This window comes from Mustela lutreola, chromosome 5 (assembly GCF_030435805.1).
Source record: "Mustela lutreola isolate mMusLut2 chromosome 5, mMusLut2.pri, whole genome shotgun sequence".
NCBI classification, from domain to species: Eukaryota; Metazoa; Chordata; class Mammalia; order Carnivora; family Mustelidae; genus Mustela; species Mustela lutreola.
In genome coordinates, this window is record NC_081294.1 from 62,008,699 (window position 1) to 62,069,646 (window position 60,948).

A 60,948-nucleotide genomic window follows, 5' to 3' on the forward strand; every position below is an offset into this window, starting at 1 on the left:
CATTCCTTCACTCGTCAGTACTCTGCAACTGCCCCTGGACCATTTCAGGCCCTTGCTCAAGTCCTCGACTGCAAGGCCTGAGCCCAGACAGAGGCCAGTGCTGGCAGGAGGCCCAGGCCAGCGGGGGGCTTCACCCCCCTCCCAGCTGTCTGAGTCCTAGGAGGGGCCAAGGACCTCCACTGGGCTGGGCAGGAACCTCACTCTCTGACAGAGCAGTCCAGGGTGTCTGGGATACGTCAGAAGGATGCCTGGTCCTGGAGCCCCTCCCCTGGGGTGCCGCTCAGGGGCAGCTAGAGACTGGACAGCCTGGAGTCTGAAGGCAGGGGAGGCTCCCTGGGCCCTACCAGGGCAGGCTGAGCAGAGGGTCCTGCTGCTCTAACTTCCCCACCCCATCCCCGGTCTTCCAGGGAGGAGAGAGCACTCAGCTTTGTTACCGTGTACGGTGAGGAGTACCAGGCTACCTAGTTAGTGAGTGGAGGAGTTGAGAGATTTCAATCCCTGTCTTTCTGACCCCAAAGTTCTTCACCCTGAGATGAATGAGGTCTTGGTTTTGTTCCTCTGAGCTGTCCTTTCCTTGGGTAAGACCTTTGTCTTTGGCAGGACACTGAGCTGCCTCCCAGCTCAGGCAGTGCCGTTCCTTTGCCTAGAGCGCCGTGCCCCAGCCGGCCACCAGGTTACCTTCCTGGCCCCTTCACAGATCCTCCCTCAAAAAAGCCCTCCCTGCCTGCCTGGCTGGAGAGGCTGCCCTCACCCACACAATCTGCTCGTTTGTTTTCCCTCATTCCACGCATCACCCTCATATTATACAAGACATCTGGTTTCCTGTCTGTCTCGCCCACCAGACTGGACCTTCCTTAGGGCAGGGCCTGCAGCTCCCTCTGGGAGTTGGGGGTGGTGAGGTGTGTGACGTGGGGGGACCATGCTAAGAGTGTCCTACTCTCCTCCCTGAGCTGGGGACCTATCCACGACCTTCACTTTCGATGGAAGAGGGATCGGGGAAGGAAATTCACTCTGTGGATGCCACTCAAGCCCTGGCATCAATATTCTGAGATTGGTACCCTTCCTAGCCCTATTTAGCAGACGAAGAAATAAGGCTCAGAGAAGTAAAGAACTTGTCTGAGGTCACACAGCAGTGATGGATCTAGGATGCACATCCAAGCTGGCTGGCTCAGAAGCCCTGGCTCTTTTCTCTTGGGGAGTATTTGACAAGAGGTAACAAGATGACCAGAATCCACACCAAGCAGCCTACAGTGGACACTTACAGAGAGAGCAATTTCATTCTGATCTTTCGGCTGCTTTGGCACTGTTTGAAAATTATATCGTTATCATAGCTGAAATCTTTTGCACTGACAAGGTTCCAAAGAGAGATGTAGGGGACAGGATGGCCTCCAGCAGTCTCTGTCCCCAGGCAGAGGGCTAGGTGGCAGGGTGGCCTCCTACCTCCCTCTCCGCCCCCATCTGGCGAGGACAGGGCCAATGTTGCCGGGAGACCTGGCAATGGTGGGGGGTGGGAGCTGGTGGCAGATGGGTGGGCACAAGGTCTTTTCAAGGCAGCTGCCAGAGTAGGGGGCCTGCTTTGTTGGGTCTTTTCAGGAGCTGTGACCACACACAATGGGGGGCCAGGGGTGCCCCCTTTCTTTGCTTTCTTCTTTTACACCTGCTCTACCACCTGTTCCTCAGAAAGCTCCCAGCCCTCCGCCTATTCTTCCTGCCAGCCCCACTGGGCTCTGCCTCCCCAGTCCCTGGGACTCTTTCTGCTCCTGCTCCCCTTTCCAGGCCTCTGGGGGAAACTCTTCAGGCTCCCTGGCAGGCCAGATACTCACTCTCCTTTTTCCCCCATCACCTTCCCAGTATGGATTGTTTTCCAGACTTTGCCTGAGCTCTTCCTCCCAGAGAGGGCCCTTCCTGTCCCTCTCCACCCAATAGGCCACTCAGAATACCTATAAAAACAGGGGTCTTCAAATTTGGGGCTCATGTGGCTCTTCACCAGAATTTTGAAAGCTACATACATCACACAGACATTTTTAATTGGCATCTAAATGTTTTCATTGCAAATGTAAACAGTTGCAAAGGATGTAATTTCCAGCACACTGCGCCCTCAACAAGAGCTGCAAATAAAAGCTCATCAAAACTGAAGAGCTCTAGTACAGTCAGCTTCTTCATCTTCCAGAAAACTCCAACGTGCAAAACCAATGGCAAAACCAACCCTCTCAGCCAAACCATGAAGCCAAATTAGCCTGACTTTCAGTCAGAAGATGATTCGAGTTTATTTTGCAATTAGGAAATGTGCTAACGGACACATGAGCCCTCTCTTTTTCGCGCTATTTCTATTCTAAGATGGACAAGGCAGGCGACTCTTGGATGGGGAAAGGCTTTGATGACTTCTCTGTCTGACCAATGCTACCTTGTTTCCCTGCCCCAGGGGTGCTCCCTCAGGAGCTAGACTCTTTCAAATTGCCTTCCCTTTGGTGCCCTGCAAGGCTTTTATTCCCCCTCTCCAACATTTTTATTGTGAAATACAACATGGGGAGAGAACACATTTTGTGTGGCTAAAGTTCAGATCCAAACCAAAATATGCAGTTCAATAATTTATCGAAAAGCAAACTCCTGCTCAGGAAATAGAACATTTCTAGCCCCTCAGAAGCCCTGGGCCCATTCTAATCAGTATCCCCTCCTGCCTATCCAAAGGGGACCACTCTACTGAACTGTAAGATGGGTCATCCCTTGCTTTTCTCCACGGTTTCGTCACTGTGTTGGAACATAGGAATGGAGTCATCTAGTAGGTACTGTCACAGAGCACAATGTCGGTGAGTCACCCGGGCCGGGGTGCATGGCTCTGCTGTGTCCATTCTCGTTAGCGTGCGGCGCTCTACTATATGAGTCTATCCCGGTTTCCTGATCCATCCTGCTGTCGGTAGATGTGGGAGCTGTTCTTCGTTTGGGGCTGTGTCGAAGAAAACTGCTCTGAGCCATCAGTCTCTAGGTTCATGCAAATATGCATTTCTTTGGGGGGTTTATCTAGGAGAGGTTTGGCTGGATCATGGGAATAGATACATGGTGACCTATAAAAGATACTGCCAGATACTTTTTCAAAGTGGCTGTAGCACGCCCACCAGTATTCTCATCAGTACTGCCTGCTCCACACCCTTGCTATTGTCCAAATTTTTAATGTTAGGTAACCTGGCTGGTGTGCCATGTTGTTTCATTGTGATTTTAATTTTTCATTTCCTTTGATGATTGATGTGATTCAGTACCATTTTATAAATGCATTGGTCACTGGAACATTTTTTAAAAATTTTTATTTATTTGACACACAGAGAGAGAGCATGAGCAGGGGGAGCAGCAGAGGGAGAGGGAGAAGCAGGCCCCCCTGCTGAGCAGAAAGCCTGATGCAGGATTTGATCCCAGGATCCTGGGATCATGACCTGAGCTAAAGACAGACATTTAATCTACCAAACCACCCAGGTGCCCCTGTCATTGGAACATTCTTGTCGGAAGTGCCTGTTCGTCCCCATTTTTATATTGAGTTGTTAGTCTTTTTCCTATCAATTTGTAGTTGTGTTTATTCTGGAAACAAGTAAATGCTTTGTTGGTATATGCACATCATACAGCTTTTCCCACTCTGTACCTTCTTTATCGTCCTTAGTGCCTTTTGAAAGACTTTTAATGTAATTATTTTATCAATCTCTTTTTATGGTCAGCACTTTGTGTGTCTTGCTTAAGAATCTTCCTACCACTCTGAGGTCATGAAGACATTCTCTTATGTTACCTTCCAGAAGTTTAATATATTGCCTTTAACGTTTAGATCTACAGTCTCCCTCAGACTGATGCTGCGAATGGTGTGAGGTAGGAATCAAGTTTTATTTCTGCTCTATAGAAATTTCCAATTGACTCAGCCTTAGTCACTGAAAAGATCACCCCTCCCCCACTGCTTGACAATGTCACATTTGTCATAAAATGTGTGTCCACATATGTCTGGCATCTCTAGTACCTTGGTCTATTCATCTATCCTTGCAAAAATACCACACTGTCTTGCTCACTCAGCTTTAATAGGTATTGGTTTCCGGTAAGGCAAATCCTCCCACTTTGCTCTTCTTTTTCAAAAAAAAAGGCTATCCTTCACCTTTTGTGTTTGTACATAGATTTTACAATCTGTTTTCCAAGTTATACTCAACCCCCCCCAACACACACACACACACACACATGGGCACACACCTGTGAAGATTGTGATTTGGGTCATATGTACTGAATCTATAAGTCAGTTCGCAGAGAGTGAGATTCTGTAACATATTGAGTCCTGTCCACGAATACATGTCCCTCCATTTAGCTTAGCCTTCTTGGATTCCTCTCAATAATGTTTTATAGTTTTCTGAGTATTTTTAGGTGAACCAATTTTTTAAAAACTAGGAAGGGAGTGGAAGTGCAGACAACATTTGGATATGGCAAAATCATGAAGACAGCAATGTTCTCGAATGTTTCCTTTGTACCCCCAGCCGGTGTGGGATCCAAAGCACGCGGAGCTGTGCCTGTCTCTGGGCCCTGCCTGCATAACCACGTCCCGTGCACACTCCAAAGCAGGCCCAACACCAAGGCTTCATGAGTATGGATGGACCAAATGCTCCCTATCACTTTCCCATCCCACAGCATCCAACTCGTTGCTGGAAAATTGGTACTCAATCTATGCCAACGTGCCAAGAACAGATCAGGCAGCATTTCAGCTCCCAGATAAAACTCTGTTCTTGAAAAGTAATTTATTGAATTCTCCATTAGTTCTCCATTAAAGAAGTTTTATACATGTTCATTAGAGAATATTTAGAAATTGCTAGCAGGTAGACAAAAGGAGAAAAACAACACGCATATTCCTATTGCTCAGAGATAATCACTGGTCATATTTTGATGCATTTCCTTTCATCTTGTTGTTATACAAATTTTGTATTTGCTTATTTTGTTTTTACAAGCTTGACATCATTCTGAATTTACGCTGCTGTGTTCAGCTTTTCTTACTTAACATTTAAGATGCCAGCCTGCTCTCCTGTGACTCTAACGTCTTTGGAAGCATCCTGGCCAGGAGCTCGGTAAGGTTCTGTTAGTGACACCCGGCTGCTAAACACCCCGCTGTGGCAGGAGATATTTGTGACTTCGTGCTGATGTACGCAGTGCGTAGCCAACGTCTCTGGGCATTTGTGAGCTGGTGTAAATGCCTCAGGTCTGCTAGCTCATTTACCCTCACAACCCTCGTAGGGAGTTTGCATTATTTACCTCATTTTACAGACACAGAAAGGTCACTTGGCCAGCCCAAGGTTCCCAGCCAGCGAGTGCCCAAGCTGGTGGATACTGTTGGCTCTTGGAGACACTCACGCCTCCTCTCACTGGCTCCTTCCTTTTAACTGACGGAGCCTCTTCTTTCTGCAAGTGAGAGGGCAGTGCAATGGAGGGACACAGCTGTAAGGTCCCCAGGATGGGCCCGAGTCCTCCATGTTCAGCTATGTGACCTCCACAAATCTTTCACTCCTGGAGCTTCCATTTCTTCGCCGTGAAATGGGCAAAAAGGCCATGACAGGAAAATGGCTCTGTGAACTGCGAAGTCCTCCCGGAGTTGGGTACTGGAGGAGAATGGCGGCTCCCTCCCAGTCACCACCCCCACTGACCCAGGACCCCAGCTCTTGCCACCTCACCTTGACTGACCAGTTCTCTGGAACCAGCTAAGGGGCAATGGGCAGTCCTTGCCGGCGGCTCAATGGGAGCAGCCGCTCATCCTGGGGCTTCCAGCCTCTGACTGGGGCCTGGCACAGGAGAGGTGCCCTCGGGGCATGTGGGATGGTGTTTCGAAGAGCCCTCCCGAGATGTACTCCCAGGGCCAGAGCCAGCAGGGACTAGGAAGCGATGATGAGCGATGATGGCCTGCATTCTCACAGGGTCCCTGTTTCCCCAGAGTTTGGCCCATCATGGAGTCCCTTTGCTCTGAGACATAAAGGCAGGTAAGACAGGGCAAGTTAGAAGGAAAGTTAGGATTTGAACCCAGGTCTATGTGACCAAAGCCTGGGCTGCCAGCCTGGCTCTGCGTGTCCATCTGTGGGGTTGAGATACCCATGACCTGGATGTCACAGTCCACTCGAGCCTCATTTGATCCCCACAACTGGATCCCCTGCAACTCTGATTTTTATTCTTGACCATTTTACAGATGAGGAGACTGAGCAGACTTTACAGCCCTGAGCTGACCCTGGCCTTTTCAAGTCCCAGGCAGTGCCAGAGCAACTCTGGTCACACAGCCTAGACATCTCCCTCGAGTCGCACAGGCAGTGATGAAGGACAGAAACCTCAGAGCATAAGCCAGGCCATAGTGAGAAGGTTCCAGCATCGTCTGGGTGTTTCCACGGATCCCTAAATAGAAGCAGAGTCCCTCAGCATGGAAAGCAGGCTGAGACCCCAGCCCTTCTCCTCCTGGGACAGTAGTGATGGTTACTGAAGCAAAAGGGTCGCTCTGTGCCAGGCTCCCTGCCAGGCACCAAGGCGACAGAAGGGCCACCTGGCCTCATTTGCTTTTCCTATTAACCAGGGATACAGACCCTCCCACCCTTCTCATTTTTCAGAGGAAGAAACAGAGGCTCAGTGAAGAAAGTCTCTTGCCAGAGGCCACATGGCCAAAGAAGGGCAGAATGGGGGTTTTGAACCCAAGCCAGCTTGCCCCAGGGCCCTTAACCGCAGCCTGCTGCACCTGCTGTGGCCCCCTGGCTTACGTCCTTCCCCCTACTCCTCTTGCCCCACCAGGTCTGCCTCTGTCCTCCAGCCTTATATCGGTGTCACCAAGGTCCTGGCAATGCCCTTGAATCTTGCTTTATACTACACAAACATTTTAGAGGAAAGGCATGCTTTACACTGAATCTTATTCTAAAAATGAGCCTATTCTAACCTCAGGCAGCTGGGAAGATGAGGAATCTGAGGTTCAGAGTGGGCACACGACATGCTCAGGGACCCTCTAGCCAGGTGATAGCAGACTGAGTGGGCCCCTGAGCCAGGACCCAGAGTGGGATTCTCCCCTCTGCATCATCCCCTGCTGGAGCTGGAGAAAGCCCTGTATCTGTGCCCCACACCCCCTCCCCACTCCAGAGCCCACCTGAACCCATCAGTGGTGCAAGGCACCCTGCCTTCTGAACAAACAGGACCCGGCACACTAAGGTGTGGTCTAGGAGGACACTCATGTCCCAGCTGCCTACGGCCCCGATCTGCTTCAATTCCTTGCCAACCTGGGCTCCCCACCTCAGGTTTCTGCTGCCACTCCACATGGCCCTGGGGCCTCTGGGACTCCTTTGATGTTTTGGGCCAGTGCAGGGCTGGCTAAGGGCTGCCAAGCCTGCCAGAAAGGCCATAGGACAACAGGCATCCAAGCGTCCCGGTGCCCCAGATGGGCCCATGCTCCTCGTATGAATCCCAGGCTGGCACTACCCCTCCGATCTTGCTCAGGTTCCCCAAACCTGGACCAGTCCAGAGGAGCTGCCCCAAGACATGGAGACACTGCCACGTTCAGGGCCAAGAGAGGCGGCTTTCCCCACAGGGCCCACCCAAGTCCCCCACTCTATTCCCCTCCTCTAGGAAAACGTGCCTCTTTGCTGAGCAGCTGACCTCAGGAATAACAAAAATTAATAATGAATAACGAGGATGGATTACTTTTATTATTTGCCACATGCCAGGCATTGTTCTAAGCATTTGGCATGTAAGGATTGAATCCTCCAAACAATCTTATAAGGCTAGAACTATTAGCCCATTTTATGAATGAGGAAAGTGAGGCACAGAGAAGTTGAGTGAGATACTCAAGGTCACACGACTAGATAAGAGGGAAGCCAGACAATGAACCCAGCTGCCTGATTCCAAGGCCTGAACCCTTGACCAACATCTCATGATCTGTGAGTGAGACCCAGTTCCCACCCCTGGGATTTGTCCGTCCATGCATTCATTAAACATTTATTGGGCACCTGTTCTGTGCTAAGGGCAATCCAAAGACAATCTCACTGAAAGTTTCTATCACCTATTAGGTCGGCATTATTACCATCCGCACTTTAGAGATCAGGCCACTGATGTTCAGAGAGGTTTAGTAACTACAAAGACACACAGCCACAAGACGGGAAGGTCTGTGGCACTGGAGGTTGCAGATGCCCCGAGTGAGCAGACAGCATAGGCAGGAGGCCGTGGGTCTCGTGTGCCTGGCCAGGCCTGGGCTGCTCGCAGATCATCTCTCCATTTCACAGAGAAGGAGTTAAAGCCTCAGAGGGATGAAATGACCTGCCTAGAGTCACCCAGCCAGGAAAAGACAGAACCAGGACTTGAACCCAACCTGCCCTGGCCCCACCTGGATCCTCTCTGCAGTGGAAAGGGTTTGGGGCAGAAAAGGGCTGCAACCAGCTTGTGGGCTTGCAGGGGTGAGTCCAGGAGTGGGAGAGCAGAGAGAAAGACGAGCCCTTCCCAAGCTCACCTATCCTGACCATTTACTATATGCCAGGCCACGATGATGGCCACATCTCCTCTTCCAATTACCCTATGAAGTGAGGGCTCCTATCCATTCCATTTTACAGATGCAGAAACTGAGGCACAGAGAGGAGATGCAGCCTGTCCAAGGTTGCCCAGGTAGTAAGTAGCTAAGCTAAAATATGAACCTGGACTCTGGAGCCATTTACAATCTGTTACTCCAGTTTTTCTTTGGAAGTCTGTGTTCTCCTAGGTGGGTTAGCCAGAGCTCCAGGAAGTCAGCAGGGAGCAGCGGGCTCTCCCAGGGGCAAACCAAGGTTGGGCATTGGACCCTGAAAATGGGTCAGCATAGGCCTGCCTGCTGGTTGCTCTAGGTGGGCTGGGCTGGGCTCTGCAATCTCTCAGCTACCTGAGGGGCCAAGAGGAGGGGCGCACAGACTCTGAGGTCAGAGTGGACTGGGTCCCCATCCTGGTGTGAGGCCCAGTTCACCTCTCTGAGCTTCCCAGAAGGCCCCATAGGATGGAGATGAAGGTTTTAAAAAGCAACCAATACAAGGACTGGGATGCAATACCTTACCCATTAGCTCCCTCCCTATCTGGTAGGGTTATTATGAGGATTACATAAATCGGCCCATTGTGTTCAGTCACACTGTTCTCTGCCTGTGTGTGGGTGGCTAAGCTACCTACACTCTCTGGCCTTCAGTTTCCCTCTCGGTAAAATGGGCATATTCATAGTACTGCTGCCTAGGGCTATTGTGAGCTTCATACATCTGAAGGACTTAGAACAGCTCCTGGTACTCAATAAATGTTAGCTATTCCTGTGTCATAATTACCACCATAACAGCATAGTAAATGCAAGTTACTGGAATCATCAATTAATTCCCTTTTAGCCCCTGCCTTGCTCATGGGACATACTCAAAATGATTATATGTTTCAGAGTATCTGAGCTCTGTCCCTGTCTTATGATAAAGCTGAGCTCCAGGCCCCTATGACCCTAGCCTCTAATAGAGCTGCCTCTGCCAGATTCCAGGAAATGGCCAGCCCTTGGTCTTTTCTGATGGCCATTAGAACACTGCTGAGGTGTCTTTGGGCAAACTGAGGAGGAAGGTTCTGCCCATCAGCCTTCCCACGCGCCAAGGAAGAGCTCCGCTTTGGCACTGGGTCGAGCACCAACTGTGAATCTGCAAGGCAACAGGACGAAGAGAGCATGGGACAAGCCTCTTTCCCTTTTTGCCTTGGCTGCTGGGTAACGCGCAGCGGATTCTGTTCCACACAAACAGAGACAGCTTTGCCAAGTGGCCTCATCACTCTGAGCCTGATCCTCCTCTGCAAAAAAAAAAAAAAAGAGAGAACAGAGAACCCTCTGAGTTCTGCCTCCTCCTGGTTGTGTGAACTGGACAGTTTCCTCTCCTGCAAGGTGGGAATTGTGTCAATGACCACACCGTTAGACTGTGAGGAGGATCACTCACAGGGCACAGCCTGGTGACCACTCCCCAGTGGCTGCATTGTAACCAGGCACTGAAAAACGTTGCTGTTGTAGGGGAAGACCTGCTGGGGCCGGGGACTAAGGGTTTGATAGGCGGAGTTTACTGAAAGGTAGAGCCTTCAGGGAGCAGTTTAAAAACCCAGCTTTGTGGTTTGATGGCAACCCGGATTTTGTGTTCTTGAATGAGTGGTGGGCAGGAATGCAGGCAAACACCCTTCGGTTCCCTGGAAGAAGGGGTCTTTTCACACACATGCCCCCCCACGCCCCAAGCTCAGTGTGTGCCCTTTTTATAAGGTGCACCTGACTGTGTCCTACTGCATGGGGCCGTGCCTGCCAGGGCAAGCCCTGTGGGAGTGATGCCAGTCAGCCTGGCCAGGGCCTCCTCTCTCTACCCACTGCCCTGGGAGGCTGTGCCAACACTTCACTATTAAGAGAGTTAGCCCCACCCAAGGGCCCATGCAGCCCAAGTACGGGTTCTGGTGCTAAGGGAGAGTAAGCAGAGTCTGTGGGGGTCTGGGTGTGATTAAGGGAAGGGGTAGGGGGCATGAAATTCAAAGCCAGGAGAGGTTTTGACCAGAGGCTGCTGCCCAAGTCTAAGGATGCTTCCACTATCTCCTGCTTCTGTTTGTACATCCCTTGTGGCAGGGATCACTCTCTCCCAAAGCCTCCTTCCCCACCTTTGTGGATCAGCTTTGCCTCGCTTCTCAATTATGGTACCCAGAGCCAAAGCATCTTCTCCTCCAATGGCCCAATCCATGTGCACTAGAGCAGCAAGCCCCTGCTTCATTCTAGAGACTTTACCTCTGTGAACGCACCCCTATTTTGTTCGCTTGTTTCCCCCCACGTGTATCACTAGTGATCACACCAGGGTCCGGGCTACTATCAACCAATTCCCCTTCCTTCACTCCTCTTTCCTACCCTCCCTCCCTCCCTTCCTTCTTTTCTTCCCTTTCTTTTTCCAGTTCAGAGCAATGCATCTCCGTCGTCAGTTTATTCAAAGGTGTACTGAGCATCTGTGTATACCAGCCCTGTGCTGAGCACTGAAGATTTCAAAGGGACTATGAGCTGGGTCCTGCCCACAGGAGGCTTCCCATCTGCCAGTGGAGTGGATGCAAGGGTAACAGCTATGGTAACTGAGGGACAGGACAAAGAGCAGACAGACCTCAGAGGAGTGAGCGACGGCAGTACATTCACAAATATAAGGCAACTCATATAAAGGGTAAGGGCAATCCCTCGTCCCCCAATGAGAAGATGCACAATAAAGATGAATAATATAAACTTTAAATGGTGAAGATAAAATAGATGTCTACTTCCAGTAGTTATTTCCTTAGCAAGATATACATATTTTAAATAATGTTATATAAGATATTAATTTGGAAAGACTGCCTTTGTCTACTCACAAATTTCAAGAAACTATTTGGTTCAAACCCTCCATGTGTGGCTTTGACGCCAGTGTCCCCATCATCTGCTTTGTGGGTGGGGGTGCTTTTTTAGTTTCCACAGATTTTTTTTAAGATTTCATTTATTTATTTGAGAGAGAGAGAGAGAGAGAGAGAGAGAGAGAGCATGAGCGGGGGGAGTGGCAGAGGAAGAGGGAGCCCGACATGGGGCTCGATCCCAGCACCCTGGGATCATGACCTGAGCCAAATGCAGATACTTAACCCACCAAGCCACCCAGGTGGCCCTGCACAGCGGATCTTATTCACAGGGACCAAGATGCTAAAACACGGCCCTTTTAGATACACATGTCAGTTGGCCACTGCACACTGTGTCTCCTCTGCAGGGACCATCTGCACAGCATTGGGGCAGTTGAGGCTTTATTTGCTCCAAGTGTGTACTGTGGTCTGCACAACACAAGCGCTTACTTGGATGCTCTGAAAGTGACCTTTAAAAGGTCTGTTTATACCAACCTTCCTTGCACTCACCCTTTGTGACCCTCCCTTGGTGACCCTTTTAATCACAAAATCCCATTTGCACCACATTGCTTTGCATGAGGAAAATTTCCTTGGCTTCTTTGTTGGTAATTCTGACCTCTATATGCGTCCCAAACTCATACGCATTGAGGGTATTTTGAACCAATGTACCTTTCCCGAACAGGACTTGTGTTTAAAAATTAAGTAACTGACAGAGCACCTGTAAGATGAGAAATTAGTGACTCAAATAGAAGGCAACTTCATGTGAAGACATACTGAGTCAGGGTGGGTGGGGTATAGAGAAGCTTTCCCAGAGGTGGAAGCTTTGTGCTAACCTTGAAGAATGAGAATCCTCTGGGATGGGTCAGGAATCCTAGGCAGAAGGCGTTGGAGAAACAGACCCAGGGGGTTCTGTCCTAGATGCCTCCCTTTCATTCGTATAGCTCCAGGCCAGTTTTGGCCCTTACCAGCTGGGAAATCTTGGGCACCTCTTTTCCATTCCCTGACCCTCAATTTCCCTATCTGCAAAGTGAGGATAGTAACATATATTTCACAGAAGATACAAGAGCATGGAAAGTAAACTTGGGGGAAAAAAAACTGGTTGAGAATTGGGTCTTCTTGGGTAACATCCTGAGCCTCAGTGTTCCTATCTGCAAAATGGAGCCCAGTGAAGGCAGGAACTAGCAGGCTTCACTTCCCACTGAGTTTGATCTGGGTTCAGTACAGGAGAGCTGCTCAGAATACTGGTGGGGTGAATGAATGAATGAATCAATGGATGAATGAGGAATGCCTGTTACTCCCTCTGCAAGGAATATGCTCTTCTGCTCTTCCCATGGCTGGTTCCTTGCTGTTTCTTCAGATGGAGCTGGAGTGCCCCAGGTTCTCCCTGAGGCCCCGAAACAAAGTTACTATATCACAGTTATCTTATTTTCTTGCTGGCTTTGATCATCATATTGTGTGATCTAAATTGCTTTTTATTTTGGGGTGCCTGGGTGGCTCAGTCATTTGAGCTTCCAGCTCTTGATTTCCCCTGAAGTCATGATCTCTGGGTTTGGAGTTGGAGCCCCAGCCTCCTGCTCAGCAGAGAGTCTGCTTGAGATTCTCTCTCTTTTGCCCTCTTTGCCCCTCCCCCTGCTCCCCCTCTCCCAGCTCACTCTTTCTCTCTCTCAAAATAATGAATCTAAAAAAAAAAAAAAAAAAAAACCTCTTAAAAGAAATATAAAATTAAAAATTAAAAAAAAATGCTTGTCATTTCGGTTTTCACCACTCACATGCCTCATCTGTACTTACAATGTCCAGCACAGTGCCTGGCATGCGCTTAATGTGTTATAATATGTTCCCTCCTCTCAACCTTTGGAGGTCCGTGGTCACACCTCCACCACGGTCACCCCGACTGACTTGTCCTCAAGTAGGTGACCTTCTGCCTGCTGTGTACATCCACAGCCCCTACACCCTGCACTCCACATAACTGCACCGCCAGGGTGAAGGCTTGGCCCCCTTTGGCCCAGCGCCTGGAAGAGAGCCAGGCACACACTAGGCCTTATCCAAGTGTTGGAAGAAATGAGTGAAAGGCTTGGCACCCCGAGGGCACCCAACTGCCAGCGCGTCTTCCTGTCCCGGGCGCGGGAGCGGCGAGAGCGGGAGGCTCGGCGGTTCTGCTCCCGCCGCCGGGTCCAAACTTTCAAAAGATGCGGCGGCCACCGCCCCGCCTCTGCCTGCACGGTTGGAGGCAGCGGGAGGCGGCGGTGGAGGCGGAGCCAACGGGCTGGGGCCGGTTGGCTCCGCCTTCTCCTCGGCTGCCACCGCCTCCCTCCAGGCGCCCGCCCCAGCTGCTGCCCGCCGGCTCGCTCGTGCAGCCGCGATGCCCCGGAGCCCGACCCTGGTCCGGGTCCCCGGCCCACCGCGTTGTTAGCCTCCGTGCACCCCGCGCGCGCCGCCGCCAACGCCGCGCCCCAACGCAGCGATGGGCAACACCGTGCACAGGACCCTGCCAGGTATGCCGGGGAGCCCTGCCCGGGAGGCGGGCGCTGGGATTCTCCTCTCCCCAGGGGACCCGCTGGGTGACTTCCGGAGAGCCACCCCACCCACTTGGAGCCCTCGGCGCGCAGCGGGCTGGAGTCAGCGGTGCCTCCTGGACCCCGGCTCCGCGCGCGCCCCTTGGCTGGGCTTTGCGCTCCAGGAGGACCGGTACCGCGTCCCGGTTACCTTGGGGACCCCAGTCCTCATTCTCTCTGCTTGGCCAGATGCGCGAAGGGGCCGCTGGGGCGATGCCGCTCGCCCCCTCGCCTTTGTTTCAGCCCGAGGGCGCTGAGGAGGGAGCCCGGGGCGCCCTGGGGCGTGACTGGAGTCGGGCTCCCCAGGGCTTCCGACGCCCAGAACCACCCGTTGTGCCGAGACTGCAGCTGCTGATAGTGGGGGGCGCTTGCAGGGGTACCCCAATTTCCAGCCGCCAGCGCCCCCGCGGCACATGCTGCCTTGGTTTGGCCATGTTCCCACACGCACCCCGGCTGCGCCCCCCTCTGGTGTCCGCTCAATTGGGGGCTCTCTAGTCCCTTGGAGTCACCACTGCAGAGCGCATTGCCCCCTAGTTGACATCACCCTAGAATTTCCGGGGCCAGAGTAAGGGGATGGGGGTGAGGTGGGAAGGTGGGAGTAGGGAGCAGAGGAGGTCTTGCTAGAGAATACCTGGTGGTAACCAATCACTGGGATCACTGCGCTGGGGGCTCCTTGTCTGGCACTTTGCATACACCCCAGGGCCCAGACGGCATGCAAAGCAGTTTTTCTTTGTTAAGATGTTTATCCCAATTTTACAAATAAAGATATTGAGGCTCAGAGGAAGAGAAATGACTCGCCCAAGGTCACACTGCTAATTGGGGGTGAGTCTGGGTTGGGCCCCATGTCAGTCAGCCCCACACCCCGGTCTTTAGAAAAAGTCTTTATTTTGGCTTAAAGCTGGGCATCGGTAGCGTCTTTTAGGCAGAAAGTGAGAGATCTGTGTATTTTTAAAGTACAAAGGCCCAGCTCAGTGGGGAAGCAAGTCGGCTGCTGTGCAAATTTAGTATGAGGTTTTGGGAGAGAGACATATCAGTGGTCTGTGCTCTACCACTCCCATATAGTACCTCCCCTTCTAGGCTTTATATCCAAAAATTCGTTGTTTCTTCCTCTGGGGGGGTATTGAAATGGAGGATGCTGTGCCTGGGATTCGCAAGCCTGGCCTGTGGAAGAGGAGCCAGCTCTTACTTTATAAGCTTCTGGGCAGCTTTAGGGCCATTGCATTCGAAAGCCCCATATTCTCAGACAGGTGAAGTCACCAGCAGAGGATCATCAGGTAGTCGGAGGCAGAGGTGGGATTTGAACCCAGGTCCATTTATGGACCAGGGGCCTCCACCTCCTCTGAGCAGGGATACTGGCTGGATGGGGATGGAAGGACCCAGCCACCTGGCCCCGGGGGTGTCCAGGCCTGTTGGTCAATATGGCAGCAGATACTCTCCCAGCCACAGATACCTGGCTGCAGCATGGTCCCCTTTGTAAGAGTTCCTAATTAAAAATATTTATGCTGTTCTTGTAAAAAAAAAAAAAAATCCAATCTGCCACCTGTGGGTCAGCCCTAGGGTGGGTGAAGACACAGCCACAGCCAGGGAGGCTAAAAATAGCTGGCGATTTATATATTCTCCATCCCACAGGGCTCTTGCTCTGTGAATGGGGCCACCCGGGCTAAGAGCCCGGGGTTAAGGTTGTTTTCCCACGGCAGTAGCTAAGTGTGAAAAATTAAAACTCTCCACTGGGGCTGATGCTTGCCCTGAGTTTGAGGAAGGGGACAGAGCTGGAGCTCTTAGGCACATCAGGTTGCGGTACTGAGGATATGAAGGGCCGTTTATTGTTTTCCCGCCTGAGTGTCATTAGTTTCTCACACACACTATGCCATTTTTTACAACTCTGTGATCAGCACACAAGGCTTCCCACACTTGAAATATCCTTCCTTGTCTAGTGCATTTCTTAAAATTTGACTTAGCTGTCACCTCCTCCAGGAAGCCTTTCTTGACCACCCACACCAATCCCCACCCTTCACTCTGCTACCTAGAGACCTTCTGATGGCTCTGCTTGTGCATCTGACCACATTGCATCGTCATCACCCCTCTCCACAACTGGCCTCGAGGCTGCCTGAGGACAAAAACCATGTCTTGATTATCTTGTATCCCTGGTTGCCCAACCCAGCGCCTAGTGGCTGGCAGGCACTCAAAAACCAGTGGTAGAGCTCACATGTTGCCTGCGTCTTAGGCTGAGAGAACACTTGGCTCAGTCTTGCCCTGTAGAAATCCTTGTGCTTTCGTTCTCAGGAAAAGGACACATGCGTGGGGTTCCTTCTATGGGACTTGAAATAGAGAGCTGGCATTTGCTGAGCACCTGGATTCCATGCCAGGCTTCCTGCATATGTGGCTTCATTTACATGCCAAGCATGCTTCTCCTTAAGGCTCCTGCACTTGCTGCTCCTTCTGCCTGGAGCATTCTTCCCCCAGACCTCCACGTGGTTTCCCCCTCGCTTCCTTCACCTACCTGCTCCAGTGTGGGTCCTGCCGTAACCTCCCCTGCCCTGCCTCCGGCATGCCCCACTTGCTCTCTCCCCTTTGGTGTCTCTCCTTAGCATGATCACTGTGGGCCACACGGTGTGTGTGTACATAGCTGTTTAATCACCTGTCTCCCCAGGGAGGATCTTGTCTTTTTATTCACGGCTGTATATTCAGCACCTGGAGCAGAGGCTAGTACACAGATGTTCAGTACATGCTTGTTGAATGAATGAATGAATTTAATGTCTGCAACAGCCCTTCGAGGGAAGGATCATCATCTCCATTTACAGATAAGGAAACCAAGGCTCAGAAAGATAAAATGACTCATCCCAGTTCACACAGCTCCCCCCGTTTGGAATCCAGGTTGATTTGGCTCCGAAGTTCCACATTCTTCCTCCAGCGGTGTGGTACCCTCCCAATCCATGGTTCAGATAACTTGTGTTGGGTGCGCCCAAGTGACTCTGTCATATTACTGTGTGCAATAATGACATGCCAAAGAAAGGGAGTGTCCTTTATGATCGATGTGGGAAGCCCCTTGACAGTCTTTACAAAGGGCATCAGTAACGAATGCCCTATAAAGAGAAATGTCCAGGAGCCAGCGCCGGAACTTGCATTTGCCAAGCTCCTACTGTGTGCGTCACCCGTTGTCTTTCTAGTTGCAGTTCAGTACTGCGGAGTAAGGTGCTATGCTTCTCCATTTTATGGATGAGGAGAATGAGGCACAGAGAGGTTCAGACACTTGACCCAACTCACACAGGTCGGCAGAGGCAAAGCTGGGTTTAGAAGACCTTATTCCTAATACCATATGATCCTTTTCTCTGGACCCTGTTCCCTTTCTCTGGAGTTTGTAAGAATAAAAATAAAAGTAAACACATGGAGCTCGGGGAGGATGGAGTTCCAGCGCGATGGGGCTCTCCCCCTTCCCCCCTTCTCTCACTGACGCATTGCAACCCTCCCGCCAGCGCGCCTCCAGGGCTCCCCCACAGTTCTGATTGGAGAAGAGACTGAATTCAAACTGCCAGTTGGGTTTAATCATTAAGTTGGTCCACGCTTGACCAAGTCAATGGCCCTTTTTAGTGTTAGTTCAATAGTTAGGCATCCTGGAGCTTGGAGTGAGAGAAGTATGTTGACCTTGGTCTGTGCCCAGCTCTACGTCAAGGACTATACCCACAAATCCTTGTAACAACCCTTTAGGAGGACTATATTTAGCCCCATTTTCCAGGCAGGCAACATCTGTCCTTCGGGGCCATGTGCCCAGGCTAGAGTGACTCCCAGGGTCTGTCCTGCCCTGCATTTTCCTGAGTGTGCATCCTCATTCATTTAACTGACATTTGGGGGCACCTGTCGTGTGCCAGGCCCCAGGGGTCTAGCTGTGAATGGAATGAAAGCCACCAGAGGCCCCCGTGGAGCTGGCCTCTAGTGGAAGAGGAACGGGACACGTAGCTGGTTATATCCCGGAGAGCACAAGGTGCTGCAAACCCCACCTCAGAGAGAGGGGCATGGGGGGCCCAGGGCCCCAAACAAAGCCTGGCCACCAGACCAACTGGTCTGTCTACTGTGGCTCATGCATGACCAGCTTTTTAAAAAATTTAATGACATAGAATAGAACAAAACAAACAAACAAAAAAATCAAGCACATTGAGGTAGTAAGGAGAATTTTTCTTCATAGATTTTGTTTCCATTGTGCCTGCAGGTGTGTGTGCTGGGCTCCATGGGGCTCCATCGATGAAGAGTTGTGGGGCGACCACTCACTGGTCCACAGCAGCGGGAGATCTGGTATTTGGGTCTAGAGCAGGGACCCTAGCGTCCAGGTGCCCGGCTTCAAATCTCAGCTCAGCCGTTGCTCAGTAGAGTGACTCTGGGCAAGGTGCTTCCCTCTGTGTGCCTCAGTTTCCTCACTGTGAAGTGAGGGCCATAGGGGGAGCGCCCTCATGGTTGGGGTGGCAAGAATTAAATGGAAAAGGGCAGGTGATCTTAGCACAGTGCCTGGGGCTTTCACGGTCATGGTTATCTTTGCCCTGTGGAAAGAGAGGACTTGAGCCTGCCCCTGGGGTTCCTGGTTGGGGACGAATGACCGGTGCCCTTCATTTTCTGCCTTGAAAGCCCAGTCCAGGTGATTGTGAGCCTTGAACCCAGCGCTGTATTGGGAGGCATCCCTTTCACATGTACTGACAGCCGCAATTCCCAAGGCCTCTCCAGCTTTGTCTGGGACACCAGATTTCTGATGAGAAGACTCGTGGCAGATTGCATTTTACCATTTCCATTTGTTCACAGACCTCCAGGCTGGGCTCTCTGCTGAGCCTGGGGTTAAGCCTGGGTTTAGGGACTCAAGGTCTAGTGGGAAAGACCAGCAAGGACAGGGCAGTTACTGTAAGTGGGGTAGGGGAGCCCTGGGGGCCATGAGAGCCCAGAGCAGGATGCAGGAAGGCTTCCTGGAGAAGGTGCTTGTCTGGGGAGACCAGAAAGCAGAAAAGTTAGCCAATAGAAGGAAATGAGCAAAGCTGTTCAAGATAGAGGGGCTAGGTGTGCAGAGGCCTGAGCGGAGGGAGAGAGGGGCATACGTGGGGAGCTGTGGCCTTCTGGGGGTTCCAGTGTAAGTAGAAGTGGCCCATGGGGATAGAGCGGTGGGCAGAAGCCGTGTCAGAGGAGCGGATGGTTTCTTACAGGCCAGCCCGCAGTCAGGAGGCTTCGATTTCTTAGCTGCCGCGCTCCCTGCCGGGATGACGTGCGGAAGTTGTCAGCAGGGGCATGCAGTTTCACTGGGCTTGGCCATCAGAGCTGTTTAATCTTCCCTATGGACAAGAAGAGTCAGCTCTGCCCTCTTTTGGACCAAAGGGCTTTCTGTACTTTGCAGTGCTCTATGAGGGCTTAAAATAGAAGCCCAGAAGCCAGGTGTGCGCTTCAAGCGGGGAGGGCAAAGGAAAGAGGCCTGGGTGCAGCCCTGTAGGTAGTGAGCGCTCACCTGGGCAGCAGCAGAGCACTCACAACTCCCACAGGCTTGCCGCATTCCAGGCTCTTTATCCAGTTCATCCTCTCTCACCAGTCAGGAGCAGCCCTCCAGAAGTAGTCTCCCATTCCGCAGATAAAGAAACTGAGCTCAGAGGGGAAAGGAGCCATGCCCTGAGACCCGCAGCCAGGAAGTGGCAGAGTGGAATCTGACCCCAGGCCTGCCCAGCCCCAGAGCTCCTTCTTCTCCATCACTAAAGGGCATGGCGCCCTGCGCTCTCTTGGGGCTGCTGCCCCTTGTCCTCATCCTGAGCCCCACCCCTGTCAACAGGTCCTGCCTGCAAGTGCCTCTTCCCACCTCTTTTGTCCTTGGGAAGATGAATTACTTCTGTCACATCAGCCAGAATGAAGCTGCCTGTTCACTCCTCACCCCTCCCGACCACACCCAGGGCCTGTAGACTTGGTGGCCCTGGAGAAGAGTGAACTTGATCTCTGCACCCCTTCTCTGAGGTTCCTGCCTGTAACCATTGGCCTGTGGTTGGCCACCCTTACCTGTCATTTGCAGGTGTCACAGTGTGCCCACACCCTTTCCCCTGAGCCCAGCCACTCATGGGCCCTGCCTGCCCAGAGGGCCAGGCAGCACCCAGCCATCAGTCAGCAAGGGTATGGGGCTCAGGTGGGAGCCCTGTGTCACCCAGCACCCAGGCTTTCCTGCAGGTGAGGAGCGTCGTGTCTCTGGACTGTGCGGTCATTCTCGGCAGAGAATGGTGACAGCACAGGCTGCGGCCCTTCATGCCTGCATTAGTCGGACAAGCAACTTGACCTCTCTGTGCTTGGGTTCTCTTTTCTGCAGAAAGGGGGTGATGATGTCACTTCACAGGCATGCAGGGCGTCTGACAGATAGTGAGTGCTCCCACGGGGTGCCTGTTAGGATTATGTACTCAGAGCCCCTGCTCTGCACTGAGCCCTGTGCTCCTGGGGGAGAGAGACCCAGAAGACACACACTTATGTCACACAGCTGGTCTGTGCCAGACACTGTTACGAGCAGGTCCCTGCATTTGACCCTCAGAACAAGCCTCAGGAGACAGCTACTGTTGTTACTCCCTTGTGACTGTTGGAGAGCAGAGAGGCACAGAGAGGGAGAGTAACTTGCCCAAGGGCACACAGCTCAAGGAGTCCAGCATGATCTCTTTGAGAAGGCGAGGATGTCCGTCTGGGACTATGGCAAGTCAGGGTGGGAGGTCAGGTGGGCCCGGAAGCCTTCGTGGTGTTAGGCAGAAATCTGTAAGCCTCCTGGCACATTTGGTTTTGGTTGTTCACCAGCTCCTTAGGTGTCTGTCCCACATCCTGCCTCTGGGCATGTGGGGTGGGGATGGTCTCTAAGTGGCCTATGGGCTCACCGAGGGGACCCCGGCTGATATTCCCCAAAGCCTGATGTGTAGCTCTCCAACCCCCTTTCAAAGCAGGTCAGGAGACAGCTGATGTCCTGAGGGCTTTCTAGACTGCAAATCGAGGCCCGTGTCATCCCCAGGGGAGTAGAGAATTCCTAGCGATATGGCCTGGGAGCTTTCTGCAGATCCCTGCAGTCAGAGAGCAGACCTGATGGGGAAGGGCACCACAGACCAAACACAGACGGGACCAGTGCAGGGCCTTCATGTGGAGGCAGATTTGAGTTCAACCAAAGGAAGAACTTTCTAACTGTGGAAGCAGTCTGCAGGGCAGTGAGGTGTTTAGCACTGGTGTTTAGCCTGGCTGGGACTTGATGTGAGCATTGTGGTGGCAACTGAGTGTCAGATGGACCCCGGATGAACTGTTCATCCATCCCAGGGGGATGCTCTTCCAGGGGTCCCCTGGGGTCTTACGGGGATGCTCTCTTGTGTTCATCTGCTGAACACCTGCAGACCCCTTCAGTCTTTCTTTTATAACATCCTTCGGCCGTTTCTTCGGGTTGGAAGTTCTTTGGCCCATTTGATGGCTCAGACACTGGGACACAGAAAGATGCAGCCACCTGCCCTCGCTGGGGTCTGGGACTGTTGTCCTTGGACATCAGGCCCAACTCACCCTTGTCCCTTTTTCTCTCTTCGTTCTTATTACTGAGGCTCAGCTGGCCTCATGCCTCACCTCCGTGCAGTGGGGAGAAAGTGCTTTTACGAGTAAGCCATGTGGGGAAATGGGTGGGGTGGGGGTGTCGGGGGCAGTGTTGGCCCTGGGCAGGGTGCCCACAGCTATTCACAAGTGTGCTCTGTTTATATCCTCAACATTACACATTGTTTATATTACAATTCTATCCCTTGGGCACGTGTTTTCTTTCCTTTTTCCCGAAGGATGATGGATTTAAGAGATGGGTGGGCACACGCGTACCCTGTGTCTCCCAAGATGGGTCGGCTTGGTAACTTTCCACTCCACAGAAGAGCTTCCCTTCCCCTCAAGGTTCCGGGCAATTCAAGGTCAGGAGATGGGACAGTGGAATTTCCCTGACTCCGAGGATGGCCCAGACCTTCATCTCTGCAGACAAAGTCCCCCCAGGGACTCTGTTCCTAGGACCAGAGAGTGATTGGAACCTGCCTCCTATCTGGCAGATGGGGACACTGGGGACCTGAGCTTTGTGCTGTTCACACAGCAATTACAGACAAGCTCTTTGCCAGAATCCCAGGAGAGATGGTGGAGAGAGCCTTGGTTTCAGAGGAAGCCTAGAGTTCAAATAGTTCTACTGTATCTATCCTGGGTCACCCTGGGCAAGTCATGTCCCTCTCTGAGCCTCCACTTCCTCATCTCTAAAAGGGGGAGAATGATGGTACCTCCTTTACAGGGAGGCGGTGAGGAATAAATAGGGAAGTCCGTGAGAAGACAAGACAAGGACTCCATGAAGGCGAGGAAGCTGTGCTCCTGAAATAGGTGGGCTGAGGTGGAGGGTGGGGAGGAACAATAGGACCAGTCGTCCTGTTCCTCTCAGGTCCCTGTGAGAGATCACTAGAACACCCACTGGTTGGCTGGAGAAGCCATTCTGAAGAATGGTCAAGAGCATGCATGGGTTTTGGATCCACGTCAGAGTCCAGTCCTGACCCAGCTGTTTACCTGAACCATGCAGGCTTTCTGCAGCAACCTCAGTTCCCACTCATTTGGAGGACGGTCAGCATGGCGGAGGAGGTGGAGGGAAACAGAAAAGCTGGGGAAGCAGAGTGGGAGAGGCACCCTTCAGAGTCACTTCTTTGCGGGCCTCAGAGCCAAACGTGGCAGGGAAGGAGACATTAGTTGAGGACCTGCTGTATGCCAAGCCCTGTGCTCTGCTCCTCCATGCAGGGATGACTTCTACACTTTGCCTGAAGCAGCCAGAGCCCTCTCTTCCCTAACCTTGTGAACCAGGCTGGTCTGGGTTCAGATGCTAACAACACCATGTCCTGGCTGTGTGGCCTCCGGCAGCTCTCCCAACCTCTCTGAGCCTCCCTGCCTCATTGGGTCTGGTAGCAGTCGCCTCCCCAAGGAGGACCACAGGAGGTCTGGGGAGCACAGAGCCGATGGTAGTCTCTGCATTGTCCCCTGGAAGGTCTGTCTCTCTGACCGAGTCCCACCCCCAATTCCTTTTCTGGGCCCCAGGGGGCCCATCTCTAACTCCTAACCCCCCCTACCACCCCCCCACCCAGCTGTAATCAGTCACCGGCTTTCCTTTTTTAGATGCTGCTTATTGTTCCTCTCAAGTTCCGCCAAACTGGCCTTTGAGCTGCTCAAAACAAGCTGATTGATGACATTTCCCCCCCACCCACCCCTCCTCAAGACCAAGCCAGGGCATCCCTCCACTGCTCCCACCAGAAGGCGGCTTAAGCTACTTGGACGTAGTCTAGCTCTTTTCCCCTCCGCAGGTCAGGAGAAAAGCAAGAGACCCTGGGGGTGGAGTGAAGTATGAAACACGAAAGGCGCAGCCTTTGGAGTCAGACAGGACCAGAGTCGAAAGCGGACACTGCCCTTGCAAGCTGGGTGGCCTCTGTGAGGGTATCAAGAGAGGGGCCTCGGTTTCATCATCTGGGAGCCACCTGGCAGCGGGTGGTGAGGGGCAGAGGGGCCACGCAGCAGGCCCACAGCACACACGTGGTGTGCCACAAAGGCAGGTCGCTGCTCCTCGGAGCCAGACAACACTGCCCAGCCGTGGGGCCTGCGAAGAACACCGCCTTGGCTCCAGGAGCCACAACAGCGCGGTTCAAGGAGGGCTTTCTCCTCCAGTGTTGCTTTGGGCCTGAGAAGCAGGACCAGTGGATCTATGGTTCCAAAAAATCAGGCTGGAGCCCTGCAGGTTAGTGAGTGGCCGAGCAGCCGGGCCCCACCCAGGCTAGGGGAGAGGCTGTCCTCACGGCAGAGAGAAGGAGAAAGCTGGTGGACTCAGCCAGCTTATCACCAGGCCACTGCCAGGAGCTGCCTGGAGGAGAAGCAGGTGCCGAGGGGCAGGACCGTACCAGCAGTTGGAAGCAACATTCAAAACCTGAACTGTTTTTCTTACTCCTGCTCTGCTAGGTCATTTTGATAGGCCGAGAAGAGAGAGAGGAAGTTTCTATGAGAAGAAGCTGGGCTTGACTCTCATTCTTTGGAGAGGTGGATCCTCAGGGTTCCTCCCTGCTCCAAACAATTCGGTGGTCCCCAGAGCCTTCTTGAGGAACTTATCCCCTCTGCATGGCCTTTAAGACCCTTTGTGATGCAGCCCCAGGCTCTGGCTCCAACTTCCCCTCTGTCTTCTGCCCTACACTCCTTTTAGTTCTTTAAGTACATTACACTCATTCTCACCTCCAGGCCTTTGCCTGTGCTATTCCCTCTGCATCAAATACAATTCTCCAACCCTATCAACCTCCTAGCCACTTCTGCCTCAGTCCTGTAGCATGGCTGCTCTGAGAAGCATCCCCACGGCCCCAGCCCTGCCCACCACCCACCCTGCATAGTCCTGGTGTCGGTGTCTGCCCCTCAGCCAGTCTCAGATCACAGGGCAAGGGCTGTGTGACTTGTCAGTGCATGTGTCCCTGCAGCCAGGACAGGCCCTGGCATGGAGTGCGTGCTCCTGAAAAGTCAGATGAAGGAGGAAGTGATGTACTTGAGAGAGAATGAAGGCACTTCCCTCGGCTCCCTGCCCCAAAGTGGCAGTGGGACCCTAACCAGGGGAGCTGGCCCCTGGGAATTTCCTGGGGCTTGGAGTTTCCTGGGGCAGTTTATCAGGAAGAGACCTCAGTGAAGAGGCCCAGCAGAGGGTCAGAATGGGCTAGAAAATCCTGACTCCACTGAGCACACTTCACAGGGGCATTGGGATGACCTCACCCCCTGGGAACTCGGTGCATCTGAGCCCACTTGAGCCAAGAGGGCTGCCACTTAGGCCTGGAAGGAGTAGGCTTTGCTCCCAACAAGCAGTGTCGCGTGACCTCCGGCCTCCCTCCCCAGCCTCCTCGTAGGTGTTGACAGGAGTGTGGGGCCTTCCCAGCTGTGCTGGGGTGACCAGGTTTTGTTTGCAAAGAAAAGGAAGGGGAGGAGCAGGGTGGCAGTTACCAGTGTGGGCTGGCCCCCTTCCATCCTGGCCTCCCAGGTTCTCTGAAACAGAGAACAAAGTCCCATTACGCTGGCATCTGTCTCGTGGGTGCCAGTCACTGCCCCATTTGGCAGAGGTGAGGGAACGTTGGTTATTTTTTTCCTAGCCCGCTTTCAAACCCACCAATGGCAAAGGTACTTCATGTTGCCAGAGAAGACATATTCTTGTCTGGCTTTGGGTGGAGGGAAGCCTTACCAATACTGGCCTTGTGTTTTCCTCTGTAAAGGACATACACACACACAGACCATGTTGCCAATAGCATTGATTTGAATTGCGGACCTGGACAAATGTCACTTGAACCAGCCTCTTCTTGCCGGAGGTATACTGTCTGAGCCTAGAGGTCATAGGAGTCTAGGAAGCCCCTGAAATTGTATGCCAAATTGTGTTCATGGAGTGTTGGTATTTTTCGGGGGAGAGAGGCCTATACAGTTTTCATCATCCTTCACAAGGGCCAGGACACTTGCTTCCAGTGGTTATAGGGGGCTGCTTTGGAGAAGGGATGGGGTATGGAAGGGCCTAGGCTTGGCCCTCTGCTGCCACTGCCCAGCTTTGCAGCCTTGGTTTTCCCCTCTGGAAAACGAAGGTGGTAAAACCGATCCTGCACGGTTATCCCAGAGTCTAAATCGAATAAACAGAGGCAATCACCGGCCCGTAACAGGGGTTCAGTAAAGGGCTGCTTGTGAAAGGAGGGTACAGAATAGACCATTCTCCCGGCTGGCGATTCCCTTTCCCTGTGGAGTGGAATCTGCTGAAAATTTCAGCCAGAATGCCATCTGCTGAATGCCAGCACGCTGGAAGCTGTCATCTCAGCGGCCAGAGAAGCTGGGGTGTTGCTTCCTGTCATCCTCTTGGCCGTAAATGCCATTTGCTCAGGCTCTTTTTAGATCAATGGAGAGGCTGGGCTGGGGCAACAAGCGAGGCACATTTGGGACACTGCTGGGATGGCTTAAAAGTGGGCTCCTGTCCTTGGACACTAAGGAAAGGCGACCCCAGGGTTTTTAAGAGGCCTTTCCTGGTCAAGGTCACCAGCCCTCCACGGAGAAACACGTCCAGATGTATTTCCCCAGACCTACAGGTCGACTTCTCTGATGTCAAAGGACGTTAGAAACCTTTTCTTGTCAAAGGAACAAAGTAAGGTGGCTGATGGGAGAGACCACGTGTTTAGTGAACACCTACTACATGCCACGCATCGTGTCTGATGAACTTAGCTTGCCAACTCAAAACTCCTCACAGCGGTCTTGCAGGGTGGGGAGGACTCCTGCCAGCGTTGGAGGTCTGGGCGGGGAGACCCAGAGAAGTTAGGCATGGACCTTAACATCACACCACTATAAAATGACAAAACAGAATTTAAACCCACATCTGTCTGACTCCAAACCTGTATTCTTTTTAGCTGCCTCTCACACGGAGATTTAGAAAATGAGACTCTGGGAGAGACGGAGATGAAGGGCTCCCCCAGGAGTTGGATCTGCTGTTCCCACAGGGAAAGAAAGGAACGTTCAGTGATCATCTACTATATGCCAGGATTTCTGCCCGATCTCTGTGCTCTCCCAGCCTCTCAGCAGCCCAAGACGGGCCCAAGGTCACACAGCATTCCAGATGAAAAACTGCACCGCTGGGAAGTGACGTGACCACCCAAGGCCCCCAGGCAAATCAGCAGCAAAGCTCAGGCTCGAACCCAGAGCCAGGAGGGGTGGTCTAAAGGACGGACGTGGGAAAGCACATAGCCATCACCCGAGCTGCTCTTCCGTCCACTGTCTTACCCAAGGACTTGTCCAAGGATGGGCAGTGGCAACATTTATTTAGTCAGAATAGAGTCCTGTCCTCCCTAACTGTCCATAGCCACTCAGTGTGCCCCCCCAATCACGGCCCCTATGCTTATTGATTTTTTATTAAAGATTGTATTTATTTGACAGAGACACAGCAAGAGAAGGAACACAAACAGGGTGAGTGGGAGAGGGAAAAGCAGGCTTCCCACTGAGCGGGGAGCCCAGGACCCTGGGATCATGAGCTGAGCCGAAGGCAGATACTTTATGATGGAGCTGCCCAGGCGCTCCTGCCCCTACGTTTAGAGTCCAGGCACTGCTTCCCTGACAAAATGCTGGAAAGACCCTCCCCTGTGGTCTTGGCAGGGCTGGAGCAGCCTTTGGTCAACTGTGAGGCTGGGCCAGGAATGTCTCCTGCTCCCTCCTACGCATGGGATGGGCTCCTGCAGCAGTCTCCTGGGCCCCCACCGCACAAGACCACCTCTGCACTGCCTTATCCTTAGAGTCCCCAGGTCGGATTCCCTGACCAGAAGAGCAGGGGCTCCCTGGACGTAGTGGGCACCCTCACAAGGCTGGCGGGTGCTCAGCCTTCCGGGGAAGGATAGGGGCCTGGGGCCTGTTTCCGGACATGGTGTGGGGGCCTCTTCTTGGCCAAAGGCTTTCTCGCCCCTGACAGTGTGCCCGTTTGAATCTGGTGCTGGTGCCAGCAGCTAGGAACCTCTGTGTCCACAGACTCAGCCATTTGGAGGAACAGCTGAAGTGATCCCAGGAGGGGAAAGGTGGGGGACATTCTGGCTCTCGCAGCCATGAAACCTGAGCACTGGGAGGCTCCAGGAGCCATGCGGGGAAAATAGTTTTTATATAATGTCGAGTTAAGAAACAAAAAGGCAGGAGCACCTGGGGGGCTCAGATGGTTAAGCGTCTGCCTTCAGCTCAGGTCATGATCTCCAGGCCCTGGGATCAAGCCCCATGTCAGGCTCCCTGCTCAGTGGGGGAGTCCGCTTCTCTCTCTCTGTCTCTCTCTCTCTGCCTCTCCACCTGCTTGTGCTCTCTCTCTTTCTTAAATGAATAAATGAAATCTTTAAAAAAAAAAAAAAGGCAGGAAGCAAAACTGGATGTGGGCTCTGACTGCAGGGAAGTTGGAAAAGATGCTCGGGACTACTTAGTACTCAGTACGTGCGTGCTGCTTACGGAAGCAGGCTGGGACCGGAGGAAGGAACGCTGGTTTGGGATCAGGTGCTGCTGGGCCTACATCTCAACACAGCTTCTCGCAGCCGAGGGGAAGGGTCTCTGCTGCCAGGAGCTTTGTTTCTCGCCTAGAAAATCCTGCAGGTGAAGATTCTGAAAAGTAGCTACAATCCCATGTCCCAGGAGACATCTAGCATGAGGCACAGCATAGAGGGAGGGCACAGCCAGCAGCCCTTCCATGGAGAAGGGCCAGACAGAGACCATGGAAAATGCCACATGAGTTAGGGTGCGAAGGGAGAGAGAAAGGAGGTATTTTTCTCTTCCCTGCTGAACTTTCTGTAACATGGCTGTGGCGTTTCAACTTCAGGTTTTCTGTTGACATCTCCAAACTAGGATGTTCTGTGGGGTCCCTGAGGCCCGCGTTCATACTTCTGTTTTTTTGTGGAAGCCACTTTCCCCGAGCCCAGCTAAAACCAGACAGCGACGTACAATTGGGAGATTATTTATTGTTCTTTCACCTTAAGCATTTTCAATTTGTATAAATAACACATCCTCTTAGACACTTTCACTCTGGTCTTTTTACCTCATGTCAGGGCAGTGGATTCTGAGCGGGTAGAAAGAGTGTTTATCCCTCCCTAAAGGAAGTTGGATCGTATAATCAAGATTTAACAAGTATGTAAACTTCGCAGGTCACTTGGCTGTATTTTGTCCTAACATATAGCTGGTTTTACAGGAAACTTCCCCTTGTAGGAACAAAGCAGGGTGTCTCCCCAGCCAGCGTTCATTTCAACCACCAGGTCCCTCTAAAAGAACATCTACTAGGATTCTCAAGCGACTGGGTAAAGAAATTCCCTGAAAGAGAAGGTTGGGGAAAGAGCAGTGATGTTAGGGAGAGGAACATAATCACATAACCGTGGCTTGTGGGCTTTGGTGCTCAGAAGTGCTTTTGATCTGTGGTCATATTTAGTGTTTCCTGGAGACTGTGCCAGCTATGGGGACCTTGGGGAGAATTCAGCCTGTGGACACTGGAGGAAGTCTCAGCCCAGAGAAGCTGGGTGGCTTGCACAAGGTTACAGCGTGCATGGAGAACGTGGGCTCTGTGGTCCCTGGGCGGCCTCTCTTGGTTTACACTGGAGTTGTACTTCCTCGACTTGCTTGATTTTTGTCCCCGAAACAGCTCTCCAGCCGGCCCTTGCTCTTATCCTTGTGGTTCTGGAGATGGCCCGCAGTATGGCTCGGGGTTCACCCTCCTTGCTGCCCAGGGAGCCCCTCCCTTTCAGCCTGGTCTGCTGAAGGCCCTTCGTAGCCCCCTCTCCCTGCTGCCCCATACAAGGTTACTATCAATCAAGGCTGTTTGGGTTGCAAATATCAGAAACCTGGCTCGACATGGCTTATAAGCAAAAGATGTTCTCCTTATCCCCCTTGGGTGGAAGTAAACTCTGCCATTCTGTCTCCTGCCTCAGAGGTGGTCTGCCCGGACCCCTACTAACCCTGAACTCCACAGGCCCTTCTCCTTCTTTGGGCCCATTTCCCCATCTGAAAAATGGGCTTATCAGAGAAGAGGATTTCTGAGGTCTGCTCTAGCTCTAAAAGAGAGGCAGCGGCTTGGATATATCCAGTGCCTGAAGTGTGCCTGGCAGACACAGGGAGAATCAAAGATGAAATGAAAAAGCCCCTGCCCTCCAGGATCCAACCCTAGTATCTCCCTATTCCTCCTCACCACCTCTCTGCTTCCCCGTCAAGTATCCATTAGGTCTTATTTATCGACTATATTAACCACCCAAAGCTAGTATATGGAATGTTTCCTTGCTTATTACAACCTCAAAATTCGCAATCTCTACTACCTTCAAAACATATCCAGAATCTGACCCCTTCTCGCCACTCTGCCAGGTACCTCCCCACCTCCCAATCTCAGCCTTCATCATCTGTGCCTGGAATAATCCAGTAGCCTTGTCCTTAGCCCCCAGTTCCTTCGCCCACCCCCTGCCAGCAGTCCCCTCTGCAGCCTCATCACTTCTCTGGTAGAAACCTCCAGTAACATCCCTTTCACTGTGGTAAATTGGCTTAAAAAACAAGCGGGAACCAGGGCCTCTCCTCCCCTTCCCCCCCTCCCCGCTCCAGCTCTGCTCTCATTTGCTTCCACTTCCCACACCTGCTCACACCAGCCCCGCTGGCTTCCCTGCTGTTTCTCAGCCACACCAGCTCATTCCCACCTCAGGGTCTTTGCACTGGTTTTTGCCCCTACCTGGAAGGGACCCCCCCACCCCTCACCCCAGCTACCCTCATGGCTCAATCCCTTCACCTCTGCTCAAAGTCACTGCTTCAAGAGGCCCTCTGTGAACCTAGTACTTTACTCTCCCCCACTTCCTGATTGCATTTCTGTCACGCTTCCCACCAGGTAGAGTACGTTTTACCTCTTGTCTGACTTTGACCCCTGCCCCAGAATGTCCACTCCCTCAGAGTGGGAACCACATCCTTCTTGGATACTACTGTATTTCCGATGCCTAGCATGGTACCTGGCTAAAACACTATGTGCTCATTAAAGATTTGTTAAACGAATGATTAGAGTCCCTTAAATTCTTTTCTCCTTCTGCAGGACCTTGGCTTCTGTCCTTGTATTCTGTCTTCTGGGGATTATTGGCTTCTGTTTGGAGAGGGGCCTCCAGCTTCCCAACAGGGCTTTCTACCTCCCCCACAGGCTTGGGGAGGGGAACCATAACTTCCCTGGCTCATCATTACACCTCTCTTCATTTTCCCCTGTCCTCGCTCCCCTTTGTCTCAGTGGAAACCCAACAACATGCCCAGAGAGCAGTGAGCCCCATGGCTGGGTGTGGGAGGAGTGGTCCCCACAACAGCCTCTCATTTCCCAAGGTGACTATTCTTCTCCCATGACTGCAGACCACTATGGGCCAGGGGTTGCCTGCGATTTATAAGCCCTTGCCATGAAAACTGTACTCAGCTGCTGTTGTGAATGGGCAGCAGAGACTTGTGTAGTAATTCCCCACCCTGCCATCTCCTAGGAACTGCCCTGGGGATGGAGGAGGACAGGTGGAAATGATGAAGCCCCCACCTCAAATCTCAGCCACCTGAGTTTGTGGCCAGCAGCCCGCTCCTTTGAACCAAGACCCTCCCGAGATTCTCCAGGTCCTCTGGGGCAAAATTCCCTTAGAAATGAATCCTCAACAGTGCATGTTCTAGAAAAGCCAACCTTGCTTATAAAGAATGCCTTCATTTTCTATGGGTAAATGGCTGGGGGCGGGGGTTGGGGGGGAGAGAGGGGGAGTCACAGCATAGAGTGACTTTGTTGTGATAGCCTTGGGCAGGCTGGCAGTAGCTGGAACCTACTCAGAGTTTATTAATGTCTAATTAAGATGGAATTTAAAAAGGAAATGACTTTTAAAAAGACGAAACTGTTCATGGAGTTCTGAAGGGCCCTCACCCTCCTGTCTGTCTCTTCCCACAGACCCGAGCCCGCCGGCTCGCCTCCTGGCCACCCGGCCGTGCTGCGGCCCCGGCCCCGAGCGGCGCCCGGTGCTGGGCGAAGCGCCGCGCTTCCACGCACAGGCCAAAGGCAAGAACGTGCGGCTGGACGGCCACTCGCGCCGGGCCACTCGACGCAACAGCTTCTGCAATGGCGTCACGTTCACGCAGCGGCCCATCCGGCTGTACGAGCAGGTGCGGCTGCGCCTGGTGGCCGTGCGCCCCGGCTGGAGCGGCGCGCTGCGCTTCGGCTTCACGGCGCATGACCCATCGCTCATGAGCGCCCAGGACATCCCCAAGTACGCCTGCCCCGACCTTGTCACGCGGCCTGGCTACTGGGCCAAGGCGCTGCCCGAGAACCTGGCGCTGCGCGACACCGTGCTAGCCTACTGGGCGGACCGCCACGGCCGCGTGTTCTACAGCGTCAATGACGGCGAGCCCGTGCTCTTCCACTGCGGCGTGGCCGTGGGCGGCCCACTCTGGGCGCTCATCGACGTCTACGGCATCACCGATGAGGTGCAGCTCCTCGGTAGGTTGCGGGCCAGACCAGGCAATGGTTCTCCGTGCTCATGGACGTGTATTTTTTTCAATATTCGCAAACAGCAAGGGCTCACCTTGTTCTAAGCAGTTTACACATTTTAACTTCTCATTATTTTACCACAACCTGCCATATTCATTTTACAGATGAGAAAATTGAGGCACAGAGAGGTTAAATAAAACTTGAGTTGCAAAGCCAGGACTGAAACCCACAAGGGCTGGGTCCAGAGTCCAGGCCCTGGGCCAGGTTCATTCATACATCAGGTACTTGCTCATTCACCCACCCATTCTTTTGTCCAATCCTTTGCCAATTCCTTCACTCTCTTGTTCATTTGCTCACTCATTCTCTTATGCATGTGTTTGCACACCCATTCGTTGTATTCAGTTATTCACACAGGTACTTATTCATTTGCTCTTTCATTCAGTCACTCACACATCCACTTAGCGATCAAATTTATGCCCCAGTCCTTGTGTATCTACAGTGGCCACCGGTAAGGGGCTCAAGGTCCACTGGGGAGGCAGACAGAGAAGCCTGGCTAGCCGTGGTTCTAACGGAGGAGGCAGCCACTAAAGCTAAAATCCATAGGCGCAGAAGCCCTTGAGACCTTTTTTCTTTTCTTACCTTTTTAAAGGATTTAAAATTCACATAATGTCAAAGTAACCATTTTAACGTGTACAATCCAGTGGCATTCAGTTGACAACAATCACCTCTAGTTCTAAAACATTTTCATCACCACAAAAGGAAACCCATACCCATTATGCTGTCCTTCCCCATTCTCCCCTACCTCCAGCCCCTGGCAACCACTGACCTGCTTTGTATTTGTGACCTTAGCTCTTGAACTCATAGGTTACATGTGAGCCAGCCCATGTGATTTCTGAGGAAGGGGAGATCAGATTTTTCAAAGCATCTGGACACAGTCCGGCCTGTCATTTACCTGCAGCAAATAAACAGATCTAAAGTTTTTGGTTTTTTAGTTTGAGTTTGGATGGGTTTATATATCCATCATAACCTAGGAAGGTTCCCCTCTTTCTTGGAGGCAGCCTGTGTCCTGATTTTTCACCATATATTAGTTGCATCTATTCTTGAATTTCACATAAATGGAATCATACAGTATATGCGCTTTCTGTCTGGCTGCTTTATCACAGCACATTATTTTAGAGATTCATTCGTGTTGTTGCTGTGTGAATCAGTGGTTTATTCCGTCTTAACTGCCGAGTAATATCCCATGATAGAGAGGTACCATAGTTGGTGGATCTGAATATCTGGGTGGTTTCTGGGTTTTCTGCCTTGCACCTTGAGGGAACACTCTGACCCTCACCTCGCTCACCACTACCACCTGCACCACCACTGGGCAAGGCGGAAAAATTCATGCACCCTGGCTGTGCCCTCCTTTCCCCAAAGGAAGGCATAATTTCTGAGTGGTTAAGAATAGAAGGTTGAAAGTCACACAGACCTCTGTTCTATACCTGGTTGTCGACTTGCCAGCTTTGTGGGTTTGGCCAGGTGATTAAACCTCTATGTTTCTTCAGCTGTAAAATGGGCTTATGGTAGTAGTACTCTACTCGCCTCCTGGCATTGTTGGGTGACCTGAGAGGGTATATGAAAGGGACACAGCACACTGTCTGGCACATAGAAGGTATTCGAGAAATAATAGCTAAGAAAGCAGAATCTCTGCCCATTAGCATGTGAGGCTAAGCACATGTCTCAATTCCAGGCTTATGCAAACCAACCTATGAATAGCTACCCAGCCTGCAAGCTGGGGCCTTACTTGGGCATTTTAACCGTGTTCCCCCACACTCTTTTCCATAGAAGGTTTCACATTTCACCTTCAGGAGATGTAAGTTTCTAAAGCCTCCTTGATCTCCTGTCACTCTTTTTTGAAGGTCTCTATTCAGAGCAGGGAAATGATCATACCTCATTCACTTGCTTTCTCATGTAGCCCATGTGTTCAAGTAACCACCAAGAAATCCTATCCACCCTGTAATCTGGGTTAGGGTTTTTTGAAAATTTACAAACTGGAAGCTGCCTTTGATGACTTAATCTGAATAAATCTGTGAGGAGTATGGACGCTTCCCCCACACATTTGTTCACTTAGCAAACTTTTATTGAGTCCCCTTCAACGCCCCAAGCCCCTTGGAAGAAAGGAAGAAAACCCCCTGGAACACTAGTGTCTATGGTAGATGTGCTCCTCGGTCTCCTAATCTTCAAGTAGTGCTGGAGATGTGCGGGCTGACAGGAAGTACCTGTGTTACAGGACCAGGTGTACAAGTAAGATTCGAAGGAATTCCATTTCTGAGTGATAGGATTCTAGGTAAATTTCATTTCTTTATACCTCTGTGAGTTACTTTACCAAAAAATGTGTGAGGAGCTTATGGTGCTTTTACAATCAGAAAGGGCAATGAAGTTATTTTTCTTTCTGAAGGTTATATGAGATAATGGGGAAATTTCTGGCATGTGATCAAAGCTTAATCCTTCCTTCCCAGGGGAAAGAGTAAATTGCCATTGGGTACATCTGGGTAAAGGGATTATGGGTGGTCCCCACCACTGCCACCACTACCACCAAAGTTACTAACAACTCATGATCAGAAAAAAGAGTTATAATAAAAATAAGGAAGGTAAGCTTTTATGATTTTTTTAATGGCTTGAGTTCAGGCAACAGATACCCTACTATTGGTAGCAGCAGCGGTGAGGCAACATGACAACCACAGAAATCCCACCCTAAATGGGATCTCCCTCTCCTAGTTCCTAGAACTGGGCTTTCTAATGGCAGTGTCTAAGGTACCAAGTGGATAAATACAAGTCAGCCAATGTTTGTGCAATCCAGAGCCCTCTGATCTCCTTTTCCTCACAAGGAACAAGGAGTTGACATAGTTCCTTTAGAGACTGTCAGCTGTGAAACTCCAGAATAGAAAACCCCAGAATAGAGACCCCTTACCCCGTCCTCACCTCTCACAGACCCCACTAGATAAAGACTGAAAGCCAACAAGCTCAGGTGTCATCTGAGTTTGTCAAATTGAATAAAAATACAGGACACCTCATTACATGTGAATTTCAGAAAAGGATTTTTTTTAGTACAAGTATGTCCCAAACAATATTTGGGACATACTTATAAAAGCATTTGTTGTTTTTCTGGAATTCAAATGTCACTGGGCATCCCGGATTTTATCTGGCACCCCTCATCTGGGAAATATCCCCCCCTGGCTTGTGGAACTGGGGGTACCTTTATTTGCCCTGGAATTTGAGCTAAAGTTAAGTCTCAGAAAGAAAAAGTTCATAGGCCTCATGTATTTCTTTCAGTTGATGGAATTATGTTCCTAGCCCAGCCTCCTCGTGCAAGGGGTTCCAGCTACAGATCCCGGTGTCTGGTGTGCCGTCTCTTGTGAGCTGCTCATTTTCTCCTCAAGACACGGGGATTTAGCCCCTTTAGATAAAGAATTTATGACTCACAAAAGGGAAGTGACCTGCTTAGAACCACCAAGCTTGTAAGTGGCAGAGCCAGGATTAGAACCCAGATGCATTTGTCTGTCCTTAATTCCGTGGTTCTTGACTGTGGCTGCACCCACAGCAATTCAATCGGTGCTTCAGGGCGTGGCCCCCAGGCATTTAGATCTCTTAAGGCTCTTCAGGAGATCCCAGGATATAGCCAGGCTTGTGACCACAACAGTCCCCTTTGCACTGGTGCCTGTCTCTCCTCCTTGCTGGGTGCTGAGCTGAGTTTTTCAGACATGTCAGCTCAAAGCATGGGGTCATCCCTGGACCACAAAAGCCCCTTCTCTTGTTTGACTTTACTGCTTCATCCCCAACCCCTACTCTAAATTCGCACTCACTCTTTCCCCTGCCCAAATAGGCACTACTCTTATGTTTAGTGTTTTTATAAAAACATGTAGAGTTTTACATGCACAGATAGATGAGACTGTGCAAAGATTCTTATTCCATTATTCTTTTTCCACTTGCCTCATTTTTAGATCTGTCTGTGCTGCTGTAGACCTGCTGGTTTCTTATTCCCTATGAGCTTCTGCACCGATGGGACTAGGACGCCACCAGTCCCCCCATCCCCTCAAGCGAACTACATTGCAGTGCATACTCTCCCACAAGGCTGTACTGTGGCTTCTGGGGTTTACCATTGTCTGGGGCACAGACCAGGATGGCCATGATGGCCCCTGGAGTGGTCCATCTTGAGAAAATGATTTCTCTAGATGCTCCTCTGGGCCAAAGAGAAGGGGCTGAGCCCAGGCAAATGACTTTCTGTTGAATTTAGTAGTTCCTGGACCCAGGAGAGGCAGGTATGGTCAGGTTTCCCCCTCCTGTCCCTGGCTCCTCTAGAAGCTCTTTCTTGGAGCTCTGGAGTTCAGGCCCCATGTCCTGAGGCACCTCTGTCCCTCTTCCAGACAATTCAGTAGTGGTCACTGTCATATAGCCCCTTTGTCCTTCCTCTGCCCAGTGGTGGAAGGCTGGTCAGACCAAATAAGCAACACCAATCCAAGGCCATGGCATTGCAGGTTGTGTTGTCAGAAATCTTTGGTTTTAAGTGGCATAAAACAGTTCAATCTTAGTCAAGCAAGGAAAAAAAAATGTCTCATGTGACAGAAAATTCAGGAAAATGATCCTGTAAAGCTGGCTTGATGCAGGCATTCAATGAACAGCACCTGAAATATTGGCCTCCCTTTATTGTTTGCCCTGTCATCCTTATTAGCATCATCCTCAGCTCGGCTCCCTTTTGGGGTGGGGGGGAAGGCCACCAGCAGCTCCATTCCCATGTCCGTCATCCCACCAGATTAGCAAATCTAGCAGGGCAGCTGCTTTCCTACAAGGTCTAGCTCAAGTTCAAGGTTTAGCGTCATTGCTTTCCATTGTCAGGCGGGTGGCATAGTGACTGGCCAAGTTAAGGCCTCCTCCTCCTCAGGGTACTTAGTGGAGTCGGGAGGTAGGTGTGGGGCAGTTCTCTCAAAAGCTGGGTGCTGGGCCTGAAGAAGGGGTTTGGATGCCATACACCCAGAAACCCCTAGCTCTATATAGGCCTTGTAGGGGAGCCATTTACCCTTTTTGAAAGCGTTTAATCCCTTCGTTAAATTAGTTACCTACTATGCACCAGGCACTATGCCGGGAACTACCTGTATGCTGTTTTCCAGTCCTCACTAGAACACTGTGAGGCAGGAAGTAGCATCGTCCCCTTTTGCAGACCCTGCATGGATGGATAATTTGGCCAAGGTTACCTATCAGTTGGTGGTGTTAGAGTTCATGTTTGTTATTTATTAGTGTTATAAACAAAGTGTTTGGCCAAGACTTGAACTTATGGATCCAGATACAAAGCCTACAGGTCAACTGTACCACCCCATGCTTCAAGTGAGGAAACAGACCTAGAGAAAGGCAGGGACTTGCTCAAGGTCACCCAGGTGATAAGTGGTCATGTTAGGGGAGAGGGTTGGGCCCAGGACCCTGGGGGGGAGTGCCTCAGCATAGGAGCTGAGCTCCCCACAGCACACAGGGAGGAATGGCTGCAGGTGGCTTCATCCAGAGCCTCAGTGGGGAGCAGCACAGGGGAACTGGATTTTGCAGTAAATGTATTCTCTCTAAATGGTCCAGGCCAGCACCCAACTCCCTGTCTTGATAATAAGGCATTTGCCTGGCAGGGTTGCCTGAAAGATTTTGGTTTCCCAGGGTCCTGAAGGCCTATTCTGTATGAGGCACAGTGCCAAGTACATTGTTATTCCACAGATCTGCCATTAGCCTTTCCCACGGACCTATGAGACAGGGATGAAGGTCCTCACATTGCAGAAAGAAACTAAGGTCACATCCAGGACCGGACAGGGTCCAGTGGAGGTCTGTCTCCCCTGGTCCAGTCTTCTTCTGTCAGAAAAGTGTGGGTTCAGTGGCCCACAGACCTGGCATCTGTATCTTTCCTTCTTAAGCCCTAATACCCCTGCCCTGCTGCAAGCCCTCCTATGGCCGTGGCTGAAGGAGCTCTGCTCCTGTTCCCTCCTGCCTCTTTGGAGACATTGCTCCTATCATTTGTCCCCTTTTCCACCTTCACTTTCTCCCTCTCCACAAAATTGTTCCCATGAAGCACATAAAAGAGGTCTGGTTTTCATTAAAAAAAAAAAAAAAAAAAAAAATCCCCTTGCAGCACCTGGGTGGCTCATTTGGTCAAGCTTCCAACTTTTGGTCTCGGCTCAGGTCATGATCTCAGGGTCAGGTGACTGAGCCCCACATTGGGCCCTGTGCTCAGCGTGGAGTCTGCTTGAGATTCTCCCTCCCTCCATCCCTTTGGCTCGTGCTTTTTCTAAAATAAGTAAATCTTTTTTTTTTTTTTTTTTTTTTTTTAATGCCCTTGGCAATCTTCTCCATCAACTACTTTCTCATTTCCCGGCTCTTCTTCAGAGCAAAATTTTTTCAAAAATATCTTTGCTATGCTCTCCACCTCCCTCTTTGGCTCATCCCAATCCTCTTTATCTTATCCCAGTAATATGTATTTTTTTAATTTTAAAAGTTTAATGTGAAATGTAAAAGAAAATACAAAAAGAAAGAAGTCCACTTTCTTTAATGTACAAAGAAGTATGAGGAGAAACAATAATAAATTATATATCACATTTGTTTATACCACATGTATAGACATATATATGTATATATATGGCCATATATAATATGGTTCTCCACATTAACTCTACTATTCTAACAGTAGGAAGTAGGTAGCAATTTAGGGAGTGGGAAAGAAATAACCCTGAAAAGACTTTTTTACCATGTTCATTCTACACTGTGTATGGCTGTGTGTTCATTTCACCACTGCACAGAATTCAGCTGTATATAAAATTGAACTTGGGGCGCCTGGGTGGCTCAGTGGGTTAAGCCGCTGCTTTCGGCTCAGGTCATGATCTCAGAGTCCTGGGATCGAGTCCCGCATCAGGCTCTCAGCAGGGAGCCTGCTTCCCTCTCTCTCTCTCTGCCTGCCTCTCTATCTACTTGTGATTTCTCTCTGTCAAATAAATAAATAAAATCTTTAAAAAAAAAATAAATAAAAATAAAATTGAACTTGTTCAGAAGTTGAAGGAGACAAGAAATGATGGTCCAGAGCCTGGTGTATTGTCATACAATTCAAACAATGGTATAGCTACCAGCTTGTAATTTTTAGGGACTATAAAAAAGACTTCCTCTTGAAGTTGAACCAAAACAACTTTTGTTCCTTAGGCTTTGTAATATGTACAGGAAAAAATGGATACTGAAGAGGTGCAAAATTTGGTCTCTACCAGTTAATGCAATTAGCAATGACCCAGTCTGGCTGGACTTGATCTTGATGACCAATATCTGTCAGCATTTTAGTCCTTCATATTCATCTTCTCCTGGGTTAGGTTCTCCAGCAGGTACTTTGGAGAAAGTTGTTCCCAGCTGTAGCAGTGACACGTGGGGTAGCGGGTGTTCATGTACCTCCTCACAAGGATTTTATCCAATTTCTGCCTCATGCACTGAAATCTGGCTGCTCCCAAGCTGTCCTCATGGTCTCACCAGACTTCAGCCTGCAAGCTCTCCCTTCAGCCCCATGCTGTCAGATCCAGAGCTCAGGCTTTTCCTCTTAGCTGGCCTCTCACTTTTGGCACACGTGATCTCTCCCTGCCTCTCCGACCTGCTCATGCCTCCTTGCTTCACAAGCTTCTGGTTTTCCTCCTGAATCCCTGGCTGTTCCTCCTTGGCTTCTTTTCTGGTTCCTTCCCTGCCTGTCTCCATATGCTGAGAACCCCAGGGTTCTATTGTCAGCTTTCTTCTCTATCAATATGCATGTAGAAAAGTGTACAAAACATATGTGAAGTTTAATAAGCCATCATAAAGTAAGACCATATCTTCATCTACCCTTTCTCCAGATGAATATCCAAGCCTGTCACCAGGCTTTGAAACCCATCTTTAGGATGTTGGCTCCCAAGTCCATATTCTCAGCCCTGATGCCTCCCTTTACCTACTCATCTCCTCCTGCCATCCAACAAGCATTCCACACTGAACACATTCAGGCAGCCATCCCCACTGTCACTGAAGGGCACCACCCACTTGGTTGACTGGTCCAAAACCTCAAGAGTCATTCCTAATTCCTCTTTTCCTCTCCTTATATCCATTCTGCTAGCATGTCCTGAAACACCTTTGGAGACAATGAGTGACTGATGAACGGTCTTTTCTGTCTCTAATACATTCCTGGCTTCCTTCATCTTCACACAAATATGGTTTTTCCTGAGACAAATTCAGCTCTGCTTCCATCTAGTCCCAGATATATTTGACCTGAGTGAGCTAGGGAAAGGAAATAATCCAACTTTCTCCCAGATCCAGAGCCAGGCTCTGTATATGGGCCAGGGAGAGTTGGAGGTTGTGGAGCCAATCCTAGCCACCTCAGTCTCCCTGAGCCTGGCCTTGGGCTGCTACTTATTTATTTATTTAAAGATTCTATTTATTTATTTGACAGAGATGACAAGTAGGCAGAGAGGCAGGCAGAGAGAGAGAGAGAGAGATGAGAAAACAGGCTCCCTGCTGAGCAGAAAGCCCGATGCGGGACTCGATCCCAGGACCCTGGAATCATGACCTGAGCCAAAGGCAGAGGCTTCAACCCACTGAGCCACCCAGGCACCCCTGAACTGCTATTTAGTAGATGTTTGGGGTGGGAACAGAACTGCCAGACTCATTCTCTCAGGGATCATATTAAACTTGTGAGGACAAGAGCGACTTGGCCCAAGGCTGAGTCCACGTGCTGGCAGCTCTAAGAGTGGAACAAAGACAGGTGAACTTTGGAGGCAGTACTGCTAGTGGTCAGGGGATCTGGTTTTGGGAGTCATACAGCCTGAGATGGAATCTCATTTCTGTCACCCCTGGCCGTGCAACCTTAAATAACTCATTCCACCTCTCAGAGCCTCGGTGTTCTCCCGTTGTGAAAAGTACCCACTTTACAGAACTACATGAGATAAGGGTGAGGGTTGATGGGGATAATGCAAAGAATTTCATCTGGTAAGCAGGGTCTCAAAAAAATGCCTGTATGTACTTTCATCAGGTCTAGAGAGTTTAAAGGCAAATCACAGGTTAGAAGTTAGGAAGTCTTGATAAGCTCCCTTGGGGGTCTTTTGGTATTGTGGGATTTCTGATTCTCCACAGAGAATCTTTTGAGAGGTGGATTCTGAAGTGTACTGGCTTGGGCTTGTCTCACTCAGGGACAATGTCTGATGGGGACAAAGTTCCTTGCACAGAGATAAGTTATGAGGCCCAACCTTTTCTGAGGGGCTGCTGTGTGCCAGGTATTAGGCTAAATGCTGTCACATATGTTGTTAGACCAGTCTCATAGACTAACCTTTCACCTCAGAAATGCTGTTTCTTCAGTTTATCCCTTCTGCCTGGAATGGTTATATCCCATATCCCACTTCCCAGGCACCCCTCTACTCCCTTGGCCTTCAGGTCTTCACTCCATCTTCACTGTCACAGAGACCCGTTCTGGCCTCACTTTTGACCAAGTCCCCCTTTCACACACTCTCAGAGAACTCCAGTTGTCACTCCCTGGTTGCATGATGTGGAGTAACTCTCCTTGCCTTTCAGAGTCTGAGTTCCCACACTGAAGCATGCTCATTCTGCAGAGCCATGCAGGACAGCAGCTCTTAGTAGCACTCATCAGTTTGTTACGTGGTTTTATGTCAGTGCTTCATTAAAGTCTGTCTCACCCACTGGAAGGGGAGCTCCATGCACACAGAAGCCATGCCTGCTTGTTTAACTCTCTTTACCCAGCACCCAGCACAGTGTTTGGCACATGGCAAGTGCTCTATACATTTTGTTCAAAAAGCGCTGAGGGAATAATGATAATAACTAACGTGTTTTGAGCACTTACTTTGTCCCATCTTCTGGGCTACACTATTCATAACAACATCTAATGTCATCTCTATAACCACATGAGGGAGTGGGACCAGGATTATCCCATTTGAAGCTGAGGAAGCCAAGGCTCTGAGAGATTAAGTGACTTACCTAAAGTCACAGAGCCAGGAAGGGCAGAACCCAGGACCTGAACCATCTCCACAAACCATTCTCTTAATGAGAATACCACACTGAAGGATGGACTCCTGTGTAGAGCTGCTGGGGCAAGGAGGAGCTGCACTGGGGTGGGGAACAGCAGCAGACACTGGCAAGGGCAGAGGCCCAGGGCAAGCCGAGGATAATGCCTTGAGGCTTGCCTAGCAGGATGGGTGGGACAGAAAGGCCTGGGAAAGTGCACCAGAAGCTTCCACCAGAAGTGGATGCTACGTGAGAAATATCCACTTATCAAAAATGTCTTTAAAAGAAAAAAAAACTAAAACACATGAGTCTTTTATATGTGCCTTTTTTTTCTGATTACAAAACCAATACATGTTCACTAGAGAAAAGTGAGAAAATCTAAAACTGTAAAAGAAGTCAACTTACATCCAGAGATAACCATTCTCAGATTGTTATGTATCTCCTCCCTGTATTTTTCCTATGCATCCTATACATACACCATTGGAATCCAATGATATATTCAGTTTTGTGTCTTCTTTTGTTCACTTAATGTTATATCAGTGTTTTCTCACATTGTTGACTACTGATTTTAAAAGATTTTTAGGGGCACCTGGGTGGCTCAGTGGGTTAAAGCCTCTGCCTTCAGCTCAGGTCATGATCTCAGGGTCCTGGGATCAAGCCCTGCATCGGGCTCTCTGCTCAGCAGGGAGTCTGCTTCCCCCTCTCTCTGCCTGCCTCTCTGCCTACCTGTAATCTCCATCTGTCAAATAAACAAATAAAATCTTTAAAAAAAGATTTTTTAAAATATTGGGGTTTTCTCATAAGACTTATAATATATATATTTATTATAGAAATACTGAATAATACACCAGTAGGCCAAACAGTTCTGTGAGCCAGGGTCAGAACAGGGATGGCCAGTTTATAAAATCTGCCCTGTAGATTTCTGCAGGTGGAGTAGGGAGTAACATACCAGACTCGCAGGGGCTAGGGCATGCTTTTTGAAAAAGCATATTCATTATTATGACAATTTTATATTTGGAAAACTAAAAAGAGGAAGAAATAGGTTTTTTTCCATGATATAAATTACAGAATGACAAATCTTAGCTAGAGGGGTCTAGTTAGAGAAGTTTGAAAAATACTTTTTCTTGCTTTACTTATTATGGTTAATGAGGATATTTTTATCACTAAAAAAAACTTCATAATACTTCAGTGACTGTTTCTTCCTTTCCCTGATTTGTTACTCAGAGTGGCAGTCTTCCTCAAACCTCATTTATTCATTCATTCATCCATCCATCCAATAAAGAATGGAGGTCTTTGTCCATCACACTCCTAAGCCCTGAGAAGGTGATAGTGAAAAGACAGGCAAGGACTCACATTCTTGTTGGGACAATCGGCAAGTAATCTACCAAAGTATGAAGACCTGTATTACCTAAATGAAACACTATTTTGGTTTTTTTTTTACTTAACTATATCATATGTAGTATCAAGAACATGTTCCATACCACTAAAAATTATTCAAAAATATTTTCATGATGGTGACTTAAAACTCTTAATTTTCTGCCCTATAAAATGAGGCTGTCTCGCAGAAAGCTAACATATCCAATGTCTGTGCAGCACCCAGGCACAGGGCTGTGTGCTGCGTTCTTTCAGTGTCAGCACAGTGCTAAAGAGCTGGGGTTCTTGTGGCTTTGCCAGTAGCTGTGTGACCTTGGTCACATTCTTTAACCCCTCTGTGCCTCACCTTCTTTCTTTGCTAAATGGCTGGTAATAACAGAACACACCTCACAGGTTGTGTAAGGACTCTGATAACACACCAAGGGAGCTTAACATAGCACCTGTCACTTAAGGCCACAAATATAAAGCAAAAAGTCTTCCTTCATGGAGCTTGTGTTTTAGCTGGGGAGGCCAACAATAAAGGGTCTTCAAATCTTCCAAAGTATAAGAAAACCTCTGGAGTGGGGGAGGAAAGGAGGGGGGAGGGGCAGGGAGAAGAAAGGAAGGAGGAAGGTTGGGAGGGTCGAAGGAAGGAAAACAGAAAAGGCCTCACCTGCCCAACCCAAAGAGAAGTCACCAGGATTGTGCTTACTCAGAGTCTGGGCACCTGTGGTTCTTGAATCAGCACACACATAAACTGAAGGCAGGGGCTATGGGGCGGGGACGAGGGGCAGTGGGGGCACCGAGGCCAGCAGCCCGCACCCTCACCACCCTCCTTCTGCCCCGGAGCAGAGAGCGCCTTCGCCGACACGCTGACACCAGCACGCCTCAGCCAGGCCCGCTTCAGCGCCTGCCTGCCGCCCAGCAGCCACGACGCCGCCAACTTCGACAACAACGAGCTCGAGAACAACCAGGTGGTGGCCAAGCTGGGCCACCTGGCACTGGGCCGCGCCCTGGGCCCGCTGCCCGCCGACGCCTCGGCCGCCGCCATCCCGTGCGGACCCCGCGAGCGCCCTCGGCCCGCATCGTCGCCGGCGCTGCTCGAGGCCGACCTGCGCTTCCACGCCACGCGCGGACCCGACGTGAGTCTGTCCACCGACCGCAAAGTGGCCTGCGCACCGCGGCCTGAGGGCGGCCGCACGCTCGTCTTCTCTGAACGCCCGCTGCGACCCGGCGAGAGCCTCTTCGTGGAGGTGGGCCGCCCGGGGCTAGCGGCGCCCGGCGCGCTGGCCTTCGGCATCACGTCGTGTGACCCCGGTGGGCTCCGGCCTGCGGAGCTGCCAGCCGACCCCGACGCGCTGCTCGACCGCAAGGAGTACTGGGTAGTGGCGCGTGCTGGGCCGGTGCCAAGCGGCGGCGACGCGCTCAGCTTCACGCTGCGGCCGGGCGGCGACGTGCTCCTGGGCGTCAATGGGCGCCCGCGCGGCCGCCTGCTGTGCGTCGACACCACGCAGGCGCTCTGGGCCTTCTTCGCCGTTCGTGGCGGTGCCGCGGGTCAGCTGCGCCTCCTCGGTGAGTTCCCCGACCGACCGCGCATGCACAGGGCCATCCGCTGGGTATCTCGAGCCAGGGCGGAAGCCCAGGCCCGCTTTACAGGCTTGAGCGCATATTAGCACCCTCGTGCCTCCACCTAGAGTTTCTGATTCAGTCAGGGCGGCCCCGAAATGCAGTTCAAACCAGTGTCCCAGGAATGTCATGTTGCTGCTCCCAAGCCCACCCTTTGCCCACACCGACCTAAGTTCCCACTGGCGTCAGGGCCTGGACAGCTTCATGCAGTCGGTAGATGGTCAGGGCAATTTTTATTTCTGTTGTTATGACTTCTTATATCACGTATTTATTTTTTACATACATGAGGCATACTAAGTTGTAGAAGAAAAAGCAAATACAACTACACTTGAGAGGACATCAAAATAACAGTGTCTACAGAAAATGGGATGGGGGCTTGAACCATCTTATTTTGACACGATTTTGCCTTTATTCATGCCACCAATAGACATGGAGCACCCCCCCAGCTGTGGACCAGGCGCTAGGCTCCAGGGTGGGGCATGGCAGAGGACAGGACACAGGCTAAGCACAGGGGGACCCTACAGACACCCCTGAATGGAATGCTGTGGGCCACTGCAGAGGGCCTTCTCTCCCATTTGGTAGAAAGGAGGTGGTGGTCAGGGAAGGCTCCCAGAGAGCCCCGTTCCATTTTCATGATTCAAGAAGTCAGTCCAAATGGTAACAGAAATGATGAACACTTCATATTTTCTCATTCAATTTTATACTCTGCCTCTGTGAGACCAGTATCACTATCCCATCCACAGGAAAGAAAACTGAAGCACAGAGAGATTAACTCACTGTCCCAGTCACATAGCTGGTCAGCCATGAAGATGTTGGGCAAATCACAGACCCTCTCTGAGCCTTGGATTCCTTCTGTGTAGAGAGGGAGTAATCACCTGCATCGTGGCATCGTCAGGAGGGTGAAATTATGAGGTTCATATAATGCTTGCAGCAGGTGCCTGCCATGTACAGCATGTTTAATATACAGTAACATCAATGACTGTTGTTTGTAGGCAGAAGAACAAGGAAGGTCATCATTTGTTGTTGTTGTTTAAGGGATGACCAGATATAGTCATCATTTACCCTGAGATGAGTTGCCTAAGTTTCCACTGGGGCTTTGGCAAGAACTAAGCCTAGAATCCGTCTCCATTACGTTCCTCCCCAGCACCTCCAGAGGAACCAGGATGAGTCCTTGAGTGGTCAGGAAGAGAAGGTAGAATGGAAGCAACTTCTTTTGGAGGTCAGGAACCTGCTGTCCTGATTGCTACCTGACAGCAACCCCAGCACTCCATTATTTGTCCATCCATCCTCAAGTAGGGTCAGGGAAGGAACATCTCTCTCACCTAAGAAATAAGCCATTATTATCCAAAATGGCAGTGAACACAAGGAAGAAAACTCATTCCTGTTGAATACTACTAATCAGGAATCTTGTAGTTGAAAGTGAAAAAAACCCACTCAAAGTGCCCTAAACTGAAAGGGAAAGGTATGGGTACACACACCTCAAAATTCTGGGACTATATTGGATGGATTCAGGAGCAGCTGGATTGAGGTTTTGAAAGCATGCCAGCAGGATCCCATCCCAAAGCTCGCTTTCCCCTATGTAGAGCCTCTATAAGCAGGCTCTACGGTGCCAGACCTACCTCCGAATGGATGGGCCCCTTCTTTCCCAGCAGTTGTAGTTGTTCTCATGAAGACTTCTTCGACCTCCACTGGGTTATGTAGCCTTATATAAACCATCAGTGAGACCAAGGGGTGGAAGTTCTTCTTGGCCTGGCCTGGATCATGTGAGTGAGGGTGAAGTCAGTGCCCCCAAACAAAATCCTGGTACTGTTTCTGAAATAAACAGGAATGGAGGCTGAGCAGGCAAAGAATAGGTGTCCACCCCACATAGACGATTCCGTCAGTCCTTAGCAGAAACCTGGGAGGTTACTTTTACTCCCCCCTCCATTAGACAGATAGGGAAGCTAAGGTGCAAAAGAACCAGGGAGTAGCAGAACAGGACCCACCTCCCACCTCCCCTGATGAAGTCTCTTTGGTCTCAGGCACCCTGCAGTCCAGCCCTGCGACCACATCCCCATCAGGGTCCCTCAGCGGCTCCCAGGATGATAGCGACTCTGATATGGCCTTCAGTGTCAACCAGTCCTCCTCAGCATCTGAGTCATCCTTGGGTAAGGAGGTATAAACCCTAGAGGGGGTAGGGGCTGCCCTGGCTCCTTCAGCTGTGCCAGAACCTTCCTGAGACTGAGCAAGGATGGCCACCTTTGCCCCCTGCATCCTCTCCTTCCCCGGCCATACATTCATCTAGAGGGAGGAGATATCTACATATCGTATCCCAAAGGGAGATAATGGTGCTTGATGCTTGGGGGAAAGAGGGTAGGGTAGGGGCAAAGCCCAGAAGAAAAACCCAAGTGTCTCTCAAAATTATTTCCCCACAGGTTCGACCACAGAAGCTCTGGCTTCTGGGGGTTGCCCCAGTGGAGCCCCGCTGAAAACCACATTATTATGGTCTGTCTTGTTCTCCCTTTTACAGTGACCGCACCCAGCTCCCCACTGAGCCCCCCAGTGTCCCCCGTGTTCTCCCCACCAGAGCCGGCAGGCAGCAAGAATGGCGAGTGCACAGTGTGTTTTGACGGCGAAGTGGACACAGTCATCTACACGTGTGGACATATGTGTCTGTGCCACAGCTGTGGCCTGCGGCTCAAGAGGCAGGCCCGCGCCTGCTGCCCCATCTGCCGGCGGCCCATCAAGGATGTCATTAAGATCTATAGGCCATAGCCTGGCCTGCCAACGGGCCTTGGCCAGAGCAAGGTCACCTTTCTGAAGGCCCTCTAGGCCAGGCAACTGCTGTGGTCACCAGGGGGTCCAAGGGCAGTGGCCATCCGGTCTGCCACTCTCCAGTGGTGGACAAGGCATGACAGTCATGGAGATGAGTCCCTGGGGGTCTGAGCCCAGGCAAGGGCTGCTTCTGACTCAAAAGTGCTTTGTCCCCAAAAGGCCGTCCCAACAGCGAGCTCAGGAACTGCCTGGCAGACCACTCTGTCCCTTGGTGACCTCTCAGCTGGGAAACAGCATTCTCTGTGCAATGCTCTTTGCATTGGGTTGGGTTGAGTGTGTGTGAGAGAGGGTGAGGGGAGGGAGCTGCCAGAGAAGAGAGAGGGAATGTGTGTGAGAGAATGAGTGAGCGAGAAAGCATAGATATTTATCCAGGGATCCTGGCTCTAGGAGGTTATTTAACACTAAGGAATGTGCAATCCAGAGCCCAGACGGTAGCGTGACTCGAAATTATTCACTTTCTGGGGCTGGAACGTCAGCTGGTTTTGAATGTATGAAGCCTGCACCTTGGAACTCCCTTGGATGGTATAGAAAAGGGGCACTCAGATTTTCTAAGGGGAGGAAAAAATAGCTCATTGTTTACAGCTCCCAAGCAGCAACGCCTTGGGGGGAAGGTGGGTGGAGAACTGAAAAGAACAATTTGCTTTTTTAGTTTCTTTCTCAGTCCTGGAGAGGAGATTGGATGGGTGCTGCGGCCCACTGAGAGCTCTGGGTGCTGTCATCCCCTGAAGCCTTTCACCCCTTCACCCCAGATAGCCTAATAATAAGCATAGCGCACCTTGACTCAGTCCCTCTGGATGTTTTTTGTCTGTCCCACCCCTTGCTGTCCCCAAGAAGACAAGCAGCAGGTTCTCTTTTCCTGGGGGAGGAAAAGAATCCAGGAGGCAGCTGACTCACCTGCAGTTGGAAAGGCCACCCCATCCCGCAGACGGCTCTCCACATTTCGTTTTGTCACCCCGGGCCTGGCATTCACCAGCAGCAGTGGGCACCACCAGGGCAGCCTGCTGGGGAAGTGGGAGGAGGAAAAGACTTTGCAACTGGTTCTGATTCTCAGCTTCCCTTTCGCTGCTGATTACTAAAATGTTAAATAACCATTAAAATGTTAATAGCTGAGATACTAAAATGCTGACCGTAGGACTTTCCCCCTTCAGAGAGAGTCCAGGGCCATTTGCAGGCATTTCCTGGGACCTGGCCCTGTCCCTGACTTCTTCACCCCTGTCGGCCCACGTCTGCAGACTCCCAGACCAACCCCGGGGCTGATAGGCTGGCGCAGGCCCGCTCCTTCCTTTTGCCTCCAGTTCTGTCTGGGCCTAACCTCTGCCCTACTTTGTGCTGTATCTTTAAGGAAGCCCCTGGGCCTCTCTGATTCTCAGTTCCCAATATATCTAAGATGAGGCCCAGTACCTGCCCACTCCAGAACCCACGAGAGGACCAGCATAACATCTAAAAAGCCCGACGCCCTGCGAAGAATAGGTAACATTTTTACTACAATTCCTAAACTGCTCCTCTGCCGCACAGATGATGGCAGGGAAAGGAGAACATTCAGAGAGTTTCTGCATTCATAGAGCACATGTTTGCCAGGTGTCTGGGGGCCCAGAGCGCAGCCCAGTTGGGCCCTCATCAAATCAAAGCCCTTAAGACCAGTTGGTCTTTGCGATGCTCTTGGACCACCTGCTTCTTCTCTGTCTGATGTGGTCATAGTGTTCTGACCTGGTCACAACTTCAGAACCCCCACCCTTGCTCCTGCAAGGACCCCTGATTGGCTTTTTTTTCCCCTAGTGAATCCGGGAAACGTGCCCACCTTCAAATTTTGTGACGGAAGTTTTTGGGGAAGGACTAGAGCCCCAGGAAAAGAGCTGGAGAAGCTCGGTAGCACCCAGGGCCCAGCTGCATTTGGCCAGCAGGAGCCTTCCACGTCCCCCATGCGGGGTGTCAGCACACCGCGTGTGAGAGGACGCTTGACCTCCTCCCCACTAGAGCTGGTTCTCCAGGCAGCAGTGCCGCTGACAGGATTGAGCCAGTCCCAAGCTCTGGTGGTCTCAGAAGCCCGCGGGAGGCAGCTGGTCTCCCCTATTCCTTGCCCTTCCTAACTGCCCCCACCCCTGGGTTCTAGCCAGGGTCATGTACAGCCATCACTGGGAAACCAGTGACTGAGGGCCTGGACCCGACGTGGCTCCAGGCCGTGCTCCTGGTGACCAGTTACCCAGATCAAAAGGAGCTGGTGGCCTGTTTAACTTGTTCCGCAGCTGCTATAAATAGCCTCCCTGTTTCCAAGAGGAATTAAGGGGGTGTTTATCTTCTAAAAACCAGACATTTCCTGATGCTCTAAACTGATTTATTCAGTGCTATAGAGGAGCGGCTCACATGGCCCTCACATGGCGGGAGAACGAGGAAAGGGATCCCCTCTTTCTCACTTCACGCCATTATGTGCCTCGGCGCTGGGCTGGAGAGGCATCCCTGCACATGGATCCTGCGAGGCAGGCCTTCTTACCCCACTGAGTCAGATCTAAAACACCACTGATGATAAAATACACCATCTTATGTTCCACTAAGGGGAAAATACGCAGATTTAACTAAGATGCCTCAGCTATATGATTCATTCTAATCAGAGACTTGAAATGGGGGGGGGGGGGATCCTGCTATTTAGAATCGATAAAATATGGTATTATTCCCATTTGGCAGGTCAGAGAACTGAGGTCCTGTGAGTGAAGTAATAGGATCACATGTAATAAGTGGCAGGGCTGGGATTCAAACCCAGCAGTGTCTGGTGCTCAGTCCCACCCCCTGGCTGCCTGGCCCCAAGCCCCGGAAAGCTTGAGACTGCCTTGCATTTTCTTTCTAGAACCTTCTCCGGGTGCTCGCTTCGGCAGCACATATACTAAAAATAGAACCTTCTCCAGGCAGCCCCTGGAGGGACCCTGGGCACCTGCACCTGTATGAAGTGTTCCTGCCCCAGACTGTGGTCCCTCTGCCACCCATATCCTAGAAGGACAAGTGTCCTTCCTTTCAGGCTCACCTTCCCGCTGCCTGCCTTCTGGCAGAGTTGAGCCATGTGAGATCCTGAGTCCAACCCAAAGGCTTCCTTTTGTGACACAGAGAAGCACACACGGGGCCACTTTGTGGAGGAGCCAAGGCGTTGTCCCACCACCTTCCTGGGCCTCAGGAAGGGATTCCAGGGCTGAGAAGGGGGAGACCGAAAGATACACCTTTGTTGTGGTCTTGTGCCTGTTTATTTTGAACCCCCAGAGAAATTGGGCTGTTTCCAAGTCAAAACAAGCTTCTTTCCCTAGTCCAATCCCAGAACTGGGAGTCTCCTGGGGTTTACCCAGGGAAGCTGCTCCCCTAAGTGCTGCAACACTTTGCTCAGCACCCACTCATCGCATGGCCTGTGTTCTGGACACGGCACTGGAAACGGACTAAAGACAGAGCCCACAGGGAGCTGACAGTCTGGAGCTGGGCAGATTTATAACCTTTCATGTGCCCCATCAGGCACTGGGGCCTGTGCTAGCACATAGTAGGTACTCTTTAAAGGTTTATGGAAGAAATCCAGAAATTAAATTACAAGGGCTCAGGGTTTTGGTAAAACACCACATACACATGCACACGGTCATTCAACAAACATCTGCTGTGTGCCTGCTAGGTGTGGGGTGCTGGGGATGTGGAGCTGAGAGGACAGTGCCCTAGCTCTGCCTTCAGAAGTAGAGACATTAGAGGACAAGGAGATGCTAGGGACAGAATCCTGTGGTCTTATTCGGCCATTCTGTTGCCTTTGGGGATCTATCCTGGTGAGTGCCCCAGAGCCTTCCCGAAAGCTTCATGCTTTGAGAAGCCTCTTCAGCATTATAAATGCCAGGCACTTTGTAACCTGTGTGCTGCTGCCAAAATGGCCTTGGGCAGAGCCCTCAAAGGCTCCACCTTTTGATGATTACCCTCAATTCCCCCCAGGGAGACCCCTGGGGTGATGGCTACCTGCTACTTTCAGGCTTGGGAGTGGCTGCTGGAAACAATCCCCTGGTCCCCAGAGAACCCCATTAGTTCCAGTCGAGAACGGGCTTGAGCAAAGTCTTGGAGAATGAGAGGCAGTAACCTCCCCCTGCCCAATCCCATCTCTGCCCCAGTTCCGGCAGAGGGATGTCTGCTCAGGAACACGTGGCCTCCTGGCATTTCTTGGTATTTCATTGTCTTTCCTAAGCCCCTAATGAAACAACTTGTACAACAATCTGTCTGTGCCTTATGAAAGTGTCTGTGCACTTTTTATCCTTTTTAAAAGCAACTTTAAAAAGTGGGCAGGGGACTAGCATACCTAGTAGTATTCTAGAAATATGTGCTAATCACAGAAGCCCTTCTGTATTATGTTTTTTGCTGTAGGAGTGATGAAGTGTACGTCTCTCACCCCATCTCCCCACTACCTGTGTACAGACCTTTTAAAAAATGTCTCTTATTCTTATTTTTCTGATTCAATACTGTGACTTCTCCAATACAATCTAATCTTTGGGGATCTGTAATAAAGATTTTAAAACTTGGGTGGACTGGGTTGGGAAGGGTTTGCACTGGTCCTGTGTGTTGTGCTTTTGTGTGTTGTGTGTTTTGGTTTTTGTCTATTTTTATCTGTTTTATATTAACATAATTTTTTCTGTTTAAAAAACAAATACAACTTTGGCTTGTTAAAAAAGAAAGCTTCTTCAGAACTCAATTTTAAAAATCGCAGTAGCACATACTGTTGGAGAGTGAAGGTGAGGGGTACAAAGCATTGTTGACCTTGAGGAAACATTTTGCAAGTTATGTCCATAGAGTCCTGATAATGTTTGATCCTTTTGCCAAGGAACAATTGTGAAAATATCACAAGGAAATCATTCTAATCAAGGATAAGCTCATATGCAAAGATGTTCATTGCGGCATTATTTATAATGGTAAAAAAAAAATTGTATAAGCCACCCTAAACCAGCCAACCAACAAACCAGGGTGAACTTGCCTGACCTCTCGGTTTCAAGTGACAGAAACCGAACTCAGACCGGTTTAAGGGGATTTAAAAATTCAGTTACCTGCAAAGTCCAGTGTCATGAACCCACGAAGCCACTTCAGGTACAGCTGGATCCAGCATCTGAAATGCTACTACAGGACTTGGTCTCCCCTGCTTCTCACACTGTCCTCCTTTGCTGTGGCCCAATCCCAGGATGGTTCTCAAGACAATTGGGCACAGCACGGGGTAGGAGCAGCCTACAGCCTCCCTGTGTGGGCCCACCTGGATCACATGCCCTGCTCTGAGCCAATCACAGAGGCCAGGGAGATCCAGGCCTCTTACTGACCAGACCTACCATAGGCGCTCAACTCCACCCCATAGCTGCTCTCCTAGAACTGAGAGTAGGGAATTGCAGTCTCCAGTGAGGAACTAGTGCTGAGCAAGTTGGAACAACAGGCATTGCTCTCTCTAAGAAAGGTTGAACTAACAATGATACAGATATGTACCAAGTTAGTGGTATGACCTATGAAGCCAGACAGCCTGGTCCTCACCACAACACTGAGCGAGGCACTTACCTCTTTGTGCCTCAGTTTGCTCATCTGCAAAGCAAGAATCCTAAGGTTCCCTGATTGTAGGATGGGTGTGAGCATTATTGAGATCGTACTGGTGATGTGCTAGGCACCATGTCTGGCACTCAGCAAAGAGTTTACAACACGGGAACATGTTTATGTCAAAACACGGTGGGAAAATCAAGATATAAAACTACACATACACTCTGATCTCGTGGTTGTAAAAACAAGCAAGCAAGCAAATGAACAAACAACAGCCCCCAAACCAGACTGTGTTGGAATGACCAACAGGAAAGAAAGAAAAATCTCCAGGGGGCTGTGTTGGGATAATGGTATTATCGGACATTCCCCCCTCCCTTGTGTTTTCTAAATTTTCTGTAATGACAAATTATTACTTCTAATTTAAACATGCGACTTGGAAAAAGTATTTCCCGTCCCTGCAAAAACTGATGAAAACAGCTAACCCTTGCTGGAATTCGTCAGGAATTCCCAGGCTGACTGTCCTAAGTTTGAGATCCAAATTTAGTCACAGTGGAGATAAAGGCCTGCAAGCTTCCAGTGGAGACCAGGCCAGGCTGACCATTTTGGTTGTGCTTTCTCCCAGCCAGGCTTTAAGGCCCAGATTTCTGGGGGTGGAGCCTTGCATTGTATGGGGAGTAGCCAGGGAAGGGAGAAGGTGGAGCTGCTCATGCCTGCTTTTCCTGGCTTGCTGAAATAGCCTGGTTTGGTGACACTGAGTTTGGGGAACAATGGGGCAAGAAAAATGAAGTTGCATTTATGAAGCCAAAAAAATCACGATTTTCTTACTTCTCTCAATGAATCTTTACAACAATGTTGGTCTCCTACAGGTGAGGGAAGCAGGGTCCCTTCAAGGTAGAAGAAGGAAGCCACCCTAGATGTGGCTGTCCCAGAGCTAAGACAAAATGTGCCTCTGAAAGATAGCATTCATTTCTAGCAGGCCAGGGGACATTTTCACAGATATCATCTAAAAATCAAGACTTTTTTTTTTTAAATAAATAAGGGTAAAGACCATACTAATCTAGACTCTTTGGATTTTAAGAGACTGAAAGCCAACTCAAGAAAAACAACTTAAGAAACAACTCACACAACTAAACTGGTCAATCCTGCTTCAGTAATGGTTGGATCCAGGTGCTCACATGTCACCAGGTATCTGCCTCTGTCTCAGTTCTGCTTTCCTCTGGGTTGACATCACTCTCAGGCAGGCTCTCCCTCTGTGGTAACCAAGATGGTCTCCAGTGGCTCCTCACTCATATCATACCAGCTTAGTGACCCTTTAGAAACCTTTCAGGAAAAGTCTCAGGGCATCTGTCTTTTGACCCCTTGGATCAAAAGCCCAATCCCTAAATCAGTTTCTGTCACACACCCACAGTTGATACAAAACCAAGGATGACGTGGCCCTTACCCTCTAGGACCAACCAATCTAGAGGGGAAGGCAGACTCATAAAGAGACATGTTCAAACCAGTGTGGACCTGAGCCTGCTAGGACAGATCAAATTCAAGGCATAAAGACCATAGATCATTTAGTGATATATAATTTAAACATCCTTCATTCTCCTGGCTGTTCAGGCTTTCACTGATGCCTGGGTCATGCTTCCTAGTACACCATATTTCTCTTCAAAGGCTTCAATGTACAAAGCCTGTGCCCCAAACCTCACCATCCCGCCGCCAGAAGCACAGCTAGCCTCAGAGGAGTTCTGTATGGAGACTTCTTTTTCTCTTATTTCCCGGCTTCCTTCAGGACAAACAATTCTCTGCAAAGATAAGAACAAATCATCTACTGGACATTTACTATGTGCTAAGGACCTCCAGGACATGTCTGGCTCCTCATTCTAGCTCTTTGAAGTAGGTCCCATCATTACTTCTGTTTTATACAAAGGAAAACCAAGACTTCAGATTAAGTAACTTTATGCCATTCCACATGGCCTCTCAAAGACAAAAGTCGATCCCAGGATCTAGACCCAGGGCAAATGGTCCCAGAACATATGTCCTTATGATTTCACTGACCCCACCAACAATCTGTCAGAGATTTTATACTCCCATTTTGCCGACAAGGTAAGAGAGGCCCAGAAAGGGCAATGACCTGCCCTAAATCACACAGCTGTGAGCTGTAGAGTGGGAATTTGAACCAGATCTGACTCTTCCCACAGCTTCGCAGCTTGTCTGTGGGTAAATTATCAGAAGGGGGTTGGGGGAGAGGAGCAAGAGGAGGGGGAGGAGAAAAGAGAAGAAAAGTGGGAATAGGAGGGGAGGGACCCAGGTTGTGCACCTAGAAAGGCAAAGGGAGAAAGCTGCCTAGCTGGGTCCCTGACTTACACAATGGCCATCAGTGCGGTTCCAGGGCCAGAGAATCTTCCCTTCTCCCTTCAGGCTCAATTCTGCTGGCTCTCGGAAGCTGGTTCTGGCTCCCACACAGGGATGTGGAAAACACGAATATTCCAGGCATCCACAGTGGGAACAGAGCGCCGACCTTGGCTGTTAAATGCACCCAGGGGAAGCTTCCAGAAGCCCAGGGGCGGCTGCATCAACAGAAAGTGCCTGGGGCAGCCAGTCAGCTTTCCTCAGAGGCCCCCCTCCTGGCTTGGCCTGCTCAGGTGTAACCCTTCTCCCTGAGTGGTGCGCCTCAGCCTGCCCTCTCCTGCCTCTCCCCAGCTGCCCGGGAAAAGCCATCGTCCTAGGAGCCCAAAGCGTCTGCTTAGGAGTCTGCAAAACTGACCTGAATTCACGTCCACGCCCTGCCGCCAACAATCAGGAGCCCCAGGAGTGCTATTCATCCTGAAGCTTGCATGGATATGGCCTCTGGAGTTGTACAGTGGGAAGCCCCCTTCTCTATGCCTCACTTCCCTGCCTCTAGGTGGGGCCTCTAAGACCATCCCCTCAAGCCCATAGCGGAGAGGAAGGGAGCCAGATTGTGGCAGAAAGAAAGTGTCTCCTGGGGACCTTTGCCCAAGGGAGGCTGCCTCCTGGCTTCGCAGCTTGGAGCAGCTGTTTGCAGCCTGTTGGTGCCCAGTAGGGTGTGGGGCAGTAGAGGGGAGGGGGTGATGAGAGCACAGAGCAGAGAAGATAGATGGGCCTGGGGGCCAGGCCTGCCCCTGCTGTGGGATCTTGGACAAGTTACTGACTCTCTTTAAGCCTCAGTGTCTGGATCTTTAAGGTCTCAGCCCCCTTGTGGATTGTGTCAAGATGAATCAACTGGGTCAGGAAGTGGTTGGCATTTGGGAGGTACTCGGCAATGGTGGTTCTTCTTTTTACCGGCGTTGTAAGCTGTGCTATCTCCCTTCCCTCCCTCGTACCACCCCCCCACCCCCCACATCCCAGCTGGGCCTCAGTCTTCCACAGTCCCCTGTGCCTTCCCCTCAGGCCCTTACTGCCTCAGGGATTGGCCCCCATGACACGATTAGCACATCTACAGGTGATCACGCAGGGTCTCCCAAAGAGTAGGACCTCGGTATTTAATCCTCCCCCCCCCACCATGGAATTTCTGGCATTAACACACCTCCTTCCCACAAGGAATGAAAGGAAGGGGCAATCAGATGGCGGGGGCTTGCCAGGCCTCTGAGTTTGCCCTGGCCCCTCGCCCCTTGCTTGTTTTGGCTCCCTATCAAGAATGCTGGACCAGGCCTGGGAGGCTGACTGACCTCAGACTCCACAGGGAAAGTCACACTTTCGCTCAACTCCCAGGAGCAGCCCTACATTCCAGGAGGGGCGTGGGAAGGGCCAGGCCTTCCCCCAGCTCCATGGACCAGACTGGGGAGCTGCCTGGAGCCTGGCCTTGCTCAAAACCTCAGCACCGGCCATGCCCACCTCCACATCCTCCAGGGAGATCTGCACTCCCCCCACCCCCAGTGGGTAGAAGATAGAAGATACCCATTGCCAGCACAGGACAGAAGTGAAAGAAATTTCCCAATGAGATGTCTCTGTCCTTCCCCATCTAGTCTTCCTTGCTAGCTAGTGTTCTCCCTTTCTGGTACCGACCCCCAACTCCAGCTTCAAAAAAATCCCAGAACCCTCTCCATTATTCTGAACACTTCTAATCTCCCTTCAGCTTCTGTCCCCTCTGAGAGGTAGCTGCAGGCAGTCCTAGGGCTGTTTAGATTTGACCGGGGCTATCCCTCCCAGTCCAGTCTTCCTGTCTATCCACCCTGGTTTGGGGGTGGAGGGTGGTGTTGGGGCAGGGAGGGGGGTTTCAGCTGTTCTAAACAGAGGCCTGGGCAAGGCTTCCCTGAGCAAGTCACACAATAGGTGGGCCTTGGAGGGTGCACAGCAGACGGCCAGCAGACTGGCCGGTACAGAAGGGAGATGCCCCAGCGCAGAGGACGCGGGGCTGCTTGCTGAGAGAGCAGACCAGGGGCCAGACAGAGAGCCCCAGGAGACATTTTCCTTCTGCTACAGCCAGGCTGTCTTTCCCCAAGAGGATCTCAGGACTCTGCTGCCTAGTTGGCTTCTAGGTGGGCTTCCTCCCACAGGCCAGGCTTCCCAAGCTCCAGTTGGGACACAAGGCCCTGGAATAGCCCGGGCAGAGGTCAGGAAGCAAGGTGGCCTCGGGTGGGCCCCACCCCTTGGAACAAGGAGCTCTTCCCTAGTCTCACCTTCTGGGCGTTGAACCTGGAGGTCCTGAGAAGAGGCTTTTCCAGGCTCCTCCTTGGGAGGGGCCGGCTGTTTCTTTGCCAAAGATGGAGCATGGTTGCCCTCTCCTGGTCATGGGAGAGTGAGCCAAGACAAGCAGAAAGAAACTGCTGGATGAGCAGTCAAGGTCCAGGCACTGGATGAAGCTACGGCTCCCACCCCATCCCTGACACATCCTCAAGATGTCACCAGATGGCCTGGGAATGCCGGCTCCTGTGGATGGCCTTGTGGGTCCAGGGAAGCTTGAGGAGGACTCATTAGGGTGACACGGAGTCTGGGCTGAGATAGGTCCAGGCTGAGGTTACATTAGAGCCTGGGACTTAGCTGAAGCTTTGTTGGGGAAGGACTGGGGCCGGGACCAGGACAGGTTCCTTCCCCAGACCCTGAAAAACTAGGAGGATACTACCTGGCCCCTAACTTTGGTCCTCACCTCAGGCCACTGATCTGAATGGCTCAGTCTAACCTAACATACAGCCCTGTGTCAGGGCTGTTAATTAAAATTAAACAAGTAGGAGGAAATACAAGAAAAAGAAAACTTCAAGATATGATGCTGAGTGAGATAAGCCAATCACAAAGAGACAAATACTGGGTGATTCCACTTCCATGCAGTCTCTAGAGTAGCCAAATTCATAGAGACAGAAGGCAGAAGAGAGGCTACCGGGGACTGGGGGAGGGGACGTGTGGCGTTACTGTTGAATGGACACAGTTTCTGCCTGGGAAGATGAAAAATATTCTGGAGATGGATGGTAACGATGGCTGCACAAGGAAGATGTACTTAGTGCCACTGAACTATATGTTTACAAACCGTTAAGGTGGGGGAGCTTGGGGAGAGCACTCAGTTAAGCGGCTGACTCTTGATTTCAGCTCAGGTCATGGTCTCAGGGTCGTGGGATCGAGCCCTTCATCCAGCTCTGTGCTTAGCGTGAAGTCTGCTTGAGATTCTCTCTCTCCCTCTGTCTCTGCCCATCCCCCTGTTCACTCTTGCTCTCTCTCTCTCAAATATTTTTTTTAATGGTTAAGATGGCAAATTTTATGTTCTGTGTTATTTTACCACAATTGGTTTTTTTAAGGTTTTATTTATTTATCTGACAGAGAGAGAGAGAGAGAGAGCACAAACAGGAGGAGCAGCAGAGGGAGAAGCAGACTCCCCGCTGAGCAGGGGCCCCGATGCAGGGTTCGATTCCAGGACCCGGAGATCATGACCTGAGCTGAAGGCAGATGCTTAGCCAACTGAGCCACCCAGGCACGCCTACCACAATTTTTTTTTTAATCGGGAAGAAAAGCAAAATTCTCAAATATAGATGAGGAATGGCAGTGCTCTAAAACTGTCGCTCTGGCCGTTGGAGCTAAGGGGAAGCTTCCCTACACCCCTGTCCCGGTTTGCTAGGGCCACCATGACAGACTATCATATACTGGGTGGTTTAAGCCACAGAAACATATTGTCTCACAGTTCTGGAGGCTGGAAGTCCAAGGATAGGTGCTGTCAGGGTGATGTGTTGGAAGCTTCCCTACACCCCTGTCCCGGTTTGCTAGGGCCACCATGACAGACTATCATATACTGGGTGGTTTAAGCCACAGAAACATATTGTCTCACAGTTCTGGAGGCTGGAAGTCCAAGGATAGGTGCTGTCAGGGTGATGTGTTGGTGACTCTCTTCCCATCATCACATCCTGGCATGGCCTTTCCTCTGCATGCATGTAGAGCAAGAGATCCCTGGTGTCTCTTCCTCTCTTTATGAGGACACCAGTCCTCCTGGATGAGCCCACCCTTTTAACCTCATTTAACCCCGCTTACCTCCCCAAAGGCCCCATCTCCAAAGGCAGTGGCTCTGAAGGATCAGGCTTTCAGCATATGACTCCTGGAAGGGTCATTATCCTTGTTTGGTACAAGAAGGGTCTGGACAGTGGGAAAAGAGATCTGACGTGGCGAGGCTGCCTCCATCTGGAGAGAGTTGGCCAAGGGGCGCCCAGCCCAGGGAGCAGGTTAATGGAACAGCACACCCTCAGCTTTACCCAACGTGCCACCGGTGGGGTGGGGGGGGGGGTGTGGTAGTGGCAGACACTACAGCAGAGTGGCCTGGCTAAACCCAGGAGGACATGAAAGTCCTGATCTACCCTACGAGGGTCAAGGGAGACTTCTGGGAGGAGCATCTTGAAGGGGGAGCAGATGGTCTCCAGGTGGAGAAAAAGAGGAAGGATTTTCTACGTAGGTGGAAGAGTGGGTTCCTAGGCGATTTATCAGGCCAACAACAAGAACAGAAGTCTAAGAAGGAGCTGGTTTGGAGAGGATGGATACTGCACCTTGTCAATAGCTTTTGAATATTTCTTTGTAAATAGTCCTTGTTATTTTCCCTCCCTCCTTCACGTAAAACAGAAAACACTTAAGCCCTGATTCACCTTTTAAGTCTCTCCCCAGAGCAGTGGTTTTCCTGATAAATTGCAAAATTGCCTCGCTAATGCTAAGCGGTTAAATCAGATTAAATCAGGACAGTGAGTGTCCCAGGGCTGTTTATCATTCCCCACTTGTTTGCAAGGAAAACAGGCGATGTGCCCTGGGTAGGGGCTGAGAAGTGAGCTCTGTCAGCAGCATGACCCCAGCAAAGTGATCGGCACTTGCTTGCTCCCCTTGGTTTCTGCAGTAACACAAGAGGTATGTGATAGCCCCAGTCCACCTAGAAGACCTCTCACTATAGGATTTGGGAAGAGTAAAATTCGAGAGCCCACCTATCCCTGATGGAGCGAACAGTGATGATGGAGAGACTCGGGCCACCTTCTCCTTCATGGATAAAAGAAAGAGGATATGTGGGGTCCACCCCAACTCTTCCCTTTTGTTCCCCTACAATTCCCCAACCCCCATCACTCTGACCCTGCACTTTGCCAACTTTATGAAAGTGGAAAGCTCTTAGTTTTTAAATATTAACCGAGTGTCCTTGACCCCTGACCCTTCCCTCCCTTATCTGGGATCTCTCTTCTGCTCCCCTCTTCCCTCCCTTATCAGGGACCTCTCTTCCCCACAGGGCAGAAAGCACAAAGGGTGCAAGGGTTCAGCACCTAATCTGATGCTCTAGGACCAGTCGGGGTCACTGTGTGG

General features: G+C 50.9%; 1 protein-coding gene, 1 long non-coding RNA gene and 1 pseudogene across 3 annotated transcripts; 1 reads left to right on the forward strand and 2 right to left on the reverse strand.

The window, feature by feature from the left end:
* Nucleotides 1-13,648: 13,648 nt before the first annotated feature.
* On the forward strand, nucleotides 13,649-52,361 carry NEURL1B (neuralized E3 ubiquitin protein ligase 1B). Of its 2 annotated transcripts, XM_059174315.1 has the most exons (5): nucleotides 13,652-13,853; nucleotides 31,342-31,887; nucleotides 44,101-44,820; nucleotides 46,896-47,021; nucleotides 47,384-52,361. In XM_059174315.1, exons 1-5 carry the CDS (start codon nucleotides 13,823-13,825, stop codon nucleotides 47,626-47,628), a joined length of 1,668 nt encoding a protein of 555 aa, XP_059030298.1. In that variant the 5' UTR covers nucleotides 13,652-13,822; the 3' UTR covers nucleotides 47,629-52,361. The 2 variants fall into 2 exon arrangements, with proteins under 2 accessions (XP_059030299.1, XP_059030298.1); XM_059174316.1 differs by lacking the exon at nucleotides 46,896-47,021 and having other exon boundaries at nucleotides 13,649-13,853.
* LOC131831485 (cleavage and polyadenylation specificity factor subunit 5-like) lies at nucleotides 38,914-41,606 on the reverse strand (annotated as a pseudogene).
* LOC131831917 (uncharacterized) lies at nucleotides 45,088-48,686 on the reverse strand. Its single transcript, XR_009353863.1, has 3 exons — nucleotides 48,583-48,686; nucleotides 46,494-46,686; nucleotides 45,088-46,196 (listed from the first exon to the last, which is right to left on the reverse strand). It is a non-coding gene; the product is annotated as an uncharacterized LOC131831917 (long non-coding RNA).
* Nucleotides 52,362-60,948: the final 8,587 nt, after the last annotated feature.

Coding starts and splice junctions, on each gene's coding strand:
- NEURL1B (XM_059174315.1), top strand. CDS start 13,823: ATGGGCAACACCGTGCACAGGACCCTGCCAG. Junction 44,821..46,895: donor GGGTCAGCTGCGCCTCCTCG/GTGAGTTCCCCG, acceptor CTTTGGTCTCAG/GCACCCTGCAGTCCAGCCCT. Junction 47,022..47,383: donor AGCATCTGAGTCATCCTTGG/GTAAGGAGGTAT, acceptor TCCCTTTTACAG/TGACCGCACCCAGCTCCCCA.